The sequence below is a fragment of the Hordeum vulgare genome, chromosome 3H (assembly GCF_904849725.1).
Source record: "Hordeum vulgare subsp. vulgare chromosome 3H, MorexV3_pseudomolecules_assembly, whole genome shotgun sequence".
Lineage (NCBI taxonomy): Eukaryota > Viridiplantae > Streptophyta > Magnoliopsida > Poales > Poaceae > Hordeum > Hordeum vulgare.
Window position 1 is genome coordinate 556,035,252 of NC_058520.1, and position 72,089 is coordinate 556,107,340.

A 72,089-nucleotide genomic window follows, 5' to 3' on the forward strand; every position below is an offset into this window, starting at 1 on the left:
AACAACACCCAAGCACCGGCCAACCCACATATCAAATTATCAAACTAGCAAACGCGAATCAAACAAACATGATAAAAGTGATTAGATGAAATTTCCATGTGTCCTCGAGAATGTTTTACTTATTATTTCCGACTTGTCCTTTGCTACAAAAAGGATTGAGCTAGCTTGCTGCACTTTTGTTACCATTATTATTACTTGCTTGTTATAAAGTATCTTGCTATCAAACTACCTGTTACCGATAATTCCAGTGCCTGCAGAAAATACCTTGCTGAAAACCGCTTGTCATTTCCTTCTGCTCCTCGTTGGGTTCGGCCCTTTTACTTATCGAAAGGACTACGATTGATCCCCTATACTTGTGGGTCATCATGACTCTTTTCTGGTGTCGTTGTCTGTGAGTGAAGAGATTTTGGTGAGTGGAAATTGGTAAGGAAAAATTTATATTACGTGCTGAAATTTAGTGTTACTTGCTACTATGGAAAACAATCCTTTGAGGGCTTTGTTCGGGGTATCTTCACCTCGACCGGAATCACAAAGAGTTTCTCCTCAACCTACTACACCTACTGAAAATATTGGTTATGAGAGTCCTCCGAGTATGATAGAGAAACTGCTAGGTAATCCTTATGCAGGAGATGGAACACTACATCATGATATGCACCTAATCTATGTGGATGAAGTTTGTGGATTATTTAAGCTTGCATATTTACCCGGAGATGAAGTTAAGAAGAAGGTTTTCCCTTTATCTTTGGGGGGGAAATCATTGATATGGTATAGGCTATGTGATGATATTGGAGCTTGGTACTGGAATCGATTAATATTGGAATTTCATCAAAAGTTTTATCCTATGCATCTAGTTCATTGTGATCGAAATTATATATATAATTTTTGGCCTCGTGAAGGAGAAAGTATCGCTCAAGCTTGGGAAGGCTTAAATACATGATGTATACATGCCCAAATCATGAGCTCTCAAGGGAGATTATCTTACATAATTTTCATGGCCTACTTTCTCATGATAATCAAACCATGCTCGATTCGTCTTCGACTAGCTCTTTTATGAAGAAAACTATTGAATTCAGGTGGGACCTTCTTGAAAGAATCAAACGCAACTCTGAAGATTGGGAAATCGACAAAGCTAACGAGTCAGATATAACACTTAAGTTCAATTATGTTGAATCTTTTATGGATACCGATGCTTTTTCACAAGTTTAGCAATAAATATGGACTTGACTCTAAGATAGTAGCCTCGTTTTGTGGATCATTTGCTACTCATGTTGACCCCCGTAAGAAGAAATTGTTTAAATTTCATCCACGTGTTAAAGAAAAGATTGAGGAGCTAGTTATAATTTAAGATGAAACTATCATTTACAATGTTGATCTAGTTGTGCCTACTGCTTATATTGAAAAAACACCTTCCATGTAAGGATAAAGGGACATGCTAAGGTTTCAACCGTGATTAACAAAAGTAATATTAGAGCAACTAGGCCATTTGAACAAATTAAGGTAGAACCTAGTATTCTTGTGGTTAAGGATCTCTTGGTTGATAATATCGATGGGCATGTTATTTATTTCTGTGTTGAAGCTGTTAGAATTGCCAAACCAGATACTAAAGATAAGAATAAATCTGTTGTTGGCATGCCCATTGTCTCAGCTAAAATAGGAGATCATTTTAACCATGGCTTATGTGATTTGGATGCTAGTGTTAGTGTTATCCCCTTTAATTTATATCAAGAAATTATGAATGATATTGCACCTAATGAAATAGAAGATATTGATGTCACTATTAAACTTGCAAACATAGACACTATCACACCATTTGGGATTATTAGAGACGTTGAAATCTTGTGTGGGAAAATAAAATACCCTACTAATGTTCTAGTCCTTGGTTCTCCACAAGATGATTTTTGCCCCATAATATTTGGTAGACCTTTCTTGAACACTTTTTATGCTAAGACATATTGCAATAAAGAAAGTGTCAGTGTTAATTTTGGTGATTTGTCTCATAAGTTTAATTTCTCTAAGTTTTGTAGGCAACCTCATGATAAAGATTTCCCTAGTAAGGATGAAATGATTGGTCTCGCTTCTATTGTCGTACCACCTACTGATCCGTTAAAGCAAAATTTGCTAGACCATGAAAATAATGTGCCCTTGCATGAAAGAAATGAAATACATAAGATGTTCTTTGCTGAACAACCTATCTTTAAACACAATTTTCCTGATGAAACTCTAGGAGGCATTCCTGCACCTTAAGGCGATTCTGTGTTTGAGTTAAAACAGTTACCCGATACTTTGAAACAATTACCATGCGGATGCCTTCTTTCTGAACAGACGAGAAGCCTTACATACCTAAGTTTTCTATGAGTGAAACGCCGTTCGAGTTCGACCATTCCTTCACTTTACGTTCAACAGTAATGATGCTTTGCTAACGATCCCATTCATATGGCTAACCCAACGCATTTTTTTTGAAGAGAATTGCCCGGTTGATTAACGAAAAACCGGGCGAAAATCACTACAACACGTTCACACAGGACACACAGGGCGATCTGGCAACCCACATAAGAACACACACACGTCGTCGAGGAGAGAACACCGTTGAGGCTGCAACCCGGTGTCATCGCCATCACACTTACCCAAGGGCGACTCCGACTCCACCATCGACAACCATCAATATAGCCCTCACCGCAAGCAAACACCGAGGCCCACGCCGACCACTGCCAACCAGTCAACCGCGCGCGCCCAACTACCACGCAGCTCCGACTCTATCGACGAGCATTGTAGGAGAAAAGCACTAGCCTGAGCCGAGCCAGCGCCACAACCGACCACCTGCATCGTGTCATTGTCGTCGCAAGGGCCCGCCTAAGCAGCTCCGACTCCAGGGAAGACAAAGTGAGGCGCGGCAACCCCTCGAACACGCCGAAGGAGACTGACTACCAAAGCTCAACGGCAGACCAACTCCGCCTGAAGCTGCCATCGTAACCACACAAGAAGTTGCGCCAACCACATCGCCAGTCGACACATGCCGACCTCGATATCGTGTGTGTCCAGCTCTGAGAAAGCACGGAAGAGGCCAGTGACCCTCAAGGCAATGCCCCTCAAAGGGGTAGAGCGACGTGGAAGAACGACTCCGTCACCTGACTCACTTCGTAGTCTTAGGCTTTCGCCCGATGTCCATGGTCCGAAGGTGCTGGGCAAGGAAGGGCTCCACAACGACCATCAAGGAGGAAAAACGACGTCCGCGGACGTCGTGTCATCTAGGCTTTCGCCCGAGCCACCTCGTCGAGCACCCCCACGCAACCAGCGGCACAACACCACCGGTCTATAAACCTGCTGTCCCACACACCTCCTACGCGACGACGACGCCACCCTCACGCAGGAGCCACCAACCTCATCGCGTGCAAATGCCGGCGAGCCCGTGGCACCTGCCATCTCCAGACCCCTTCCCCAGGGCCATATTTGCCCGGGGGCGGCAGGCCCGCCACCACCAAGGAGCACCGTAGCAGGGACCGACCATTGAAGTTAGCCACCGGAGCCAGCCAGCCCCTGCGGCGAGCCGAAGCCCTGTCACCACAAGGACCCAAGCCCTATGCACCGAGCCGCGTCAGATCTGGGCCGAACCCACGGCCACCGGCGCCGATGTCAGGGCACGCCGCATATCTGCATCAGCCACTCCTCGTCGCTACAAGCAGCCTGGACCCTGCCGCCGCCGCACCCTGAGCTCGCACCATGCCGCCGCCCGACTCAGACGGCCCGCACCATTCAGCGTCGCGCGGGGGAAGGAGGAGGCTCTGCCGCCGCCCGAAGTGACCAGGCTTTGCCCACCAGCACGCCGGAGCTACAACGAGGGGAGGGAGGCGCAGGGAGGAAGCAGAAGGTGGGCGCTAGCTAACCAAACACATTTGAGAACAAGGTAAAAGGTGAAGGGAACAACGGGAACTGGCTTGGAGTCTGTAGTCTCAAACATGAAATCCAGTGCAAAAAGTCTGTTGCGTTATTCAGCGGCAAAGCTGGCCACGCTGTCAAAGGCCATGTTTTGTTAGCTAGCATGTGTGATCATTCGATGCTGCTGTTGTAATCTAAACGAGAGAGAAGTAAAATGAATCAACTATCTGTCTTATTCCTTGATGATGAACACTTACATGCCAGGGGAAAGGCGGTTCCTGGAGGCGACGCTCCAGGAAGGATATGTCGGTTCCACATCGTGGGAGAGATCCACGTGCAGTTACAAGTAGGGATTACTTAATTAATTACATAATTAATTAAATTCCAACACTCCCCATAATCTATACTTGTCCTTGAGCGTGTTCATCATCTTGAAATAGTCTCCTCCAAAAACCCTGTGGGAAAAATATAAGGAGTGGTGTAGTATATGCAGCTAAAACTCCTTCAAACCCTGTGGGAAAATAAGGAGAAAATGATATCGCATATAATTGTTATTGCCTCCGTTAACTCCATATGAAATGTATCCATAGAATAAGAGGACAATAAATATGTCGTATATACTTTCCTAAAAACCCCGGTGGGGAAAACAGATAGTATGACATGTGTTCTTATGTTGATATTACCTCATTAAAAACCTTGATGAGAACCTCTAAAGTAAACTCATAAAGGGAAAAAGAGTGTAATATGAGGCTTTGAACAGGAATAGTTCAGGAAGATACTCCCCCTGACACTTGCAAATCTCGGAGCCGTCGCATACCAATTCCATGAAGGTATTTCTGGAATGTTGAAGCTGGTAGAGACTTTGTGAAAAGATCAGCGAGATTATCACATGACTTGACTTGCAAGATGTTGATTTCACCACTTTTCTGGAGTTCGTGGGGATAAAACAACTTAGGGGCAATATGCTTAGTGATATTGCTCTTTATGTATCCTGTTTGCATCTGTGCAACACAAGCCGCATTATCTTCATAGATAATGGTAGGTGATTCGATAGAACCAATTCCACATGACTGTTGTATGTGGTTTATCATTCTGCGAAGCCACGTGCATTCACGCGATGCCTCATATAAAGCAATTATTTCAAAATGATTGGTAGATGTTGCAACTAGGGTCTGTTTCGAAGACTTCCATGATATAGCAGTTCCACCATGTAGGAACACAAAGCCGGTCTGCAATCTGGCATTATGGGGATCAGATAAATAGCCAGCATCTGTATATCCAATTATACCAGAGTCCAGTTTTTCCTGGAACTGAAAAAATAGGCCAAGATCCTTTGTGCCTTGGAGATATCGAAAGACATTCTTGACTCCCGACCAATGGCGTTTGGTGGGAGCTGTGTTGTGCCTAGCAAGTAGATTTACTGCAAATGCAATATCAGGTCTTGTGCAATTTGCAAGATACATAAGCGCTCCAACAGCACTGAGATATGGAACCTCGGGTCCCAAAATCTCTTCACCCGTCATCCCTTGGTCTGAACGGATCTTTCTCTACGTCTAGAGATTGAACCACCATGGAAGTTTTAGATGGGTAGGATTTGTCCATATTGAATTTCTCCAATATTTTCTGGATATAGGCAGCTTGGTGTACCATTATTCCTGAGGTATGGTGCTCGAGTTGGAGACCCAAGCAAAATTTGGTTTGACCCAAATCCTTCATCTCAAATTCCATCTTTAGGTGATTGCGTGCTTTATCAATATCTCGTGCACTGCCGATGATGTTTAGATCATCAACATACACAGAAATTATGCAAAATCCTGTGGAGGACTTCTTGATGAAGACACATGGGCAATCATCACTATTGGAGTAACCTTTCTGAAGAAGGAACTCACTTAGTCGGTTGTACCACATCTGCCCCGACTGTTTTAAGCCATACAATGACTTATTCAGCTTTACACAATACATGTTGCGTTTTGCATTGTTACTCGGGACAGAGATTCCGTCAGGAACCTTCATATATATGTCCGAATCTAGTGACCCGTAAAGATAAGTCGCAATTGGATTAAGTCAGCAGCGTGTAAAATTGCATGACCCCAACACGAAGTTGGCAAGCTGCAATTCATTAACAAAGGTCTTGCAATGAGTTTGATCCTTTTAATTAGAGATTCAGCCAAACCATTTTGAGTATGGACGTATGGGACAGAGTGTTGAATTTCTATCCCCAAGGCCATACAATAGTCATTGAAAGCACGTGAAGAGAATTCTGCAGCATTGTCCATGCGAATTGATTTAATCCGATTTTCTGGATAATGGACCTGTAACTTAATTACTTCCCGCATTATCTTGGCAAATGCATGGTTTTGTGTGGATAGAAGGCACACGTGTGACCATCGTGTAGATGCGTCAATCAGAACCATGAAATACCGAAATGGTCCAGATAATGGTTGGATAGGACCACAAATGTCACCTTGAATGCGTTCAAGGAACTGAAGCGGTTCAGCTTGTATTTTAAGGTGTGATGGCCTCAAAATTAGTTTCCCTGTGGCGCAGGATGTGCACACAAAGTCTGATGACTGAGGAAACTTTGACTCAAGCAAATTATGACCAATGGAATTGCTAGTAATTTTCCTCATCATCCCAACACTGGGGTGACCAAGGCGATCATGCCAAGTTTGGAATGCATTAACATTCTGAAAAATTACCTTGTAAGCAACATGTTCTACGGGCTTGATGTACGTATAGTACAGTCTGGACGATAGTGAAGGAATTTTTTAAAGTACTTGCTTGCCATATCCGTAATCTTTTGTGAAGAGTAGAAACTCTTCGTTGTTGTCATCATGAGTTTCAATGTGAAAACCATTTTTACGGATATCTCGAAAACTGATGAGGGTACGAGATGAATCGGGATACAGCAAGGCATCCTCAATTGTCACTTGTGTACCACTTGGGAGGGTAAATATGGCACGTCCAGTGCCAACAATTACCGTATCGCGTCCAGCGATTGTCAAAATATCTCCATTCATCTTTTTCAGAGTCTGAAAATATTTCAACTCCCTCAGTATGGAGTTTGTGGTAGCACTGTCCACAAGGCATAATTCCTCTTCCATCGGATTGTCCCCGTAGAAAGCTATATAAAAAAATGAGGAATTTTCAATAAGAAGAACCTTTATTCCAATACATAGAATACAATCTTATTATATCAAAGTGCTGATACAATATAAATGACAACAATACTTATGTTCTATTACAATAAACACACATGGATATGATTTATGTAATAAATCGATCACTAAGGAGATAATGGGACTAATCGAAGTCTCCAAACATGTCGGTTGAGGCGTACTCAACCATCATGTTCTCCGTGTCTGTAGGATCCTCTGATGTATGGAGTGTCATGGTGTTGCTAGATCCGGGAGGAACATCTTGCGAACCACCAGCTCCATTGGTACCATCTGGATGAAGGTTGAAGTTGGCTTCAAACCTTTTCCCGTGAGGTACTTTTCGTCCCTTAGATTGCTGATACAGAATTGCCAGATGCTTCGGGGTCTTGCACTTATTGGTAGGATGCGTGTAGCATCCACACTTGTCACAAAGCTTAGTTTTATCAAACTTGGGCTTTGCGGTGCCTTTCCCACGGTCCGAGTTTCCAGGCTTTCTGTTCCGGTTGCACTTGCGTTTACCTTTGAAGTTCGATGGCTTGCCCTGGGGCGCACATCAAACTTTCGTTTGTTCATGACGTTCATATGAACTTCAGGCAGAGGTTGGGAACCAACCGGACGCTGAGAACCATTCTTGGCGAGTAGCTCATCATGCTTTTCAGCCTGAAGTAGGATATGAATGAGGTCGGAATAAACTTGGTAGTCACGAGCACAGTACTGTTGCTGGAGGACCCTTTCAGATGGGAGCATAGTAGACAGAGTTTTTTCTATCTTTTCCGCATCAGTAGGTTCCTTCCCGCAAAAGCGTTATTTGGAACTTATCTTATGAACCTCGTGATTGTATGCCCCGATGGATTTGAAATCCTGGAGTCGGATATGCGTCCAATCATGGAGTGCTTCCGGCAGGACAACTGCCTTTTGCTGTTCATACCTCGTCTTGAGGGCCTGAAACAGAGTAAGTGGGGATTCCTCCTCCAAATATTCAGATTTGAGATCTGGGTGGATATGGTGCCTTATGATGTATAAGACGACATATTTCTGTTCATCTCTCAGCGGCGTGACTCCATCCGGAAGAGGATCTTCCGGAGTCTGGATTGCACGCACTAATCCACGGGATGCAAGAGCGATCTTGATGTCCATGGCCCAGGTAGGATAGTTGTGGCCATTGAGGTCGAGTGCATCGAACTCTCTTTCAGCCATTAGTTACCTACATCGGTAAACCAGAGATGATTGATTTACACCAGGTAAATAAAACCTTCATGGTTACGTTGTATTGAACGTTGCAAAATTAATGATAACTTCAAGAAATGGGCTTGAAATCATTAGTGTGACTTTCAAATTGTTAAGTTTGACACGTCGTAGATACGCCCCAAAATAAAATTCGGGGTCCATCTCTCAGAACTAGAGAGTATAATCTGATAAACATCAGTAGATACTCATGTTTCTAGTACCTTATGTCATAACTTAATAAAATGTATGGGAGGGCACAATATTAAGCAATCATCATATCAAAATGATAGAATGTAGGCTTAACCATAGTGGCGATAATCTGCTATGCAGTAGATCAACTCACTACTGTGTGGTCCCAAAACATCAATTTGAAAGAAAAACACTTTGAAATTTTGCATATCAACCCGTGCTCGTATTAAGCCAAAAACTCAATTAAGACGAGGGGTTGATTTTTATTTGCAAGAAATTTAAAATCTCAATTACAAATAATACGGGTAATCAATCTCAACATGTAGCAAACACGGAAATATATATTACATCACATATATGCTGGAATATAAAGTACTCTACAGAGATTAAAACAGGAATTAAGCAGGGTCTAAAACAGGGATTAGTCTACTGCTAGATCTACTGTTGATGCTACAGGAATTAACCTAAAACAGGAATTAATCTAAAACTTGCTGCTAGACTAGTACTAGTTCATTCCAACACCACACAGGATAAGACAGAGAAGGAAACATATATATTTTTCTTTATTTTTAGCCACCGCGTAGATAAGGCACAACTTGTGCTGTGCTAGAGAAGCCGCTGCTGCCTCATCACATGCCTCCACCGCGCACATCCGCATCCTCGTCAGAAGACCTGCCCGGAGGCAGAGAGCCTGGTGAAGCGCCGTTCGCGAGCCCCAGTGCAGCCGGACTCCAGGAGCCAGCGCGCGGGGCGCGGCTGCTCGACGGAGAGCCCGCCGCCGCGAGGCCGAAGGGCATCAGCCGGCGGCGCGTCGAAGGGGTCGCCGGCGTCGGGGACGGCAGGTGCGGGCGCGATGGCGTCGACGGCCGCCGCACAAGAAAAACTGCGGGCAGCGGAGGCGCCGGTCGGCGCGGGCACGGGCGCGGAGGCGGAGGCGCTGGTCGGCGCGGGCACGGGTGCGGAGGCGGAGGCCCCGGTCGGCGCGGGCACGGGCGCGGAGGCGCCGAACACAAAGAAGGAAGCAGGGGCTCCGGCCGGCGCGGGGGAACCGCCACCCATCTTGACAACCGCCGGGGTCGGAGATGGGAGGCGCGACGCGAAGGAGCCGCTCCCCATCTCGACAACCGCCGGGGTCGGAGACGGGAGGCGCGGCGCGACGGAGTCTGCAGCGGCGACGCTGGTGGATCCCCACTCGAAGACGGGTCCGTGCACCTGCTCGAGGGCGTCGGTGTCTTCCCCATGGAGTGGGCAGACGACCCACCCATGGGCAGGACACGAGAAACCCGGCGAGGAGCCGAGCATCTGCGGGGCAGGGCCGGCGAGGAGCCAGTCGATGGACTCCCGTGCGAGCGGGGCACGGGGCTCGGCGCCAACAGCCGCATTCGCACCGCTCAGGGAGCGGGTGCCCAGGCCGTGACGGAGCGCTCGGTAGCCGCCGGCGCCGTGGCGGCGGCCGATGTAGCGACCCGCTCCATGGCGTCTACCGTCGAGGCGGCGGCGCTCTCCGAAACTGCGGCGGAGAACAGCAAGACGGCGACGACAGACGTCGTTCTGCAGCAGGTGACGAAGGTTCGTCGGCATTGAACGAGGCATTCTACCTTTTCTTCTTCCTGTCTATCTCCTCGATCTCGTCGAAGGCACTCTGGAAAAGCAGTGCTGATAACGTGTTGTAATCTAAACGAGAGAGAAGTAAAATGAATCAACTATCTGTCTTATTCCTTGATGATGAACACTTATATGCCAGGTTTTTGGAGGCGACGCTCCAGGAAGGATATGTCGGTTCCGCATCGTGGGAGAGATCCACGTGCGGTTACAAGTAGGGATTACTTAATTAATTACATAATTAATTAAATTCTAACAGCTGCCACTGCGCGTACGTGAAGTGGTTAGCCGTTGCGCTACATAAATGAAGTGAACACGCAGCGGGGATGGCTCGACCACGTGTTCTTCCAGCTCAATCCTACCATGTCCCTGTCACCACACAGAGAATTGGTTTTAATCGTTCACGTAGGCACAGGGTTAGGCGATGATAAACCAAAGCGCACACGAGGCTCCAAGTAACGAGGTTACCAAACGAACAAAAGGTGGCTCCAAGTGGCTGAAACTGCAAGAAAGAGTCGACAACATCTGGTTGCAATCTGCAGGACATGGTTGGTATTTTTTCAGCTGATCTTATAGGTGAAACGGAACACCTATACGAACGCAACCTTCACAAGGCAGACCACCGCAAAAAAAAGTTAAAAAAATTCAGAAGGCAGGGTGAGAGAAAAAGTTTGACCCGTTGACCAGAAGCACTATGTGGGCTCCGGCCCACAGAAGCAAATTTACGAGACCGTGACAGATAAGAAAGATGGTGTCATTTTGTTCAGGTTCGGTTTTCTCAAAAAGAAAAAAAAAGGTTCAGGTGCGGGGTGCGGCTGCGCCCGTCCGCGTCAAAAGAAACCGACAAGCAGATTTTTTACAGGGACAAATACCAAATCCCCTTCCGCCTCGCTAATAACGGCGCCACCGGTATAGTTGCTGGCCCGTCCCCTCGGGAGCGCCGCGCAGAAACCCTAGCCAGCCGGCCGGCGAGCCGATGTACCCGGCGGGGGCCATGGTGGCGGCCGCGGCGGCGCCGGCGCGCCAGGCGGCGTCGCGGGTCGACAAGGCCACCAGCCACCTGCTCATGGGCCCCGACTGGGCCGTCAACCTCGAAATCTGCGACATCATCAACGCCGACGTCTGGTGGGTGATTCCCTTCCGCCGCCTCCCCCTTCCTTCCTTGGAGCCCTCTCTCTGCGCCTGTGCCTTGTTGTTTCAGTTCCTGCGTGCCGAATTAGGCGCAGGGTTTTTATGATTTTGGGCTCAGGACTTGAGCCTTTAGTGGGTTATTATTTAGTGTTGGATTGTTCAATCGCCCCCCTGTTTCGGCCGAAATTGGGGTTTATTTTTGGCGTGTTGCGATGAGAGGAGGCAATTTGGGCAAGGGAATCCAAGATGATCTTTAGCTTCTGGTGGTGAATCGACTGCAGTTTAGCTTTGAACGTTAGCACGAACTCGCCCTTTGCCGTTCTGTGAGCTGCTGCTAAGCGACCTTTTGGTCATCAGTGGGAGGTAGCTTCTGAAGGGCCATGGCCAAAGCTAGGGATAACAGAGCTTACTGCGTACATCTCACAGTGAATCATACTGAATGATGAGGGGAACAAAGCATGGGGGAGTCTGTGATCATGATAAAGGCTAAAGGGTTTCCAAAAGCCATGATGAACTTTATACAACTTACATTATAGTGATCATTAGTTATTTATAAAAAAGACCTCTGGGATCCTATACCGATGGAGAATTAAGGTACAGACATAACCAGATGGAAATATCACATTTGCTTAAAAGTGCATTAAATGGGCGATGGAAGTGTACCTTGCATCTGCTTTAGCCCATTGATTCCTGGAAGAAATTAAACTGTAAACATATTTTTCACCTTTTTCATTTGTACTTAGGCAAACATGTCAAGGTTTGCATTCCATTGATAATATTTTTCTAGTCCAAGTAGTTCCCTGCCTACCATGCTAATTGTTAAACTCCTTAATCAGGCAAACAAAAGATGTGGTAAAGGCAGTGAAGAAGCGATTGCAACATAAGGACCCGAAAGTTCAGTACTATGCTCTGACGGTATGTACCAACATGTTGCCCTCAGTAAAATTATTTTTTTAAACACCCTTTTCTTTCTTACATCAATTTCCATCGAGTTTTACTCTAATGCAAATGTTGTTACTTCTCATATGTTTATTTCAGCTTCTGAGAGCATATACTTCTCTTTGCTATAAGATTTGAACATATTTTTGTCCTGTTCATATTACTTACAATTTTTTTGCAGTTGTTGGAGACGATGATGAAGAATTGCGGTGAATATGTTCAGTTTGAAGTTGCTGAACAGCATGTTCTGCAAGAAATGGTTAAAATAATCCAAAAGAAGGTTGTTTTTTACTTCCCTCCTTACCATTGCCTTACACTTATCCTTACCTAACAAATAAAGTCTAATTCTGTGAGCCGATTGTTTTAGCCTCAATAGTTCTTGATGACATTGTATCTTTCTTGTATGATTGTATAAGTTGAGAACACACTGAATAGTCTGTAACGTTTAGAACCTCATGGGTACACTAATCCTTTGTTCTTCGCCACTCCTTTTAGTGGGTTCTCACTGGTAGCCGGAACTACTTTACCTAGGCATGGTTAATTGTTCAATATCCTACTTACAATTCAAGTTCATGCAGTTATCAGAACCCACCTTTTCCTAGGTTATGTTGAACGATTTCTGTTCAGCAATAAATAATATCTCACCTACCATTTTCACTTTCACATTTTTTTCCTAGTTGAGTTAGCCATGATTATCTTAGTACTCCCTCTGTAAACTAATATAAGAGCATTATATTTGTTTACAGAGGGAGTACATTATATCTGACTCTTGCCACAAAATGGCTGACAATTCCACTATTTCCACAGCATCATGCTATTTGTTTTTGAGGAAGATCAGTTGGCAGCTTGCACTTGTGATTAAATCCTATGTTATTTTATTTTTTCTGATGATTGGAGAAGATGACAATCATTTTGCCTTTTCGCATTCCTTTCAGAATGATATGCAAGTAAGGGATAAGATATTATTACTTTTGGACTCCTGGCAAGAAGCATTTGGTGGACCTGGAGGTAAATACCGGCAATATCACTTGGCATATCTTGAAGTAAAGGTAGGCAACTATTCCCTGTCTGTTCCCTAGGAAGCAGAAATATATTTCCCTGGAGATGGTTCCAAAATCATATCCTGTTGTCAACATACATGGTCATGTGATTATGCAACCCCATTCTTTTTTCGTTGAAATTAATTGTTTAGAATTAACCATCTAATTTTGAAATTTTGTTACAGCGGACTGGTATAGTGTTTCCAAGACGTCCCATAGATGCCCCACCGATACTTACTCCTCCTGTAACACACAATTCTCAAAATTATGGTTCGCCTGGATATGCTGCAGGAAGTTTGAATGAGAGAATGTCCTCTGATGTCGATACTCTGAGGTGAAGCCCATTTTGTAGTGCATTGGATTTGGACTTCATTTGACTTGCTCAATTATCACCCAGTAATTCCATTTATGAATTTATATTTTCTTACCTTTTCCTATTACAGTTTAGGGGACTTGAATAATATTCGAAATGTGACGGAGTTACTGAATGATATGGTGTATGCTTTGAACCCGTCAGATCCAAAGGTAGTAAAAAGCCATCTCATCTGAATTTTTATTGACTTGTAGCCATCTCTCATGGATCAGTTGTAGATTTTGTTCTAGTTGATGAATGACCTCTTAAATTTCTTTTGAACCCAGGCTGTCGAAGATGAGATCATCACAGATCTCGTGAGCCAATGTCGTTCAAATCAACAAAAGCTCATGCAGTTTGTCAGTTCGACAGGGTAAGTTATCAAAGTTTGTTCTGTAAATATTGATGGTTTTTTGTTTGTTGTACTTCAATGATCTTGTATGGTTCCTATTCTTTTCTTCATATTCACTCCTCACTTTTAGCTTAGGTGTACATCATATATCCTGGCACTGCAGTTAGATTACAATGTGATATTTGATATATTCATTTACATTGTTTAGGAACGAGCAGTTGCTAAAGCAAGGCCTTGAAATAAATGATCGTCTACAAAATGTGCTTTCAAAATATGATGCCATCGATTCCGGTACTCATTTGGCAGTTGAAGCTCCGGTGCGAGAGACAGTTGAGTCTCCTAGTGAGGAACCACCAGCAAAACCATCTTCATCTCATATTGAACAAAATGATGTATCTAATGAAGAGGAGGATGAGTTCGCTCGGCTGGCTCAAAGGTATGTCCCATGGTATTGCTATATACTTGTACTTTCTTCACAAATATTAAACTCCATGCTTTATTCATCTGCAGAAAAAACAAATCTGTGATAAGTAATGACGAGACATCATCAAGCACAAGCACTGCGGACCTTGCCCTCGTACCCATTGATCTGCCAAGTTCAGAATCGCCACCTTCTGTTGCATGCAATGCATTGGTTCCTCTTGATCCAACTCCTGTCAGTAGCAATACTCAAACAAAAGAGCAGGATATGATTGACCTTTTAAGCCTCACTTTGTGCAGCCCTACTGATGAAACTTCTACAGCTTCTTCAGCACAGGGTCAAAACGGCCTTCAGCAGCCTCCACTTACAAATGGGCAACACAATCCTACTGGTGTGCCACAGTATCCTTCAACCAACCAGCCATACTCGGTAAACCAAGGATATACTCCGCATAATAGCAACTATGTTGCACCTTGGGCCCAAACTGGGCCATATCCATCTCAAGTCCAAACTGGACAATATCCATCTCAAGCCCAAACTGGGCCATATCCATCTCAAGCCCAAACTGGGCCATATCCATCTCAAGCCCCAGCATACACATCCGGGTATCCAGTGCCACCTTGGGCTGTGCCTCCAGCTGTCAATTCTAATCCTTTCCTGTCAGCTTCTTACCAAGAACAACTCCCTCCGGCAGTCTCTGGTGCCCCAGCAACCACCTATGCAGCTCCCTCACCTTCATATAGCTCTCCTCCAGCCTCTCAGCCAATGCAACAGTACTGTTTTGTGGATTCTCCAACAAACAACGGTCTAACGATGCCTCAAGCTCCAAATGGGAATCAACAACTGAAGGATTCCTCAGCAGCGGCAAGCAAACCTTACTACATACTCGATAATTTATTCAGTGATTTGATTGACTTGAAGAGCTCCAGTGCTGGAAATAAGACAGGTACTAGTTTGGGTAGCTCAAATGCTGGCCAGCCTATGATTGGTGGAAAGAAATAAGTTTCTCTTAATAGTAAATGGTGAGGAAGGTTAGATGCTCTTGTGGCTACTTGATTCAATGTACATTTGCTGTATATCTCCATTCTCTCTTTTATATGTTTGATTGCTTTGGTTAATTTCGTCGGTTCGGTTAAATAGAGTAAGGTGGAACATTGTTGATGTACATAAATGATTAATGCATTGAGTGGATTGTTATTCGTTGGGTACTTGCAGGACATAAAATATGCTGGCGTTCGGTTTCTCATCTCATGCATGTACGAACGACAGTTACCAGCCGATCCTTTTTATGCAGAATTTGTGATCTTTCCTTTGTCACGCGATCATCTGTAATGTTGTTACTTCTGCTGAGGTTCCTATCCTTATGTGGTTTGGCGCGGGTAATGTTATGTCAAGTAGTCATAGGGGTAGTATCTTTTAGGCTGGTCATAGTGGCAAGTATCATATAGTAGTATCATGCATATGATATTATTGTACTATGATACTACTTCCTTCGTTTCAGTTTATAAGTTCGGTACGTGTATCTAGGTCGTCAATTTGACCAACTTAATGAGAGACATATATTAGAAAAAATATATCATTAGAAATTTTAGATGTTCTATTTTCTAATGATATATTTTTTATGTTAAATAATATATTTTATATAAATCAAATTGACAACCTAGGTACACGTGCATGCCTTATAAACTGTGACGGAGGGAGTACCTTCATAGTGCATAGTATCATAAAGTAGTATCACAGACGACCTTATTTATTAACATGCAAGATATATTGTAGCATTACATTTAACATGTTAGGTATCTACCTATGTTACTCTAACCCTCTCTCGCTTCTTTAATTGTCTGCCACATCAGCATGTTTGCTAGTCCCAAAAGCATGATACTACCTAAGTTACTCCCACTATGATCAGCCTTAACACACGGCAGCATGCCCTTTTTTCTTTACATGACAATATGTGTTTCATTTATATCATAAAGATCATAGTATTGAGAAAACTGAATACATGGCAGAATGCTAGCTTTTCAACAAAGGAACATTAGTCAAGAAGTAAGATTGCAAACAAGACTGAAGAAACCTTGAGTTTGCCACCAACACCTGTCACCTTCCTCTCGCATCATCACAACATCTACTTAAAAAATGACCGGGGCAACTCCAGATCTGGCATTCCCAGATGACTAAAGCATTGAAGGAGGAAATCATACCTGTCATTCATGTACCACGAACCCAAAACATGATCCACTAGCTTGCAGATGTTGCCGATGCAGAGCATAATCTAGATGCGCCCCTGAACTACTTTCCAAGCTTAGCGCCGACGGCTGGAGCAAACACCATTGTAACGATGGAGCCCGCAGACACAGGTCCACCACGAGATGTCGTCGTCGCTGCATCATCCTTGCTTGAACAGACTGAATTTCAGATTCATCCCAACCATAGGACCGATCGCCTTGTTGGAGTAAGATCTGATAAAGTTTTATTCAACATCGTTATCGTCGCTCTTGAAGCCAAGATGATGAACAACCTAAAAAAACTAAGCTATTTTAGAAAAATATCCAGCGCGTTGATCCGACAACCCTCATCATCACCAACCACCGATGTCATCGGTAGAGGAGAGCCATCGGAGGACGGCGCTAGAAGACCGACCTCTCCTGGCAGCTAGGGTTCTAGTCGCGTGAGAGGAAAAGAACGATCGGCGGCTTGTAGACACGGCAGCATGCCTGGAACCATTTTTATGTCCAAAAAAATAAACGAAAAATGTTTACGTAGCATACGGAACCTGTTTTCTAGGAGCACATACAGACTAATTTTACATATATGTGCCCTTTGATATGACATTTATCTGTCTTCTTGATATGTAAACACTCAAATTCATACAATTTCGTGCAACGTAGATCAAGCGAAGTACTTATATTTCATACAGATCATAGCACATAGTTCATACAGGAGATATCATAGGATAGTTCATCATATAAGTCACCGGGTTACCAAAATTAGGCATGTTCTACTAGTTAAATTCAGGTTTTGGACGAAATTTATCAACTGTCGCCCTTGCCCTTGTCCGGTTGGTAGAGATTGTAGTGCTTGAAGGCGACATAGGGGTTGAGGCGGATCTGGTCGACGTCGGAGCTGGAGGTGTCGGATGCGGCACCGTTATCCTCTTTTGGGGGAAGGACAACGACGGCCCAAATGGCCTGGATTTGCTCCGTCGCGAGCGCACGCGCCACTCGGGCTTGTTGCTTCGGTGGGATCCGGACACGAATATCCTCTGCGGCCTTGTCCGACGTGGCACGACACGCCTTGGCCATCTCACGGCGGGCACCCAAGCCTCGACTCAGAAACTTACACCACGAGGTATAAGGATCCATAGTAGGATTGCTTGGCTGACACTACGGGGTACAAGGACCCATAGTAGGATTGCTCGGCTGGCAGCAACTCCGATTCCAGAGGAGACACGTGCCTCGAGCCGTCGGCCGACACATTGTCACTCCTAAGTTCCGTCAGACTTAAATTCGTTGCCCGTCATGTCGAAGATGGCCGGAGATTAGCGAGTAGCTGAGTAGAGAAGATTGGAAATGGAGTGCAATGGCAGAAATTACTAGGCTTTGATCCCGGGTGCCTAGGAGGCAAACACCCACACCTACGAGGGAGTGGTACCCGAGAGGCAGACACCCACACCTGCAACTCCAAGGTCGCAATCAACACCGTCAAATTATACGCCATTTGCACGTAGGCTTGGCAGCCTCAAAAAAATTATAGAGTGCACTCCAAAATGCACTTCAAGACGACTTTAAGGGCTGCCCGATTTGGCGAGTATACCCAATGCACAAACATCTTGTCTATTCGGCATCCATAAAATCCAATTCATATGTGGGGTGGATTGGGGGTCGGCCTGACGTGCCTAGGAGGGTCCCCCATGTCGGTCCGGCACAATCCAACTTCACGTATACATCATCCCAAGCCTCATTACAGGCGAGGGAGTGGCACCAACATTGGCGTGGTTGTGGCACGACGTGCCACATGGTGGGCGTCCCAAGCTCCTTACAACTGAGGGCGTGACGTTGCCGCGGTGAAGGACGATCGTATCGTGGGACTCTACATGCACACATTAATCCTTGTTCTTCAACTCTGGGATCTTTATGTCGGGCTACTCGTCGGCAATATCATGGTCCTTCTTGGTAGTGTCTCCTCCTTCTCATCACGCTCACATTACAGCTCCTCTATTGGAGGCCGACGGAGGGTGTAGCGAGGCTGGCAAAGCGTTGAGGGAGGAAATATTATGAATTGATATGGGGATGGGAGGAGTTCATGATATAGACATCGACGACTAATTTTCATAAGCATACAAAGGGAATGTGCACATGCGGCAATAAACCACATGTGAAAGGGCAAGGTGTCGGGAAAATGTAACGGGAACATGCGCGGAGCGGGAGGAAACACAATATCTGCCATAAATGGCCATGTTGGGGGGGGGGGGGGCGCCTGCATGGCTAGTCCCCCAACCTTCAAATATAGAGGGGTTTGGGGGGGGGGGGGGGAAGGATGGAGGCATCATTAGAAGAATATGACATTATAGTTAAGCCCTTGAAGAAATCAGTACCGTCTTCCTTCTACATCCACTAGCCGCACACCGTGAGCGAAGCTCGTTGCCACCTACGAGACTCCTCTCAGCGCAGTAATTTGTTAAATCCCATGAGCTTGAAGAAGCAGTGGTTGGGAAGTCGTCGATCTATGCCATAAGACGTTGCCGATCATGACCAAGACATATTGCCATTTCAAAGAAGCTGGCAACGAGGAGGGTCAGAAGATAATCCCACCTCAGTACACACATAGTAGTGGGGCACAAACCTTTCAAGCTCCCTGACAGATCCCCGTTGGCTAAGTATCATCAGACGGAGAAGGAACCAGAGAACAAAAGCATGCGACGACATCATCCCCTCCATAGGGCATCACCGATCACCTAGACAAGATAAAGACAAAAACGAGCCCCAAGATTTTCCTTGACTGAACTCTACACGCCCTTTGTCGTTGCCAAACAACAAGAGCGAGGATATGACCTTGAGATCTTATTCCTCATCGCCTCACCACAACTAGCCATGCACTTATACCTAACACTAACTAACGCTAGGACGACCAAAGACTCAGGAGACAATTTAGACCAGGGTTCCTCCCACCTTATCGGTGAGGGGAATTGGCGGTTGCGAAGCCTTAGGATTAAATCCTACCATTTTTTCTCAGGAACCAGAGGCGGCCGCGTCTCGGTCCAAAACGTTAGCTAGGGTATATCTCTGCCACTCTAGCCTCCATTTGAGTGTTATTATAGAGTTATGACACTTTTGATTTGGATAACCTGTAAGGAAGTCAATAATAACCTCTGGGTCCAGGCAAAGTATACATGCAATTATTCAAATGTTACCATTTCTGCTAGAAAACCTTAAGAAAACGATGTACCATGCAAAGCTCTCTACGACGATTCTTCCGTTTTCAAAAGAAAAAGTCAACCTGATAGATTTTAGTTTTTCCATAGTTACTGCAATGATGCAATTCCTTGAAGGCATTTCTCTCTTGTGATTCGTCGAGCTTGTACGTGGTATTTCATCCCCATAAAACGAAAGGGAGAATTGCAATCTATTACTCCCTCCGCCACGGTTTAAAATGCGTGCTTGAAATTGTGTGGAACCTAGGTGGTTATTGATTGGCTATGAGATGGCTAAAAAATATCATTCACACTACACATGCATATAGAAGTAATACAACGAAATACTAGTTAGGTGATAGGAGTAAATGCAATGCGTCCTAAACCTTGTCTATTGTAAAAATGCACGTAAATTTAACTGTATCTTTTAGACCGTGACGGAGGGAATACTTCGGTGTATGCACTCCCTAGAGTGCTAGTAATTAATGAGCAAATCCTTTTTTGAAAATGGGATCGTGGACCCCTTGCCATTTCTAAGCAACCCATAAATCACCTTACAGAACTAATACTCTGCCAAATTCAATTTCAACAGCTAAATCTCCTCTCCTCTTATACCACAATCTAAATAAATACACGGGCAACCAAATCGAAATCTCCCCTTTCTCCCTAACTTAACGGTAGAAAACATAGAGAGATCACAATGAGCCCCGGGTGCACCTGGGGTGCGCTGCTCCTCGCCGCTCTCCTCCTGCAACCCGCGCTCTCGTCGCCGGATTTCCGTGTCGGCGGCCAGCTCGCCGTGCGTCTGCCCGGAGCCTACCAGCCGGGATTCATCGAGCGGACCACGGTGCTCGAGCCGGCCGGCAAGCGGCAGCCCCGCTTCGCCGCCGCCGTCAGCGTGGAGGCCGGCACGGGAGGAGGGTACCTGTGCTCTCTCGTCGTCTTGCTGGCCAACGTCACGATCTGGGCTTCAGATCGTCCTGACCAGGAGCTCATGGCGCCGGCTGTCTGCCAGCTCGAGCTCACGGCGGACGGGCAGCTGCGGCTGACGGACGGCGCCAGGGCCATCGGGTGGTGGTCCGGCACGGCGGGGCAGGGCGCCAAGGTGATACGATACCCCGTCTCCTCTCTTTCCATTTGTTTTCCATCATTTTTTGATCGAGTTCTTGCTAGCGTGTTTTTTCGAATTGTTACGCTGAAATTTCCGATTTCGTAGTGCTAAATGCTAACGCATCGGAAACTAGAAATGTGGAGATTCCTAATTGCTAATGCATCAGGGTATAAGCAGTGTTTACTCATGTTAAAGATGGAGCAGTGTCTGTCTACAGATGTGCCCGGAAGAACCATTGGTATATGTCTGTGAATCCAGAACTGCTAAGCAACATGAACTAGCTACCAGATTTCATATGTTCTCCATATGCTAACCTAGCACTCCGGGCAAAACACTTTTCGGAAATGTTCACTATAAAAAGCAATTCTAAATACATCTGTAGGGGGGCAATTCTAAATACACATGTTCTATTTTGTAAGGCGCGAAACTATAGCGGTTACGGTCGAAACGGGCTATACGAGTATTTTGAAAAGGCGCGGGAAACGACCATGTAGAGATAAATATTCAAAATTTGTTGGGTTGAAATAGATAAAATATTATTCGAAAGCGAAATGAGGCCTCAATAACTTCCAGGCCATGTATATAGATTTTATTCTAGCATTAATGAGTTTCATTACTATACAAATCAAAATAAAATCCTTATCATTCATTGTCCTGTAGAAGGTGTCCCCTCTTAAGCTCAATGAATGTTCAAATCTTGAGCTCTTTTGAGATTCTCCTAAACTGGTACCAGCCATTCGTTTTCTATGGTCCACTGGCTAATATTAGTATTAGTTCCCTCTTGGGAGATCATATGCTTTCAAAATATCATGTATGGTCTGTTTAAAAAAAATCATGGATGGTTAATATGGACTTTGTTCTTCTACAAATAAGGAAGTAAATTACAACGTCTCTAAAGCACAACAATAAGTAAGGAAGATATACAAATACACATTAAATAATATTATTTCTAATATTAATTGTTGAAGTAATTTAGACATATTATATGTTTATACTGTTCGTCACACATATAAATAAAATTTACACACTCATAGATTCACAAAATGTTTGATTTTGGATATTTCATTGAAAAAATGTCTAAGTATATCTCTTGTACAAACCTATCCGGTGTGAAAGAAAATTATGCATGCATGTATAACATATATAGTGCATATGAAAACCTCCATATTCTTTTTTGTGAAAACTTCCATATTAGGAAGGAGTGGACAGTCACAATATGTATTTTCAAGAAGTTACACTTGCCATGTTTATAGAGAACATATCATGCGTTCCCGATACTCCAAAACCAAAAATCACACCATTAAACTTGTGAAAATTTCTGATAGTTTAGTACATATACAGATCATGAATCTACCATGGCACAAATTTTAAATTTTAGTATGATTCACAGCTCCAGAAATGAACAGAAAAGTTCAAGGGTGATAATGGCAATGGACTAAATTCATAAGCCCAATTTGAATTTGCTATATCCAGTGAGCGTTTTCCAAAACATCACTATAGTGATTTTGGGAGAACCAGAGCACCCCAAGGGTGGGAACTTAAATTTTTTTTTTGGCTGGGAACACATGAAAAAGCCCAAAACAAATAAAACGTTTTTGTTTACCGTAGCCAAATTTGTCTAAAGAAAAAACTACGCGAAATTTACCCTTTTTTTCTTGAACCAAGCCAAATTTACCCTTGATATCGAATTCTCCTGTTTTTCGTGACAATAAAGAAGAAAAGAATTCTCCTCTTCTCCTCATAACTTATTTTCTGATTTCCTACCGCGGCACATGCACAGGCTCTGCACTTGGATTCCAGGACCGGCAACCTCCGTCTCCTGGACGACAAGAACCATACGGTCTGGCAAAGCTTCGACAAGCCCACGGACAAACTCCTGCCGGGCCAATGGCTCCGGCTGCCCGCGTACTTCGCGGTGTCCCCGGCAAAGACCTCCTCGGTGCTCTACACCGTCGAGCTCGACAGCGACAAGATCGCCGCCTACATCTACTTCGGGCAGCGAAAGTACTCCTACTGGGAGCTGGCCCCTGGCAGCAACCAGGCCATGGCGTTCGCGGGAATGGACGAGTCGGGGCTGACGATGTACGACCGGCGGCGGCGACCCGTCGCGCGAATCTCGCCGGCGGTGAACAAAGGGCCGGTCAGGTTCCTGGCGCTGGGAGACGACGGCGGCCTGGGGCTCTACGTCTACGACGGCCGTCACGGGGAGTTCACGCCCTCGTACGAGGCGCTCGCGTTCTGCGACCTCCCCCTCCCCTGTGGCGTCCTCGGCGTCTGCTCCCGCTCCGGGAGCTGCAGCGACTTCGCCGCGCGCGGCGTCCGGCCGACGCAGGGCGGCACCCTCTGCAACGCGACGGCGACTGGCCCCGGCGCCCACGACATGGTGGAGGTGAGGGGCGTCACCACCGTTCTCAAGGCCGACTCGCCTGTCACCAACGTGACGGTGCGGCAGTGCGTGGACTTGTGCTTGAGCGGCTGCTCGTGCGCCGCCGTGCTCCACGTGAAGGACGACGCCGGTGCTGACCGTGGCGTCTGCTCCCTCTACGAGCTGACGGCCGGGGCGAGGGAGGTGATCGGCGGAAGAGATGGCCAGCGGCACAGCTACTGGGTGAAGGTTCTCAAGGAGAGTAAGAGGAACTGCCGGGAAGACGAAGAGGATTACGGTGCCAGCAACGAGGCGCTCACCAAGATCCTGATCGTCTTCGGCGTAGTGGATGTGATGGGCCTGCTCTTGTTTGGTGGACTCTGCGTGTACTTCATCTCCCTTCGTGGGAGCGCCGCCGACAAGCACGTCTGTGAAGAAGACGGAGAAGCGGCAGGCCACGACAGAGGAGCCGCGGAGCCAGATCGCAATGCTAACAACAATGGAGCTGTACAAGACTCATAGAAGCTGATGCATGAGATCAACTGTGGTACAACTATCATAGCAAAATAATTTTGGGCATCGGCTAAGCCGAGCGCGCAAACCATATCTCTAACCTTTGAGACTCGGAAGTTTGAACCCGTTGAAAATTTGAAAACTTTGGACTTGTTTTTTTTAAATGTTGAAAATCAAAACCTTAACTCGATAGTTTGACCATGTGTAACTTCCAAGCACTTTGAAATTAGCAAGTGCTCCTCCTTCCATTCCGTAATGTAGTGTATAGTACATTTTCCAAATGTCAAACATGTTTATGTTTGACCAAGTTTTCATAATAAGTATCAATATCTACCATATTAAAAAATAAAAAATAAATATATAATTCATGATGAATCTAATGATACTAATTTTGTATTGTAGGTATCGATATTTTTTCCTAAGATTTGATCAACCATAAACATGTACTCCCTTCGTTTCTAGATATAAGTTATTTTAGAGATTTCAGTATAGGCTATATACATATAGAATATATATATATATATATATATATATATATATATATATATATATATATATATATATATATATATATATATATATATATATATATATATATATATATGTAGATGTATTTTAGATTGTAGGTTCATTCATTTTGTTTCGTATGCAGTTTATATTAAAAAAATTAGTGTCAATTACATCGATGGTTCTAGACCTTGCGCAAAAGGTTACTTTAGTGCTAGAACTCGTGGTGTACATCGAAGTGGTGCAAAAATTTGGCTGGACTGGGCAAATACGATGCTAATCATGTTTGTATACATCGGAACCGGTGACGAGGCATTACAGTGGTTTATAGGCCCCGCCATCAGTGACTTCATGGTTAAGGGAGACAGATGGCGTGTTCTTTTTTCAAAAAACACCTTGATTTTTTTCTCAGCCCATGTGAGGTGTGTACAGTAAACATCCGATGGGTCCCACCTGTCAGGGAAACATCACAAATTTTATAATAGAATGAAAAATAGGACATCATAGGATTTGAACTATAATCCGGTTTAAACAACTTGTGCGGCTAACCACTGGCACACAACTCACTTCATGACACAAAATCATACACAATCTATTATCTTTTATAGCTAAGTAACTTAAGTAGACTAAGAAACAGAGCTAAGTAAAGTACGTTAAGAATTTTTATATTGAAAAAGGTCTACCACGGTGGAGTCTTTATATATGTCTACAACAGAACATGATCGTGGGTTACAATTTATATTAGATTTTTCGAATTTTTTAAAAGAATAATGTAAATTTTACTCCATCCAAACCAAAATAAGTGCCATAATTTTGAATTATGATTATTTCAACCTTAATTCAAAATTGCGACACTTATTAATGATCGAAGGGAATAACACAAAAATAATATACATATACATATAAATAAAAGAAATTAGAAAAAAAATGCTCACCTATTGATTTTTGAAAATACATTAAAATAAATTATGAATTATTTGTAAAGTTTTCTAAAACTGTTTGCATATTAAATAATTAATGTACTTATAGAAAATACCGTGTATTTTAAAAAAACATCATATAATTTCAAAATTTACAAGTTTTTAATAAATATTCATGTTTTATCAAAAAGTGGTCATGCTTTAATTTTTTATGTTTTTGAAACGTGTTCATGCATTTTAATAAAGTTTGTGTGCTTTGTAAAAATATGTATTTTTAAATAAGTAAAGATATATGTTTGGTGATCTGAGCCTAGTGTGCCCTCGGACTACAAATTCTCAAATGTTAACAATCCTGAGTAGTCACCAAGATTAACAATCTTCTGTAGCCACCAAATTCCACTGTTTGTATTGGTAGTTCGTTCTGCTGCTATCTCTCAGGTTGTTGTTTCAAAATTCCACGATCCTGATAGTGGCCTTTACATGAGAAAAATAAAATACGAGTTTTTCTTTTGCAAAAATAACGCATCCACGCCCTGTTGTCACTTACATGGGGCCCTACACCACACTAGCATGCCTTGTCATCGTCGCCGGCGTATATAAACATGATTAACATCGTATTTGCATACCAGATCCAAGTTTTTACATCACTTTAATATACATCATAAGTTCTAGCACTAAAGTGACGAATTACACCAAGTTCTGGCATCACGAGTGTGATTGACTCTTTTTTAAAGACTTATATTTATAAACGAAGGGAGTATGACTTTTAGAAAACAAAATATGCACTACAATTTGAAACAGAGGGAGCATTAGCTAAAACGCTCTTTGGAAATCATCTTCATGTCTGTGCATTAAGAGAAAGTCGTGCGGTCTTTTAGGCCATTCTACATGTGCAAAAGCCACACATCCTAGACATACTTTGGATCTACACATGAAAATTGGGGGGGGGGGGGGTGTTAGCTTTGCAGTCCAGTAGCCACCATGTAGAAGAAGATGAAAAACCAAGAGAGTTAAAAGGAATGAGATGATGAAAATTTGAAGAAGGAAGCTTGCTATCAAGTAAAAAGATTTAATTAGCAACGATGTGAAATCCAAACCTGTCACCTTGTCTCCTTCAAATTACGATTCCACCATTTTCTTTGCAATGATGATTCCACCATCCTTGTTGAGATTGTTTCGTTACCATCTTGGTGTACCCCCAAATCTTGTTGCCTTTATTTCAGAAGATCAAATAATGATCTATGTGAGTCTCTAGTTCCCGTCAGAGAGTAACTTGGTGTATCTCATATTTGATATTAGTGAAATAAGTTTTAATTGAATTCAATTTTTGCACTAGTCTAGGGATATTCAACTTTTTTTTTTCAATATTCTTGCTCGAGGTCGCTCGGTATTGCTTCCGCCGTCTATACCATATTGTTGAAACAACGCATATCATTTTATGTCAATGCTACGGGATATGTTTGGTTTGAGCCCAACTTTAGCATTTCGGAGAAGGTTTTTCTTGCCCGTTATTTGTCCACTATTGGCAAGAAATAAGAATGGAAAACTTGGTATGGTCATACCAAAACCTGCCCAACTATATCTAAACGAAAGGACCAACTGTATCTATATTGACACGTAGCACCCCCCACCACCCTTCTCTCTCTCCTTTTCCTTTTTTTATTGTTGCCCCCCACTCGAACCAAGATTTTCATGAAACAAACCTGTAAATTCCGAAGGTACAAAAGACAAGAAATTTTCCAAAAACATAAGTCACCAAATATCGAAGAAACTTGGCAGGAAGCCACCAAAATGCAAAGTCTTCAATAGTTCTGTTTTTTTCTCTTGTTGAGAAAATTCAATAGTTTGGTAGGAAGAGGCCTAGCAGGAAAAGAAATAAAGGCCACTCTGCTATAACCAACAGAGACGAGTAAAAAGGAAACTTTTGGCCCAGCCCACATACCAATTGGGCTGACGAGAATGTTTTAACTTTTAAGCGCGCCGTTTCACCGACAACTGGTCCCTACGACTTCGCCATTAGCGGATGTAATTCGAGGCGGACTTGCCGGAGGGGTGCGGACTTCTCGGCCTGCCCCTGGCCACCGGCAGCCGGGAAAGGGCTTCCGCACCTCCTCGCCGCCACGGCAGCGGCCGGGCGGCGTTCAATATTTCTCCTCCCTGTCCGCAGGCGAGGCCGAGACGGCCGGGCAATTCGTCTCGGCGCCCGCAGATGCACGTTTCACCACTAGCTAGTGGATTCCTCTCGAATTTTTCAAGAGAGCGAGACGCCATTGAGCCCGCCCGCCTGGTCGCGGTCTGCTGTTCAACTATTGTCTTCTCCCACTTGCCCAAGTACACTTCGACCGGATGAGAGACAGGGACGCTACTGAATTCTTGGTGATCGACCTACCGCCGTCTTTCTTTCCACCGTAGAAGAGGACGAGGCAATTGTCTCTTGCCAAACCCCAATTGCTGAAGCTTTAGCCGCATCGAACACAAGCAGGATAGCTCCTTTGTTTGCAGAGAAAGAATGCTCCAAATCATCCGCGGGGCGGCACATTACATTTGCAGTGTGGGGTTTATCAACGGTGTACTCCTGTGTTTTGAGTTTGTGGCCTTGTATAAGGGAATGGAGGGAGTAGTTTCAACAAGAAACCACAACATTCAGAAGATAAACGCCGCATCCGTTAAGACTTGCTTCAAGGACACAAGTGAACAAAGGATCTTCTCAAGGACGGCAACCGGGTCGCCTCGGAGAATGGGCACCGCCAAAATAGTTGAGTGGGGGACTCTGAACCATGACGGCAGTGAGCACCAACAAATAAGTGATGCAGTCTCGTGTCTTGACCGGACCTTTGACATGTGTCGCGTAGAAACCGCAATCCCTTTTCCTGCAAACTTAGTACATTTTTTTTGACTTTGCCTTGGGTGGAACTGCCTTGGAACTTTAGATTTCACACACCTAACTGGCTTCTGAAAGCAGGGCATGTGGTATCTTCACGCCAGCAGAATGTAGATGGTAGGTTGGTTAGGCCCGCATTCATCCCTTTTGAACCAGCCGGTGTTCATCCCTACCAATCTTCCCACTAGTCAGACCGAAACCCTGAATTCTGAATGTTGAGCAGAAGACTACATCACTTTGTCATAAGGTTGCACATGGATCCTTTTTTCCGATTTTCAACCGACTGGATCGCGACACGGCGCTTCAGATGACGGAGCAAGAGCAACCGAATATGCAGTCTCTTTACGAGTCCTATACCATGTGGCTTGTTTCCTCAACTCTGGTATAAGCTTACTGGCTTCGTTTCCATCCATGGCCAGATGAGATCAGCATTTGATCAGGGTGATCTCAGATTCGTGTACGAGTACATGATTTTTGTCGATCCGAACCTGAACCTGGACCTGGATACTGAATGTGATACGCGTGCCAACGGTAGCCTCTGGATATCTGGGAAATCAGGCGCGTTGGGCATGAGTATACGGCTCCATCTGCTCGTCCAGTCCAACACGGTGCCATGCCATCATCATGTATCTACCTGTCGAGCGGGCGACAACGGCAGTTCAGGTTCAGTCAGTCCCAGCTCCAAGTCCTGTCTGAATGCCGAACGGGAGAGAATTCCGTTCCATCTGTTAGGCGCGCCTCAGGTATGGTCAGGCTGCACTCCGTACAGTTCAGGAGAGCTGCCCCCTCCCAGATACCGGCTCTAGCGCCGTATGCCGTGATGTCACCGTTACGCCGTGGGAACGGTGATTAATGGCGGTGATCCGTCTTCGCGCTGAAGCCGGTCCAAGGCATGGGTGGGAGTGCCAGATTCAGACATGGCTGGGAGCATGTACACGCCTCGTCTCTACGGGCCTGACATCACCCTCTGTTGCCTGCAGGTCATGGTGGTTTCATTTTAATGGCGGCAGGGCGGGACGATAGTAACCGCGGCTGTGGGCGTGGCCGGAGAGAGGCCGAGATTTTACCGTACCCGCGGGGGGGCTGATGGGAACGCGGCATTACTGCTTCATGGAAAGAATGGCGATGTTTCCTCGAGGGGGCGAAAGTGACCGCTGGGAGAGAAGGCGCCACGGGCTCCCGGGAGGTTCAATGCATTTGAAAACGGAGGTGAAATCGATCCGAGTGGCGGGAAACGCCTTCGCGTGGACGCCTGGCTGAATCCCCAAGAACCCGTTCTCTGTCGCCTTCCCGTATCTCGCGCGAAACTGAACCCGACTCGTCGTCGAATACAGATTACAGAGAGGAAATGAATCGCGAGAGGAAGGATTCACTTCCCTTTCTGCATGATCCATGCCATGCCATATGTGATGCGTATTCCTTCCCGGCGTCGGGCTCTGGCTTCCGATTCGAACTAGGAAAGTATCGCTGTATATGTATGTATATATGCGTCAGGCCAAGAGGAAAGAAGGCAACCCGCGATTCTGGGAAGCTCCAAGCTCCGCCGACGAACGCCGTCGCCGCAGATCGGTCTCGGCGATCGCGGTGTTTGGTTTCGCTTCTTCAGCTTCCGGGGACGGCGAAATTCATCACCGTGACGTCCATATGAATTGTGATCCCTGCCGTCGTGGCTGCCGGGCAAACCGTAACCAGCTCGGGGTAATCACGGCCAGGAGCTCGATGCAGCCATAGGTCATCCGCCATTAATTACTGGCTAGCCAGACAGGTCAGCCTCGACCGGCACCAGGTGTCTCGCCGCGGCAGCACCGAGAAATCTTGCAAGCAACCGGCTGCGGTCTGAATTCTGATTCCTGAACTCCGTCGGATCGGCGTGACAGTTACACCACCTCGGCCCCCGGCACTGTGTTGTGTTGGCCTAACTGTGTCCGGCTCGCTCGTATCTGAGGCAGCAGCAGCAGCAGCAGCTTGTATCCACGTCGGAACCGGACCCTTAATCGCCGGTGATTTACAGCCACAACCATTCGAGTCGGACAAGGAGTCGCCGGTTGGTTTACCATCTCGGCGGTGCATAAATACCCAGCGCCCACGGCCCATAATAATTATTATTGGAGCTCCAGTGCCAAACACCACCACCAGCACCACCCCAGAGCACGTACCGCTCCCATCTCCTCTCCCCGGAGATGTCGTCGCCTTCCTCGGCCCACTGGCTGAGCCTCGTTGGGACCATCTGGCTGCAGACCATCAACGGCCCCAACTCCGACTTCCCCGTCTACTCGTCGCAGCTCAAGGAGCTCAAGGGCATCTCCCAGGTGCAGCTCAACTTCCTCGCCTTCGCCTCCGACGCCGGCAAGCTCTTCGGCTGGTTCTCCGGGGTGGCCGCGCTCTACGTGCCCCTCCCGCTCGTCGCCTTCGTCGGGGCCTCGTTCGGACTCGTCGGCTATGGCGTCCAGTACCTCTTCCTGGACAGCCCCGCGCTCAAGTGCTGGCACCTGTTCTTGCTCACCGCCCTCGCCGGGAACGGCATCTGCTGGATCAACACCGTTTGCTACCTCCTCTGCATCAAGAACTTCGCGTCCAGGAGCCGCGTCGCCGTCAGCCTCGCCACCAGCTACCTCGGCCTCAGCGCCAAGGTGTACACCAGCCTCGCCGAGACCATGCCCCGCCTGGCCGACTCCAAGGCCAAGACGTACCTCCTTCTCAATGCCGTGGTGCCCATGATCGTCACCGTGTTCGTGGCGCCGGCGCTCAGGCTGTTCGACCTCAAGAGCGACTCCATGTCGAGCACGGACACGGCATTCCTCGTCATGTTCGCCATCACGCTCGCCACGGGTGCGTGCGCCGTGGTCGGCAGCATCGGGTCCACGGCCAGCGGGTTGTCGTCCAGGGAGCACATGGTGAGCCTCAGCGTGCTGCTCGCCGTTCCCATGCTCATCCCGGCGGCGCTCAAGATCCGGGAGAGCATGAACAAGATCTGGGAGGCGAAGCGCGAGAACAGGATCCACGATCTGGGCACCGACGACGCGGTGGTCGTCATCGAGGTGATGGACTTGGAGACCAAGGAGGAAGAGATGGTCGCCGCCGAGGAGGACCCCCAGGAGGAGGTTGGAGGCCTCCAGCTGCTCAAGAAGCCCGACTTCTGGCTCTACTTCTTCAGCTACATGTTCAGCGGCACCCTTGGCCTGGTCTTCCTCAACAACCTGGGGCAGATTGCCGAGTCGCGAGGTCTCGGCCAGACTTCCACCCTGGTCTCCCTGTCGTCTTCCTTCGGCTTCTTCGGTCGCCTCCTTCCGTCCTTCATGGACTACTACTCTGCAAAGTAAGCACTTCACAATTCTTTCCACACACACACACACACACACACACACACACACACACTTGCTTGATTAGATTAGTAGTTTGATTGGTCCCTTGAGATCTTGTTGGAGAGTTTCCCTCCAGGATTCATGCGGTCTTTTTAAATGGGAAACTTGTGGTGGTGACCATCAACATCTTCTAGAGTGGAATCTTGTCTGGTTTCGTCCATGCAATTTTTACTTGTTTCTAGAAACAGAAGGGGAAACAGAATCAGCAGCTAACTGAATTTGTTGGTTTGTGCAGAAGCGGCTACAGCATATCGAGGACGGGGTCGATGGCGTCGCTGATGGCGCCCATGGCGTGCGCCTTCTTCCTGCTGCTGAACCCGGGCAGCGTGTTCCTGTACGCGAGCACGGCCATCATCGGGACGTGCACGGGTGCCATCACGTCGGTGGCGGTGTCGGCGACGAGCGAGCTGTTCGGCGCCAAGAACTTCGGCGTCAACCACAACGTGCTGGTGTCCAACATCCCCGTCGGCTCGCTCTGCTTCGGCTACTTCTCGGCGTTCCTCTACCAGCGGGAGGCCGGCGCGCGGGGCGCCGCCACCTGCTCCGGCGCCAGCTGCTACCGGGCCACCTTCGCCATCTGGGGCGCCACCTGCGTCGTCGGCACGCTGCTCTGCGTCGTCCTCTACGTCCGGTCGCGCAGCTTCGCCGGCAGGCTGCCGGTGAGGTTACAGTGGCTGTCGCGACTGGCTAACCTCGTAGGCGCCGGCCGGAAGGGTTGACGACGGCCGGCCATGGTGCGTGATCGATTGATGATTGACTTAGGAGACACGAAGCATCGATCTGCCACGACGCGATCGATGTAGCTTTTTGTTTTCTTGTTTTTCCATGGATTTTTCTTCGTCTTGACTGATCCGATCCCATGGAGGGGATGCGTACGCAGATCAAGCTCGACTGAGTAGATATTGTGCAGGTTGATCACCTTTTCGCTGCAAATATATATGCATATAAAGAGTGATTGAAGCAAAAGAAAAGAAAATCAGGTTTCCTTTTAATTTCTTCCTCTTTTTATGGCAGCACGTAGGCGTATTGACGTTGCGAGATGCGAGGTTGGAGTAGGGTACGTGCCTGGAGGTGCCAGCATGAAAGCAACCATGAATGGCCTGTTTAGACTTGTAGTATGTGCTTAATTACGAACGTGGAATTCTACCAATTGGTTCTGCAGTACCGGCGGGCAGCTAGCTAGCTATACGTACGTGTAGGGCACATCCGTACGTGTACGTGCAATGGAGTGAAAGCTCGTAATGGACCTTCAATCTGGAAAACCACCAGGCCGTATAGTTGATGGCTCCGTAGAGCGTAGATCACGAAACAGTAGAGAGTCTAGTGCTCAAGCTTAACGAAAATTCTATAGTTGATGGCTCCAGTGAGAGTATAGTGACCTTGTGGACATGACCAAGCCCATCGCCACCCGTGTTTCAGGATCTTGTCTTGACCAGGTAGCTCGTCGGCACACCACCCACATGTTTATTTTACACCGACCCGTCCCTTCCGACAATAGTGGCATCACTGACTGGCGTATGCCATGCGTCCAATCCACATCACCAATAAACAGCAACTGAGCATGGCGTCCCTGACGTTTTACTACTGTCTACACGCACGCATGTCATGAAGATCGATCGGACATGCCATGCGCTGCGATGCATGCGAGGCAGAGGCCGCCATTAAAGGATGCGCGAGCAGGTAGGTCGATCGATGGATGGATCCGTCCATCGCCCTCCCTCGTGGTCCTCTCACATGCTGTTCCGGCTTCGATCGATGGCTAGCGCTGCGCTGATGCAACGATAAACGCAAAGTTGAGTTCAGTTCCATGCTCCCCCGTGTACTTGGATGGGCCGACGCCCATTTATTCGCCGAAAGGTTGCAGAGCCATCAGCCCTGCATGCCACCCCACCCCACCCCGGATGTCGTCCAAGATAGTAGTAGTATCTCTCAGCTGGTGAGCGCTGGTATGCATTTAAGGGTTTATGACATGTCGTTGGCTGGCGCACACCGGTGAGGATGCTGCGGCGCACCGGCAGCCTCCCCCACGTCGTCGGTGCGGTGAGGTGATGTGATGTGATGCTGCGGCGCGCGCCCGATGGAGTCATGGACTGGCTTGGAAACTTGACATGACATTGTATGGCCTTGGATCTTGTCACAGTTAACGGACAGCGCGCAATGCATGACTGGAAGGCAACGCAGCGCACAATGCATGACTGATCGATCCATTAGAGCTGTGTGTGATCGGGGCCCTCCTTCACTCCGCTCCATTGAAATGCTACTGTGCTAGTGCACTGGAGCTGGCTAGCTAACGAACACGCTCCCTCGAAATGAGCTCAAATCTCGCGCTCTGTGGCCTCTACAGCGTATATGGTTGCCTTCGCCTGGGGCTGGGGGGAGGAGTGAATGGAGGGAGGATGCTGGGCGCAGCGCAGTTAATGGTGGTTGATGGTGGATGGTAATGGCGGCGGTTGTTGCGGAGGCGGCAGGGCCACGGGGCAAGGCCATGACATGTGTCCTGTGCGCGCACATGGATGGCACGGAGCTAAGCTAGGGCACAGAGCGCAACGCCCGGCAAAAAGGAGCCAAAGGTTGGGGGACGAAGCCAAAGTGCGCGCCCTTTTCGGTCCATCTTTTTTGTAAACGCAGCGGTTTGGTGTGATGTTTGTTAGTTGGACTCGCTAGTTCGTGGACGCCATGATTATGGCCGCGCGTCACTTGCAATCTTGCCGCTGCTTGCCATTGCTGATGGTCTGATCGGATTTGGCAATGTTGCTGCTGAAAGGGAGCATGTCGACGGCAGACGAACAAATATCTGGGAGCGTGAGCACGTCGTTATGTTAATCTAGGGTGCGACCTGGCGTGCCAATATACCGTAGCACTTGTTCTGGTTGTTTTCTTTATTTATTACTTTTCTATGGAGGAACTTGCAATTTATTCATAATACATCATGATAGTACGGAGAACATTGGGTGCAACAAAAAATTAGAAACAGGTCCATGAAGCATCAAGCAATGACTACGAGCACATGAGGAATTCGGAACCAAACAACCCGTATTATAGTAGATAGTTGGAAAGTCGTCCTGCTAAGACCTGAATAATATCATCTTAATATGATCAAACCTATCAACGTATGAACGAAGACCGGATCCAAACAGATCAACCAAAGACCAGGACAGATTGAATTCCACGAGATCCACATACATGTCCACACGCCATCCGACGACGCTAGATGCATCATCAAGACAAAGAACGGACGTGGAAGACATTATTCCAACAAAGGAACATTACCGCCGCCAACCAACCCAAACCAAGACGACAAATCTACCAAGAACAAGAGCGAGGCCCCTCCCTCCGGCGGGGAGGGGGGGGGGGTGTCGCTGTCAAAACCAACAAACCTCGGGTAGAGAGCCTCGAGCTAAGAGATTGGATCGAGGGGAACATGAGACAAATGACATGATGCTTTTACCCACGTTCGGGTCCTCTCTATGGAGGTAAAACCCAACGTTCTGCTCTTGTTGTATTGATGTTCTAACAACTACAGAGTTGATCTACCTTGAGATTGTGAGATTGTGGGCTAAACCCTAGGGGTTGAGATGTTGTGTATGAGTATCCTCTATGGGCTAAACCCCAGAGTTTATATAGGCACCGGGTAGCTTTTTTTTGAAAAGGAGGAGCGCCCCCGGCCTCTGCATCATGATGATGCATGCAACCATTTTATTAATAAACAGAAATCGAGGTTCCATAAAAGTGCTCAATCTAAAAGAGTTCACGGATTGAACTCGTAAAAGAAAATAACAATAAAGCCACATCCGGCTAAGACAACAATAAGCTTCGATGGGTAAACACCTAGCCTATTAGTCCAAACTAGTTGAAGATAGCCCGTGCTACCGTCTCCCACCGGTTGCACCCAGTAGCCAAAAGCATCCTGGACTCCACAGTTGTGAGTAATGACCATGTATGGATCCACGCCGTAGCTGTGTAGATAACCTGCAAAAAGTTGTTGAAATTTTTGTTGTTAAATATGATATCGTTTCTGCAGTTTCATATAGCCTAGAATAAAGCACATATTGCTATCCGAGTATGACCCGCAATATTTGTTTGCACTCCATTTAGCCACGTCCCAAATAACGTGTTCATGCTAATTGGAGGGCCAATGTTAAGGGCTATATATATAGTACGCCAAAGCAATTGGGCAAGCGGGCAGTCAAAAAAGAGGTGTTTAATAGTCTCATTATGATCACAAAAACAACATCTCGCGTTTCCGACCTAGCTTCTCTTAATGAGATTGTCCTTCGTCAAAATCACTCCCTTGTGAATGAACCACATAATTTTATTGATTTTTAATGGTACTTTAACCTTCCAAATGTTAGGTGATGTCGGTGATGTCCCACAATCAATGAGATCTAGATATATCGATTTCACCGAAAAAATGCCATTCACGGTTAGTTTCTAGTGAATAGTATCACGCTAGTGTTGGAAATATGCCCTAGAGGCAATAATAAATTAGTTATTATTATATTTCTTAGTTCATGATAATTGTTTATTATCCATGCTATAATTGTATTGATTGGAAACACAATACTTGTGTGGATACATAGACAAAACACTGTCCCTAGTAAGCCTCTAGTTGACTAGCTCGTTGATCAAAGATGGTCAAGGTTTCCTGGCCATAGGCAAGTGTTGTCACTTGATAACGGGATCACATCATTAGGAGAATCATGTGATGGACTAGACCCAAACTAATAGACGTAGCATGTTGATCGTGTCATTTTGTTGCTACTGTTTTCTGCGTGTCAAGTATTTGTTCCTATGACCATGAGATCATATAACTCACTGACACCGGAGGAATGCTTTGTGTGTATCAAACGTCGCAACGTAACTGGGTGACTATAAAGATGCTCTACAGGTATCTCCGAAGGTGTTAGTTGAGTTAGTATGGATCAAGACTGGGATTTGTCACTCCGTGTGACGGAGAGGTATCTCGGGGCCCACTCGGTAATACAACATCACACACAAGCCTTGCAAGCAATGTAACTTAGTGTAAGTTGCGGGATCTTGTATTACGGAACGAGTAAAGAGACTTGCCGGTAAACGAGATTGAAATAGGTATGCGGATACTGACGATCGAATCTCGGGCAAGTAACATACCGAAGGACAAAGGGAATGACATACGGGATTATACGAATCCTTGGCACTGAGGTTCAAACGATAAGATCTTCGTAGAATATGTAGGATCCAATATGGGCATCTAGGTCCCGCTATTGGATATTGACCGAGGAGTCTCTCGGGCCATGTCTACATAGTTCTCGAACCCGCATGGTCTGCACACTTAAGGTTCGACGTTGTTTTATGCGTATTTGAGTTATATGGTTGGTTACCGAATGTTGTTCGGAGTCCCGGATGAGATCACGGACGTCACGAGGGTTTCCGGAATGGTCCGGAAACGAAGATTGATATATAGGATGACCTCATTTGATTACCGGAAGGTTTTCGGAGTTACCGGGAATGTACCGGGAATGACGAATGGGTTCCGGGAGTTCACCGGGGGGGGGGGGGGGGCAACCCACCCCGGGGAAGCCCATAGGCTTTGGGGAGACACACCAGCCCTTAGTGGGCTGGTGGGACAGCCCCAAGGGGGCCTATGCGCCAAGAGAAGGAAATCAAAGGAAAAGAAAAAAAAAGAGGGAAGAAGTGGGAAGGGAGGGGGACTCCTCCCACCAAACCAAGTCCAACTCGGTTTGGGGGGGAGTCCTCCCCCCCTTGGCTCGGCCGACCCCTTGAGGGTCCCTTGGACCCCAAGGCAAGGTCTCCCTCCCTCCTCCTATATATATGGGGCTTTTAGGGCAGATTTGAGACGACTTTCTCATGGCTGCCCGACCACATACCTCCATAGTTTTTCCTCTAGATCGCGTTTCTGCGGAGCTCGGGCGGAGCCCTGCTGAGACAAGGTCATCACCAACCTCCGGAGCGCCGTCACGCTGCCGGAGAACTCTTCTACCTCTCCGTCTCTCTTGCTGGATCAAGAAGGCCGAGATCATCGTCGAGCTGTACGTGTGCTGAACGCGGAGGTGCCGTCCGTTCGGTACTAGATCATGGGACTGATCGCGGGATTGTTCGCGGGGTGGATCGAGGGACGTGAGGACGTTCCACTACATCAACCGCGTTCTCTAACGCTTCTGCTGTACGATCTACAAGGGTACGTAGATCACTCATCCCCTCTCGTAGATGGACATCACCATGATAGGTCTTCGTGCGCGTAGGAAATTTTTTGTTTCCCATGCGACGTTCCCCAACAGTGGCATCATGAGCTAGGTTCATGCGTAGATGTCTTCTCGAGTAGAACACAAAAGTTTTTGTGGGCGGTGATGTGCGTTTTGCTGCCCTCCTTAGTCTGTTCTTGATTCCGCGATATTGTTGGATTGAAGCGGCTTGGACCGACATTACTCGTACGCTTACGAGAGACTGGTTTCATCGTTACGAGTAACCCCCTTTGCTCAAAGATGACTCGCAAGTGACGGTTTCTCCAACTTTAGTTGAATCGGATTTGACCAAGGAGGTCCTTGGATGAGGTTAAATAGCAACTCATATATCTCCGTTGTGGTGTTTGCGTAAGTAAGATGCGATCCTACTAGATACCCTTGGTCACCACGTAAAACATGCAACAACAAAATTAGAGGACGTCTAACTTGTTTTTGCAGGGTATGATTGTGATGTGATATGGCCAACGATGTGATGTGATATATTGGATGTATGAGATGATCATGTTGTAATAGAAATATCGACTTGCACGTCGATGGTACGGCAACCGGCAGGAGCCATAGGGTTGTCTTTATACTAACATATGTGCTTGCAGATGCGTTTACTATTTTGCTAGGATGTAGCTTTAGTAGTAATAGCATGAGTAGCACGACAACCCCGATGGCAACACGTTGATGGATGATCATGGTGTGGCGCCGGTGACAAGAAGATCGTGCCGGTGCTTTGGTGATGGAGATCAAGAAGCACGAGATGATGGCCATATCATGTCACTTATGAATTGCATGTGATGTTAATCCTTTTATGCACCTTATCTTGCTTAGAACGACGGTAGCATTATGAGGTGATCTCTCACTAAAATTTCAAGACGAAATTGTGTTCTCCCCGACTGTGCACCGTTGCTACAGTTCGTCGTTTCGAGACACCACGTGATGATCGGGTGTGATAGACTCAACGTTCACATACAACGGGTGCAAAACAGTTGCGCACGCGGAACACTCGGGTTAAGCTTGACGAGCCTAGCATGTGCAGACATGGCCTCGGAACACATGAGACCGAAAGGTCGATCATGAATCATATAGTTGATATGATTAGCATAGGGATGCTTACCACTGAAACTATACTCAACTCACGTGATGATCGGACTTGGGATAGTGTAAGTGGATCATGAACCACTCAAATGACTAGAGAGATGTACTTTTTGAGTGGGAGTTTAGCAGTAATATGATTAATTGAACTAATTGTCATGAACATAGTCTAATGGTCTTTGCGAATTACGATGTAGCTTGCGCTATAGCTCTACTGTTTTTATATGTTCCTAGAGAAAATTTAGTTGAAAGTTGATAGTAGCAAACTTTGCAGACTGAGTCTGTAAAACCGAGGATTGTCCTCGTTGCTACGCAGAAGGCTTATGTCCTTAATGCACCACTCGGTGTGCTGCACCTCGAGCGTCGTCTGTGGATGCTATGAACATCCGATATACACGTTTCTGATGACTACACGATAGTTCAGTGCAAAATACTTAATGGCTTAGAAGCAAGGCGCCGAAAACGTTGTAAAACGTCACAGAACATAAGTGATGTTCTAAAGAGATGAAATTGTGATTTCATGCTTGTGCCCTTGTTAAGAGGTACGAGACCTCCGACAAGATTCTTTGTCCACAAAGTAAAGGAGAAAGGCTCAATTGTTGAGCATGTGCTCGGATTGTCTGAGTACGACAATCGCTTGAATCAAGTGGGAGTTAATCTTCCAGATGAGATAGTGATAGTTCTCCAAAGTCACTGCCACCAAGCTGTGAGAGCTTCGTGATGAACTATAACATATCAAGGATAGATACAATGATCCTTGAGCGATTCGCGATGTTTGACACTGCGAAAGTAGAAATCAAGAAGGAGCATCAATAGTTGATGGTTTGTAAAACCACTAAGTTTCAAGAAAGGCAAGGGCTAGAAGGGATACTTCGTGAAACGGCAAAACAGTTGCTGCACTAATGAAGAGACCCAAGATTAAACCCAAACCCGAGACTAAGTGCTTCTGTAATGAGGGGAACAGTCACTGAGGCGGAGCAACTCTAGATACTTGGTAGATAAGAAGGCTGGCAAAAGTCAAGAGAAATATGTTAGATATGCATGATGTTGATGTGTACTTTACTAGTACTCCTAGTAGCATAAGGGTATTGGATACCGGTTCGGTTGCTAAGTGATTAGTAACACGAAATGAAAGCTACGGCATAAACGGAGACTAGCTAAAGGCGAGGTGACGATACGTGTTGGAAGTGTTTCCAAGGTTGATATGATCAAACGTCGCACGCTCCCTCTACCATCGGGATTGGTGTTAAACCTAAATAATTGTTATTTGGTGCTTGCGTTAAGCATGAACATGATTGGATCGTGTTTATTGCAATACGATTATTCATTTAAAGAGAATAATGGTAACTCTATTTTCTTGAATATTCACCTTCAATGGTTTATTGAATCTCGATCGTAGTGATACACATGTTCATGATATTGGTGCCAAAAGATACGAGTTAATGATGATAGTACCACTTACTTGTGGCACTGCCGCTTGAGTCATGTTAGTATAAATTGCATGAAGAGGCTCCATGCTAATGGATCTTTGTACTCACCTGATTTCGAATCACTAGTGACATGCAAATTATACCACACGAGCAAGGCCTTGTTTTCATTGAGATGAAACAAGATAGTAACTTGTTGGAAGTGATACATTTTGATGTATGCAGTCCAATGGGTGCTGAGGCAAGTAGTGGATATCATTATGTTCTTACTTCAATGATGATTTGAGTAGATACTAGAGTATTTACTTAATGAATCACAAGTCTGAGATATTGAAAAGTTCAATTCTGTTTCGGAGTGAAGTTCATCGTAACAAGAGGATAAACTGTCTACGATATGATCATAGAAATGAATATCTGAGTTACGAGTTTTGGTACGCAGTTAAAACAATGTGGAAATTGTTTCGCAGTTCATGCCACCTGGAACATCATAGTGTGATGATGTGTCTGAACATCATTGCCACGCACTATTTGGTATGGTGCACACTAAGATGTCTCTTATCGAATTACCACTATCGTTTATGGGTTATGCATTAGAGACAACCGCATTCACTTTAAATAGGGCACCACGTATTTCCGTTGAGATGACACAGTATAGACTAAGGTTTAGAGAAATCTAAACTGTCGTTTCTTGAAAGTTTGGGGTTTCGACACTTATGTGAAAAAGTTTCAGTCTGATAAGCTCGAACCCAAAGTGGATAAATGCATCTTCATAGGATATTCAAAAGAGTTGGGTACATCTCCTATCTCAGATCCGAAAGCAAAGTGTTTGTTTCTAGAAACGGATCCTTTCTCGAGGAAAGGTTTCTCTCGAAAGAATTGAGTGGGAGGGTAGTAGAACTTGATGAGGTTATTGAACCATCACTTCAACCAGTGTGTAGCAGGGCGCAGGAAGTTGTTCATGTGTCGCCTACACCAATTGAAGTGGAAGCTGATGATGGTGATCATCAAGCATCGGATCAAGTTACTACAAGCCTCGTAGGTCGACAAGGTCGCGTACTACTGCAAAGTGGTACGGTAACCCTGTCTTGAAGGTCATGTTGTTGAGCAACAGTGAACCTACGAGTTATGGAGAAAGCGATGGTGGGCCCGGATTCCGACAAATGGCTGGAAGCCATGAAATCCGAGAGAGGATCCATGTATGAAAACAAAGTGTAGACTTTGGAAGAACTACTTGACGGTCATAAGACTATTGAGTACAGATGGATCTTTGAAAGGAAGACAGACAATGATGGTGACAAGTCACTATTAAGAAAAGCTCGACTTGTCGCAAAGATGTTTTCGACAAGATCAAACAGTTGACTATGATGAGACTTTCTCACTCATAGCGATGCTAAAAGTCTGTTAGAATTATGTTAGTTGTTGATGCATTATTTATGAAATATTGCACGTAGGATGTCAAAACATTGTTTCCTCGACGGTTTCCTTGAGCAAACATTGTATGTGATACAACCAGAAGGTTTTGTCGATCCTAAAGATACTAGCAAGTATGCAAGCTCCAGTGATCCTTCAATGGACTGGTGCAAGCATCTCGGAGTTGGAATATACACTTTGGTGAGATGATCAAAGATTTTGGGTGTGTACAAGGTTTATGAGAAACTTGTATTTCCAAAGAACTGAGTGGGAGCACTATAGAATTTCTGATAAGTATACGTGGTTGACATATTGTGGATCAGAAGTGATGTAGAATTTCTGTAAAGCATATAAGGTTGTTTGAAAGGAGTTTTCAAAGGAATACCTGGATTGCGCTACTTGAACGTTGAGCATCAAATATCTATGGAGATAGATCAAAAGCGCTTAATGAAAGTTTCAATAAGATGCATGCCTTGACAAGTTTTTGAAGGAGTTCAAAATAGATCAGGGAAGAAAGAGTTCTTGGTTGCATTGTGAGGTGTGAATTTGAGTAAGACTCAAAACTCGACCCCGACAGAATAAAGAGAATAGACGAAGGTCGTCTTCTATGCCTTAGCCGTAGACTCTAAAGTATGCCATCCTGAGTACCGCACCTAATGTGTGCCTTGCAGCAAGTCTGTTGAGAGGTACAGAGAGTGATCCATGATTGAATCCCTAGCAGCGGTCAAAATTTATCCTTAGTAACTGATGGACTAAGGAATTTTTCTCGATTATGGAGGTGGTTAGAGAGTTCGTCGTAAAGGGTTACGTCGATGCAAGCTTTGACACTAATCCGAATAACTATGAGTAGTGAAACGGATTCGTATAGTAGAGTAGATATTTGGAGCATTTCCGAATAGCACGTAGTAGCAGCATCTATAAGATGACATAAAGATTTGTAAAGAACGCACGGATCTGAAAGTTTCAGAACCGTTGACTAAAACCTCTCTCACGAGCAAGACGTGATCAGACCCCATAACTATATGGGTGTTGGATTCGTTGGAATCACATGGTGATGTGAACTAGATTATTGACTCTAGTGCAAGTGGGAGACTGTTGGAAATATGCCCTAGAGGCAATAATAAATTAGTTATTATTATATTTCTTAGTTCATGATAATTGTTTATTATCCATGCTATAATTGTATTGATTGGAAACACAATACTTGTGTGGATACATAGACAAAACACTGTCCCTAGTAAGCCTCTAGTTGACTAGCTCGTTGATCAAAGATGGTCAAGGTTTCCTGGCCATAGGCAAGTGTTGTCACTTGATAACGGGATCACATCATTAGGAGAATCATGTGATGGACTAGACCCAAACTAATAGACGTAGCATGTTGATCGTGTCATTTTGTTGCTACTGTTTTCTGCGTGTCAAGTATTTGTTCCTATGACCATGAGATCATATAACTCACTGACACCGGAGGAATGCTTTGTGTGTATCAAACGTCGCAACGTAACTGGGTGACTATAAAGATGCTCTACAGGTATCTCCGAAGGTGTTAGTTGAGTTAGTATGGATCAAGACTGGGATTTGTCACTCCGTGTGACGGAGAGGTATCTCGGGGTCCACTCGGTAATACAACATCACACACAAGCCTTGCAAGCAATGTAACTTAGTGTAAGTTGCGGGATCTTGTATTACGGAACGAGTAAAGAGACTTGCCGGTAAACGAGATTGAAATAGGTATGCGGATACTGACGATCGAATCTCGGGCAAGTAACATACCGAAGGACAAAGGGAATGACATACGGGATTATACGAATCCTTGGCACTGAGGTTCAAACGATAAGATCTTCGTAGAATATGTAGGATCCAATATGGGCATCCAGGTCCCGCTATTGGATATTGACCGAGGAGTCTCTCGGGTCATGTTTACATAGTTCTCGAACCCGCAGGGTCTGCACACTTAGGTTCGACGTTGTTTTATGCGTATTTGAGTTATATGGTTGGTTAACGAATGTTGTTCGGAGTCCCGGATGAGATCACGGACGTCACGAGGGTTTCCGGAATGGTACGGAAACGAAGATTGATATATAGGATGACCTCATTTGATTACCGGAAGGTTTTCGGAGTTACCGGGAATGTACCGGGAATGACGAATGGGTTCCGGGAGTTCACCGGGGGGGGGGGCAACCCACCCCGGGGAAGCCCATAGGCTTTGGGGAGACACACCAGCCCTTAGTGGGCTGGTGGGACAGCCCCAAGGGGGCCTATGCACCAAGAGAAGGAAATCAAAGGAAAAGAAAAAAAAAGAGGGAAGAAGTGGGAAAGGAGGGGGACTCCTCCCACCAAACCAAGTCCAACTCGGTTTGGGGGGGGAGTCCTCCCCCCCTTGGCTCGGCCGACCCCTTGAGGGTCCCTTGAACCCCAAGGCAAGGTCTCCCTCCCTCCTCCTATATATATGGGGCTTTTAGGGCAGATTTGAGACGACTTTCTCACGGCTGCCCGACCACATACCTCCATAGTTTTTCCTCTAGATCGCGTTTCTGCGGAGCTCGGGCGGAGCCCTGCTGAGACAAGGTCATCACCAACCTCCGGAGCGCCGTCACGCTGCCGGAGAACTCTTCTACCTCTCCGTCTCTCTTGCTGGATCAAGAAGGCCGAGATCATCGTCGAGCTGTACGTGTGCTGAACGCGGAGGTGCCGTCCGTTCGGTACTAGATCGTGGGACTGATCGCGGGATTGTTCGCGGGGCGGATCGAGGGACGTGAGGACGTTCCACTACATCAACCGCGTTCTCTAACGCTTATGTTGTACGATCTACAAGGGTACGTAGATCACTCATCCCCTCTCGTAGATGGACATCACCATGATAGGTCTTCGTGCGCGTAGGAAATTTTTTGTTTCCCATGCGACGTTCCCCAACAGCTAGTTCGTGAGTTGAACTTCCATCAACCTACGGACTAAGTGTAGCCAAGAGTCCCATCGTCCCCCCACCAAAGATCTCCTGAATTGTATATTTAGGGGAATCATATGTAATATTGTAGCAACATAATCTTCCTTACGTTGTGCAATATTATATAAGGAGGGGTATTGTAGAGCAAAGGGCATCTCCCCTAGCCATGCATCTTCCCAAAACCTAGTAGCGACACCGGGGGTAGCTAGGGTTACATAAATGTTGGTTACCAACTTTGGATTACATGTCGAGCGAATCATCCTTCCCTTTAGTGTACAACAAGCCTTGGTACAATCCGGAGTATTCACACTTTGTCATAAGGCCTTCTTAGTCCTTCTTCTTGATGGGCCCCCAGTCCCGGACCATGGACCAAACCACCTCGGTCGGGACCCTGTAATCCAGGACTCCCTTAGTAGCCCCCGAACTAGTCTTCATCGGATGATCTTCTTAGGTCTTCGGCTTGATTGATGAGTTCAATAGCTTTTCAGTAATCTGCATGGCACCTTTTATCCGAAGCATTTTGCCCGGGTCCTAGGACCGAATTCTTGACCAGTCCTGGAACAAGGCACTCACAACTTTTTACAAATCGTCATGTGTCATTTATGTTGCAAATATGCCCTAGAGGCAATAATAAATTGGTTATTATTATATTTCCTTGTTCATGATAATTATCTATTGTTCATGCTATAATTGTATTAACCGGAAATCGAATACATGTGTGAATACATAGACCACACCATGTCCCTAGTGAGCCTCTAGTTGACTAGCTCGTTGATCGATAGATGGTCATGGTTTCCTGACCATGGACATTGGATGTCATTGATAACGGGATCACATCATTAGGAGAATGATGTGATGGACAAGACCCAATCCTAAGCATAGCACAAGATCGTGTAGTTCGTTTGCTAGAGCTTTTCTAATGTCAAGTATCGTTTCCTTAGATCATGAGATTTTGCAACTCCCGGATACCGTACAAATGCTTGAGTGTATCAAACATCACAACGTAACTGGGTGACTATAAAGGTGCACTACAAGTATCTCCGAAAGTGCGTGTTGGGTTGGTACAAATCGAGACTGGGATTTGTCACTCCGTGTGATGGAGAGGTATCTCTGGGCCCACTCAGTAATACATCATCATAATGAGCTCAATGTGACTAAGTAGTTAGTCACGGGGTCATGTGTTAAGGAACGAGTAAAGAGACTTGGCGGTAACGAGATTGAACAAGGTATAGGGATACCGATGATCGAATATTGGGCAAGTAATATACCGATGGACAAAGGGAATTATATACGGGATTAATTGAATCCCCGACATCGTGGTTCATCCCATGAGATCATTGTGGAACATGTGGGAGCCAATACGGGTATCCAGACCCCGCTATTGGTTATTGGCCGGAGAGGTGTCTCGGTCATGTCTGCATGGTTCCCGAACCTGTAGGGTCTACACACTAAAGGTTCAGTGACGCTTGAGTTGTAATGGGAATTGTATGTGGTCACCTAAAGTTGTTCGGAGACCCGGATTAGATCCCGGATGTCACGAGGAGTTTCAGAATGGTCCAGAGGTAAAGATTTATATATGGGAAGTCATATTTTGGCTATCGAAAAATGTTCGGGATTTTTCGGTATTGTAATGGGAAGGTTCTAGAAGGTTCCGGAGTGGGGCCCACCTACATGGGGGGACCCACATGAACGTTGATAGTATGGGAAAGGACCCACACCCCTGGTCAAGGCGCACCAAGAACCCCCCTTAGAAGGAATAAGATCATATCCCGAAGGGATAAGATAAAGATCCCTAGAAAGGGGGATAACAATCAGTGGGGAAGGGAAAGGATGGGATTTCTTTCCTCCCACCTTTGCCAACGCCCCGATGGACTTGGAGGGCAACAAACCAGCCCCCTCCACCCCTATATATAGTGGGGAAGTGCATGGGAGCCTCATCCCTTGACCCTAGGGCAGCCCTCCTCCCTTCTACACCTCCTCCTCCTCCTCCGTAGTGCTTAGAGAAGCCCTGCCGGAGAACCACGAGTTTCACTGCCAGCATGTCGTCATGCTGCCGGAGCGCTCCCTCAACTTCTCCTCCCCCGTTGCTCGATCAAGAAGGAGGAGACGTCCCCGGGCTATACGTGTGTTGATCACAGAGGCGCCGTTCGTTTGGCGCTTGGATCGGATCTTCCGTGATTTGAACCGCCGTGAGTACGACTCCATCGACCGCGTTCCTTGCAACGCTTCCGCTTAGTGAACTTCAAAGGTATGAAGATGCACTCCCTCTCGCTCATTGCTAGAATCTCCAAGATTGATCTTGGTGACACGTAGGAAAGTTTTTGAATTATTACTACGTTCCCCCAACAATGGCATCATGAGCTAGGTATATGCGTAGATTCTATGCACGAGCAGAACAAAAGTAAGCTGTGGGCGATGATTTGGTCAATTTGCTTACCGTTACTAGTCCTATCTTGATTCGGCGACATTGTGGGATGAAGCGGCCCGGATCGACTTTACACGTACGCTTACGTGAGACTGGTTCCACCGCCAGACATACACTTGTTGCATAAGGTGGCTAGCGGGTGTCTGTCTCTCCCACTTTAGTCGGATCAGATTCGATGAAGAGGGTCCTTATGAAGGGCAAATAGCAATTGGCATATCACCGTAGTGCCTGTAATGTAGGTGAGAAACGTTCTTGCTAGAAACCCATAGCAGCCACGTAAAACTTGCAACAACAATTAGAGGACGTCTAACTTGTTTTTGCGGGGTATGTTATGTGATGTGATATGGCTAAAAGGATGTGATGAAATATATGTGATGTATGAGATTGATTATGTTCTTGTAATAGGAATCATGACTTGCCTGTCGATGAGTATGACAACTGGCAGGAGCCACATGAGTTGTCTTGATTTATTGTATGACCCGCGTGTCAATAAAAAATGTCATATAATTACTTTACTTTGTTGCTAACCGTTAGCCATAGTAGTAGAAGTAATAGTTGGCGAGACAACTTCATGAAGACACGATGATGGAGATCATGGTGTCGTGCCGGTGATGATGGTGATCATGCCGCGCCCCAAAGATGGAGATCAAAGGCGCAAGATGATATTGGCCATATCATGTCACTTTATGATTTGCATGTGATGTTTATCATGTTTTTACATCTTTTTGCTTAGAACGAAGGTGGTAAATAAGATGATCCCTCACTAAAATTCCAAGAAACATGTTCTCCCTAAGTGTGCACCATGGTGAAGGATCGTTGTTTTGGAGCACCACGTAATGATCGGGTGTGATAGATTCTAGCGTTCGCATACAACGGGTGTAAGCCAGATTTACACACACGAAACACTGAGGTTGACTTGACAAGCCTAGCATGTACAGACGTGGCCTCGGAACACAAGAGACCGAAAGGTCGAGCATGAATCATATAATTTATATGATCAACATGGAGATGTTCACCATTGAAGCTAAACTCAACTCACGAGATGATCGGACTTGAGTTAGTGGATTTGGATCATGCGACACTCGAATAACTAGAGGGATGTCAGTTTGAGTGGGATATCTTAAGTAATACGATTAATTGAACTCATTATCATGAACATAGTCAAAAGGTCTTTGCAAATTATGTTGTAGCTTGCGCTGTAGCTCTACTGTCTGTAATATGTTCCTAGAGAAAATTTAGTTGAAAGATGATAGTAGCAATTATGCCGACTAGGTCCGTCAACTAAGGATAGTCCTCATTGCTGTACAGAAGGCTTATGTCCTTAATGCACTGCTCGGTGTGCTAAACCCCGAGCATCGTGTGTAGATGTTGCGAAGATCTGACATACACGTTTTTGATGACTACATGATAGTTCAGTGCATAATGCTTAAACGACTTAGAATTGAGGCGCTAAAGATGTTTTGAACGTCGCGGGACATACGAGATGCTCCAAGGGATGAAATTGGGATTTCAGGCTCGTGCCCTTGTTGAGAGGTATAAGACCTCCGACAAGATTCTTTGCATACAAAGTCAGGGAGAAAAGCTCAATCGTTAAGCATGTGCTTAGATTGTCTGAGTGCTACAATCGCTTGAATCGAGTGGGAGTTGATCTTCGAGATGAGATAGTGATGGTTCTCCAAAGTCACTGCCACTAAGCTACTAGAGCTTCGTGATAAACTATAACATATCAGGGATATATATGATGATCCTTGAGCTATTCAGGAAGTTTGACACCGCGAAAGTAGAAATAAAAAAGGAGCATAAATAGTTTTTTTTTCGAGAGGACACGACACTTTATTGATCACAGCAAATCATTACATAAGGTTTTCCGGATACAATCCGGGACAGAATTCCAAAAGATAGTAGAAACAAAAAGCTCCGCCGAGCGAGCTAGAACATGTGCCGCTTCATTACATTGACGTAGAGCATGCTTGAAGGAAGCATCGGTGAATCTGGAGCAAATGTTTTTGATATCCTGGATCACCACACCCACCATGCTACGATCCAGCTCCGATGACTCCAAACGCTGGACCAAAGAGAGGCAGTCCGAGACCATCAGGATCCTGTCAAAGCCTTCCTCAGAAGCAAGGGAGACTGCACGGCGACAAGCCAGTGCTTCAACAATTTCTGGTGTCGTAACCTCGTCGTGTAGTTCACTGCAAGCCAGCAAACACTCCCCGGTGTGGTTCCTGATCACGACGCCTGCTCCCATCCGACGAGAAGAGGCAAACAGAGCTGCATCGACATTAACACAGATCGTACCTTCGGGCGGCGGAGACCAACGCGCTCTAGAAAGATTGGACTCACGCCTTGTAGAAGGCATTGGATCAAGAATATGCTGCTCTATCATTTCGACATAAGATTTGATCTGTATGGCAACTGACTTTGGATGTTGCATCTGTTCTCCATTCCTTACTCCATTACGAGTCAGCCAGATATGCCAAATTGTCACTGCTAAAACTATACATTCCTTCTCTGTGGATCTCGAGATGAAATCAAAGACCCAACTTTTTGGGCAGGTGAACAACCTCCGACGCAAGTGAATACCATACGTTGGTTTGAGCTCCTCCCATACTTCTTTTGCAAACTGGCAGAAAAGAAATGTATGCTCAGCTGATTCAGCTCGGTTGCAGAAGACACAGGCCATAGACGCTGGTATATGTCGCCTACACAGTTGAACTCCTGTTGGCAAACAGTCATGCGCTAGGCGCCATAAATTAATCTTCATCTTGCCAGGAGCTTTAATAGCCCAAAGTTTTTTCCAAAGGTGGCCATCATGTTCAGCATTAGAGCTCGTTCCTCCACCTGATTTGCTTCGGTCCACAAAGAACTTCTCTGACTGAGCTAGATGGTAGGCTGACCTGACTGAATAAGTAGCCAATTTGGTAAAGGGCCAGGAGACAAAGTCTTCTCCTCCACGCCGGCTGATTGGAATTTGTAAAACCTGGTTGGCCACTTCTTCTTCAAAAGTTGAGCGGACCACATCCACGTCCCAGGCACTATGAGAATCATTAAGCAAGAAGTTCACAGTAGCACCTGCCGGGATTGGTGTCAGAAGACGAAAGGAACCAGGCCGGAAATTAGGAATCCAATTATCAGCCAACACCTTGATTCTTGTACCATCACCAACACTCCATCGGACCCCCTGGTGGTTAGTAAAACCACTAGTTTCAAGAAGGGCAAGGGCAAGAAGGGATACTTCATGAAACAGCAAACCAGTTGCTGCTCTAATGAAGAGACCCAAGGTTGAACCCAAACCCAAGACTAAGTGCTTCGGTAATTAGGGGAACAGTCGCTGAAGAGGAACTACCCTCGATACTTGGTAGATGAGAAGGCTGGCAAAGTCGACAAAAGTATATTGGATATACATGATATTGAAGTGTACTTTACTAGTACTCCTAGTAGCACCATGGTATTAGATACCGGTTCGGTTGCTAAGTGTTAGTAACTCGAAATAAAATCTAGGGAATAAACAGAGACTAGCTAAAGGTGAGGTGACGATATGTGTTGGAAGTGTTTCCAAGGTTGATGTGATCAAACATCGCATGCTCCCTCTACCATCGGGATTAGTGTTAAACCTATATAATTATTATTTGGTGTTTGTATTGAGCATAGACATGATTAGATTGTGTTTATCGCAATATGGTTGTTCATTTAAATAGAATAATGGTTACTCTTTTATTTGAATAATACCTTCAATGGTCTTGCACCTAAAATGAATGGTTTATTGAATCTCGATCGTAGTGATACACATGTCCATAATATTGATGCCAAAAGATATAAAGTAGTAATGATACTACCACTTACTTGTGGCACTGCCACTTGGGTCATATTGGTATAAAACGTATGAAGAAGCTCCATGCTGATGGATCTTTGGACTCACTCCTTTTGAAAAGTTTGAGACATGTGAACCATGTCAATTGGTATAAACGCATGAAGAAACTCCATGCAGATGGATCGTTTTGACTCACTTGATTTTGAATCACTTGAGACATGCAAATCATACCACATGGGCAAGATGACTAAAGGCCTCGTTTTCGGTGAGATGGAACAAGAAAGTAACTTGTTGGAAGTAATACATTTTGATGTGTGCAGCCTGATACGTCTCCATCGTATCTACTTTTCCAAACTCTTTTGCCCTTGTTTTGGACTATAATTTCCATGATTTGAATGGAACTAACCCGGACCGACGATGTTTTCAGCAGAATTGCCTTGGTGTTATTTTTGTGCAGAAATCAAAGTTCTCCAAACGTCCTGAAAAATTTACGGGGAGCAGTTTTGGAAAATATCAAAAATATGTGCGCCAAGTTCCACCTCAGGGGGTGGGCCAGTGGGCCACAAGCCCTTGCTCTGCCACCACCCCCTGGTGGCGGTGGGCAGGCTTGTGGGGCCCACAGGCACCTGCCGGCCCCAACTCCAACTCTATAAGTTGTCTTTCGTCCCAGAAAAAATAAAAAAGAGAAGTTTTCGTCGCATTTTCGATACGGAGGCGCCGCCACCTCCTATTCTTCATCTGGAGGGCAGATCTGGAGTCCGTCTTGGGCTCCGGAGAGGGGAAATCATCGCCATCGTCATCATCAACCTTCTTCACTCTCCAATTCCATGAAGCTCTTCGTCGTTCGTGAGTAATCTATTCGTAGGCTCGCTGGGCGGTGATGAGTAGGATGAGATCTATCATGTAATCGAGTTAGTTTTGATGGGGATTGATCCCTAGTATCCACTATGTTCCGAGATTGATGTTGCTACTACTTTGCCATGCTTAATGCTTGTCACTAGGGCCCGAGTGCCATGATTTTAGATCTGAAATTATTATGTTGTCACCAATATATGTGTGTTTTAGATCCGATCTTGCAAGTTGTAGTTACCTACTATGTGTTATGATCCGGCAACCCCGGAGTGACAATAACCGGAACCACTCCCGGTGATGATCATAGTTTGAGGAGTTCATGTGTTCACCAAGTGCTAATGCGTTGGTCCGGTTCTTTATTAAAAGGAGAACCTTAATATCCCGTAGTTTCCTTTTGGACCCCGCTGCCATAGGAGGAATGGACAATAGATGTCACGCAAGTTCTTTTCCCTAAGCACGTATGACGACACACAGAATGCATGCCTACATCACATTGACGAACGGGAGCTAACCACATATCTCTCCGTGTTATAGGTGTTGCATGATGAATATCATCCAAACAAATCACCGACCCATTGCCTATGAGTTTGTCCTACTACTGCTGTTACTTGTCTTGCTCTGCTGCTGCTACTACTGTTGCTACTGCTGTTACTTGTCTTGCTGTGCTGCTGCTACTACTGTTGCTACTGCTGTTACTTGTCTTGCTCTGCTGCTGCTACTACTGTTGCTAATGCTGTTACTTGTCTTGCTCTGCTGCTGCTACTACTGTTGCTACTGCTGTTACTTGTTTTGCTCTGCTGCTACTGTTGCTACTACTGTCGCTTGCTACTATTGCTACTTGCTACTGCTATTCCTTGCCACTGCTATTTCTCGTTACACTGCTACTACCTGTTACACTGTTGATTCGCCTGACCGTTGACGGGAATTGAAAACTTCCGTCAACGCGGCAACGGAAGCACCATTGATACAATCGTTAGGAATAGTCTGCCGTCAACAGATCGTTTCTAACACCTTTGTTATCATACTACTTTGCTGTTACTATTGTGCTTGCACATACTAATCTTTCAGGTGTGGTTGAATCCGGCAAATTCAGCTGCTAATACTCAAGTGTATTCTCTCACCTCCTTTTGGCGATCTACAAATTGGGTCGAATACTCTACCCTTGAAAACTGCTGCGAACCCACGTGCTGGTGGGCCATCAACAACATTCTTCCAGTTTCATTGCCGGGGAGTGCTAGCAGCATTCTTCTAGTGCCGTTGCAGGAGAAGGTTCGTTGTCATAAGCATTCGTCTAGCTAACGCCAGCGATTGCAGGACGAGCCCTTTTCTGGAGCCATTGCCAGGGAAGCACAGCTGACGTCAGCATTTTTCTGGCGCCGTTGCCGGGAAGGTATTGCTATATTCTTCGAGTCACTTGGGATTTATATCTGCTGATCACTATGAAGAATCTGAAGGATCCGAAGACCAAAGTCTTGCCCTCAACTACGAGGGGAGGTAAGGAATTGCCATCTAGCTCTGCACTTGATTCACCTTCAGTTATGAGTAAGTTTGCGACTTCACCTCCTGCTAGAAATATTGATTCGTCGCGTGTGTTTGATGATGCTTGTGATACTACTGCTAGAGATGCTATGCTTGATACTATGCCTGATGATGCTATGCTTGATACTGCTGCTAGAGATGCTATGCTTGATACTGTGCCTGATACTGCTAGAGATGCTATGCCTGATACTGCTAGAGATGCTATGCTTGATACTGCTTTGCCTGATGATGCTAGAGATGCTATTTTGCCTGATGATGCTATGCTTGCTACTGCTAGAGATGCTCCTTTCCTTGATGTTCCATTAGGAGTGTTCCTTGATGCTCATATTGCTAGATTTACTGCCAATGCTCGTGATGCTTCTGAAATTGCCGATGCTATTGAGATAGAACCTGCTTTTGCTCCTGCTAGATCTAGGTCTCCTAGATATGAATTGCCTTATATACCTGAGGGTTACGTTATGGAGGGAGAGATAGCTGAGGATTTTCTTGCGTGTAAGGATGACTATGACGCTGAGAAGTTAATTCTCAAGTGGAAGGAAAAATCTCGGGAAGTTAGGATGAAAAATGATCCGAAGTTTGCCACTTCGCCTATCTTTATCACCGATAAGGATTATGAATTCTCTGTCGACCCTGAGATAATCTCTCTAGTCGAATCTGATCCTTTTCACGGTTATGAGTCTGAGACGGTCATAGCCCATCTTGCCAAACTATCCGAAATAGCCAACCTTTTCACTAATGAGGAGAAGATCCACCACTACTATATCCTGAAGATGTTTCCTTTCTCTCTAAAGGATGATGCTAAAGCCTGGTTCACCTCTCTTGCTCATGGATGTGTGCATAGTCCCCAGGAGATGGTCTATTACTTCTGTGAGAAATATTTCCCTGCCCATAAGAAGCAAGCTGCCTTGCAGGAAATATAAAACTTTGCTCAACTCCAAGAAGAGAGCCTTCCACAAGCTTGGGGGAGGCTCGTCCAGCTACAGAATGCTTTGCCTGATCACCCTCTTAAGAAGAATGAGATACTTGATATCCTCTATAACGGACTTACCGATGCCTCTAGAGACTACCTAGATAGTTGTGCCGGTTGTGTTTTTAGGGAACGAACTGTAGAACAAGCTGAGACCCTACTGAATAACCTCTTGATCAATGATAATGCTTGGACTATTCCCGAACCACCACCAAAGCCAACTCCTAAGAAAATAGGTATTCTATTCCTCAGTCCCGAAGATATGCAAGAAGCCAAGAAATCTATGCAGGAGAAAGGCATTAAATCTGAAGATGTCAAAAATCTACCACCTATCGAAGAGATCCACGGTCTCGATAACCCGATATAGGTAGTAGAAGTGAATTCTCTGCATAGGTTTGACGAGAGTGATATTCCTTTTGATAAACCTGCTAGCCTATGCTTTGATGAATTTGACAACTTTGTTGCCAAACAACAGAGTTTCAATGATTACGTTAGCACACATTTGGAACAAAGTGCTCGTATGCTTAGCCATTTAAGTGCTTGTGTAGACAGAAATGTCAATGCCTTGAAGCTTCTGAGTAAACATGCCTCTATGATTACTACTCAGGTAGAACAAGTACTTAAAGCTCAGAATGACTTGATCAATGAATTAAATGACAAGTCTGTTAGAGTCATTACTAGAGGAGGCAAAATGACTCAGGAACCTTTGTATCCTGAAGGTCATCCTAAGAGAATTGATCAAGATTCTCAAGGAATCAATGCTGATACACCTAGTCATCCTAAGGAGAAGAATAAGGATGATAGAAACATGCACGCCAGTTCACCAAATACTATCACACCTGAAGAACCTAATGATATTTCTGCGTCTGATGCAGAAACACAATCAGGTGATGAACATGAACCTAGTGACAATGTGGACAGTGATGTTCATAATAATGCTCAACCTAGCCATGATGAGGATGTGGAGATTGAACCTACGTTTGATCCTGATAATCCACAACTTAAGAGATACGACAAGAATGACTTTACTGCTAGGAAGCATGGTAAAGAAAGAGAGCCATGGGTTCAGAGACCTATGCCCTTCCCTCCTAAGCCATCCAAGAAAAAGGATGATGAGGATTTTGAGCGCTTCGTTGAGATGATAAGACCCGTCTTTCTGCAGATGCGGTTAACTGATATGCTTAAGATGTCTCCGTATGCCAAGTACATGAAAGATATCGTGACTAATAAACGGAAGATACCAGTTCTTGAGATCTCTACCATGCTTGCCAATTACACTTTCAAAGGTGGAACTCCTAAGAAACTTGGTTATCCCGGAGTGCCCACTATACCTTGCTCAATTTAAGGAAACTACGTAAGAACTGCCTTATGTGACCTTGGAGCCGGTGTTAGTGTTATGCCGCTCTCTCTTTATTGTAGACTTGAGTTGGATAAGTTGACATCCACTGAAATTTCTCTGCAAATGGCCGACAAATCAACTGCTTTCCCTATCGGTGTTTGCGAGGATGTGCCTGTTGTGGTTGCTAATACCACTATCTTAACAGACTTTGTTATCTTGGATATTCCCGAGGACGATGCCATGGCTATCATCCTCGGAAGACCCTTTTTAAACACTGCAGGGGCTGTTATAGATTGCAACAAAGGCAATGTCACTTTCCATGTCAACGGTAATGAGCACACAATGCACTTTCCGAAGAAACGATATCCAGTACATTGCATCAATGCTATCGAAAAGACTTCATCGATTCTCATTGGGAGCTTTGAATGCCCTATTCCTCATCTCAAGATGAAGTATGATTTGCTTGTTGGGGAGATCCATATCCCCATTGAGGTGACTTAGTGGCTATTCGAAAATTCTCTGTTCTCTCTTGCGATTCGAGAAGGTTTTGTCATAAGGACTTGATCAATCCCATTGACGGATTTCTTTCGATGACCATGAGATGGATGAATCAGAGAGTCACATACCTCTGTTTTGAGTCTTCATTTTCTGTTTCTTAGAATAAAAATGATAGAATTAGTTTAGCTTTTCCTGTTTTCTGTTTTGGCGTCCCGGAGAAAAATACCTCGAAAATAAAAGTTCTCCGATGGTCCTGAAAATTTAGTATGATTTTTTGAAAATTTCTGGGCCTGAGAGCTGGTCAGGGGGCCTGACCAGTGGGCCACAAGCCCCCCCGCCACCTACCCCCCTGGTGGCGGGGTGCAAGCTTGTGGGGCCCACAGGCATCCTCTCCACTCATTCCAGCTCCCAGCCTCTTCTTCCACCTCCAGAAAAAATTGTTTCGCAGCTCAAACCCATGTTCTTGCTCATTTGGCTTTGATTTTCGATCTCCTTGCTCAAAGCACCATTCTCCGAACCGTTTTGGGGGAAATTGCTCCTTGGTAAGTGACTCCTCCATTGGTCCAATTAGTTTTTGCTCTAGTGCTTTATCCTTCGCGTATCCTTGCTACCTTGGTGACCCTGTTCTTGAGCTATAAATGTTCATTTTAGCTGGTCCCAAGTAGTTTTAGCGCGTGATACAGTCTCTAGGCACTAGTAGGAGTAATTGCTACAAGGTATAGTTGGTCCTCATTCACTTTTCTCTTGAACTTCAAAAATTTCAGCATAATGAAATTATGTTCAGGAGGAAGTTTCATAGTGGTTCCTCAAGTAAGAAGGGTCCTCGTCTCTCCTTTCGGGAGCCCGAACCTTTTCAACTAAGGGACGCACCGGTGCAACCATGTGAATGGCCTTCCGTTGAGTTCATGATCGAAGCAGGCTTCAAGGATGAGTTTGATGCACTTGTCCGCAATGCCGGGTTAGGAGAATTCCTTTCATATAAGTGTGAACAGTATGCTATGCTCACTGCCTCTTTCGTGCGTAGATTTGAATTTTTAGCTGGCCATGAGTCATCCATACTGTTTGATCTATACGATAAATCCTATACCATGGATCTGGGGGATTTCAATAGGATTTGAAAGATACCCGATGGAGGTAGTGTTATTGATCCTCCTAAGTCTTCGGTCAGAGACTTTGTCTCCAGCATAACTGTTGGAGAAACCAGAGATATCACGCAAGCCACCATAGGAAGCATCCATTTCCCTGCCTTGCACTACCTTGCCCTCTTCATAGGTAGGTGCATTAACGGCAAGGGTGCACATTGTCACCTATGCGCTTCCGACCTTAGTATCCTTAAGAGCGCAGTAACAGGTGACAAGAGCTTCAATATGGGAGCTATTATAGCAAGGAGGTTGAATAAAAATGCCAGTGAGGGGGATTTCTTTGGTGGAGTTTATGCTACACGCTTAGCAAATTTTCTTGGAGTATCCATCCGTCCAGAAGACCCTCCTCTCCGTACAGCCTACCTTGATCGTGTCGCTCTAACACGCTACCAGTTCCTTGAGAGAGATCATGGATCCCTCCTATACCGCTTGATATTTAACCGGCAGCGTGTTTTCCATATTACCCTTCCTCCTCCAGCTTTCTTTGACTTTCAGGTTAAACGAAGATACTACATAACCATAGGAGAGGCAGAGGAGTATGAGAGGGAGGCGACTGCTGCTCGACTTCGTGAGGCAGCTATTCAGGCAGTGGCTTCAGCACTCCCATATAACACCCATTATGGCTTTGGGTTTTGCCAGGATCATCCATGGGAGTAGACCAAGCTAGGCCAAAAGCCTAAGCTTGGGGGAGTACGTGTTCTCACCGACTTTACATTCATGCTTATGCTTTCGCTTTGTTAGCCGGTGTTTACACTTTGCCACTGTATTATCCATGCTAGTTTCTTTTTGTTTTCTTGTTTTCTTGTTTTGTGTCCTTTTGAGAAAACCCAAAAAGAATTTTTCTTCTTCTTTTGCTTGTTGGGAGCTTTCCCGTGTAAATAATTTTCTTTTTCTTTGTGTCAAGGTAGAAGATATTGGTTACAATGCTTAGTGGTTCTTACATGCTTACCTGTTTAGCTTTCAAAGAGCCATATTATTTTGTCTTCTCCTTTGTGTTTGCCTGCAGATTCAGCTTAGTCCAATGCGCTTATTATCGTTTTCATCGTTCGATCGTGCAAATGAAAGGCAACAATGATGATATATGACGAAGTGACTGAGACTGAAAAGCTGGTATGAACTCTATCTATTTTGTTTTTGTAAATATGACTAGCTTGTCGACCCAGATTTAGCTTTGCTGTGAGAGAACCATGTTTGCAATGACAACTTAGAGATCATAGTTTCTGATGCCATGCTTATTTAGCTGAGAGCTTATAATGGTTTGCCTTGATTGCCAACATATATTTTGAGATGACTATGATGTAGTATGATAGGATGGTATTCTCCTTTGAATGTTTCAAGTGGCTTGACTTGGCGCATGTTCATGCATGTAGTTGAAACAAAATCAACATAGCCTCTATGATGTTCGTATTCATGGTGATTTATATCCTGTTCATGCTTGCATTCAATGTTAGTCAAACTCATTGCATCTTGATGACTGTTGTCGCTCTCTAGTTGGTCGCTTCCCAGTCTTTTGCTAGCATTCACTTGTACTAAGCGGTAATACTGCTTGTGCATCCACTTCCATAACCCGAAAAGTTTTTCCATGAGTGTCCACCATACCTACCTATTTGCGGTATCTACCTGCCATTCCAAGTAAATTTGCATGTGCCATTCTCTAAACCTTCAAGAAATAAATCTGTTTTGCATGCCCGAACCGCTCATGTGGTGACAGAGGGCTATTGGTATCTTCCATGCTAGGAGTGTTATCCTCGACATGTGTTTATTCACAGTCATTCACGAGAAAGGGGCCGATATTTGGGATGCCCAGTTCCATGCTTAAATCGAAAACATAACTGTAAAACAAGACTCCCCCCGGATTGATGTTAGTATGGACGGTACCCGAGGATTCGGCTAGCCGTGGAGTGTGATTGATTGGTGGTGGGGGAGTTAAAACTGTAATTTTCTGTTTGGGAACCGCCTATAGCATGAGTAGCATGGAAGATATTGAGAACTCTTGGTCATTGCGTTGACAATGAAAGCATGCCACCCAAAATTATTATCTCTGTTTTCAAAGCTTGAGCTCTGGCACCTCTGCAAATCAATGCTTCCCTCTGCGAAGGGCATGTCTATTTATTTTCCTGTCGAGTCATCCTCCTCTTATATAAGCACCAATTAGAGAGCACCTCTGTCATTTTTATGCTTTTCTTTTGATTGATATTGAGTATGACTATGACTGGATCTTCGTTGCTATGAATTACAATGTTTAGTCAGCCCTTGATCTTTGAAAGTGCTCTGCATTTATGTTTTGCGGTCTCAGAAAGAGCTAGCGAGATACCACCTATTCATATTGCTTCATGCTTGTTTTGATTGAAGTGTTGGTATTTGAAACTCATTATTATTTGCTCGTCAGCTGATTATGTCATTGATATTAGTTTACCGTGAGACCTTTGTGTCATTTGCTTATGTGGTTAACTTGTGATCTTGCAGAAATTCTGGTTATGAGTTAGACATAGTTGCAACAACAAGATCAAACAGAGTTTGTCAAAGTTTTGTTTCTCTCTCAGTTTGTCAACTGAGTTGATTGAGGACAAGCAAGGTTTTAAGCTTGGGGGAGTTGATACGTCTCCATCGTATCTACTTTTCCAAACTCTTTTGCCCTTGTTTTGGACTATAATTTCCATGATTTGAATGGAACTAACCTAGACTGACGCTGTTTTCAGCATTGCCTTGGTGTTATTTTTGTGCAGAAATCAAAGTTCTCCAAACGTCCTGAAAATTTATGGGGAGCAGTTTTGGAAAATATCAAAAATATCTGCGCCAAGTTCCACCTCAGGGGGTGGGCCAGTGGGCCACAAGCCCCTGCTCCGCCACCACCCCCCTCGTGGCGGTGGACTGGCTTGTGGGGCCCACAGGAACCTGCCGCCCCCAACTCCAGCTCTATAAGTTCTCTTTCGTCCCAGAAAAAATAAAAAAGAGAAGTTTTCGTCGCGTTTTCGATACGGAGGCGCCGCCACCTCCTGTTCTTCATCTGGAGGGCAGATCTGGAGTCCGTCTTAGGCTCCGGAGAGGGGAAATCGTCGCCATCGTCATCATCAACCTTCTTCCCTCTCCAATTCCATGAAGCTCTTCGTAGTTCGTGGGTAATCTATTCGTAGGCTCGCTGGGCGGTGATGAGTAGGATGAGATCTATCATGTAATCGAGTTAGTTTTGATGGGGATTGATCCCTAGTATCCACTATGTTCCGAGATTGATGTTGCTACTACTTTGCCATGCTTAATGCTTGTCACTAGGGCCCGAGTGCCATGATTTCAGATCTGAAATTATTATGTTGTCACCAATATATGTGTGTTTTAGAGCCGATCTTGCAAGTTGTAGTTACCTACTATGTGTTATGATCCGGCAACCCCGGAGTGACAATAACCGGAACCACTCCCGGTGATGATCATAGTTTGAGGAGTTCATGCGTTCACCAAGTGCTAATGCATTGGTCCGGTTCTTTATTAAAAGGAGAACCTTAATATCCCGTAGTTTCCTTTTGGACCCCACTGCCACGGGAGGGATGGACAATAGATGTCATGCAAGTTCTTTTCCCTAAGCACGTATGACGACACATGGAATGCATGCCCACATCACATTGACGAACGGGAGCTAGGCACATATCTCTCCGTGTTATAGCTTTTGCATGATGAATATCATCCAAACAAATCACCGACCCATTGCCTACGAGTTTGTCCTACTACTGCTGTTACTTGTCTTGCTCTGCTGCTGCTACTACTGTTGCTACTGCTGTTACTTGTCTTGCTCTGCTGCTGCTAGTACTGTTGCTACTGCTGTTACTTGTCTTGTTCTGCTGCTGCTACCACTGTTGCTACTGTTGTTACTTGTCTTGCTCTGCTGCTGCTACTACTGTTGCTACTGCTGTTACTTGTTTTGCTCTGCTGCTACTGTTGCTACTACTGTCGCTTGCTACTGTTGCTACTTGCTACTATTGCTACTACTGCTATTCCTTGCCACTGCTATTGCTCGTTACACTGCTACTACCTATTACACTGTTGATTCGCCTGACCATTGACGGGAATTGAAAACTTTCGTCAACGCGGCAACGGAAGCACCATTGATACAATCGTTAGGAATAGTCTGCCGTCAACAGATCGTTTCTAACACCTTTGTTATCATACTACTTTGCTGTTACTATTGTGCTTGCACATACTAATCTTTCAGGTGTGGTTGAATCCGGCAAATTCAGCTGCTAATACTCGAGTGTATTCTCTCACCTCCTTTTGGCGATCTACAAATTGGGTCGAATACTCTACCCTTGAAAACTGCTGCGAACCCACGTGCTGGTGGGCCATCAACAACATTCTTCCAGTTTCATTGCTGGGGAGTGCTAGCAGCATTCTTCTAGTGCCGTTGCAGGAGAAGGTTCGTTGTCATAAGCATTCGTCTAGCTAACGCCAGAGATTGTAGGATCAGCCCTTTTCTGGAGCCATTGCCAGGGAAGCACAGCTGACGTCAGAGTCCAATGAGTGCTGAGGCACGCAATGGATATCATTATGTTCTTACTTCACACATGATTTGAGTAGATAGTAGTATATTTACTTGATGAAACAGAAGTATGAATTATTGAAAGGTTCAAGTAATTTCAGAGAGAAGTTGAAGATCGTCGTGACAAGAGGATAAAATATCTATGATATGATCATAGAGATGAATATCTGAGTTTCGAGTTTGGTACACAATTAAGACATTGTGGAAATTGTTTCACAACTAATACCACCTGGAACACCATAGCGTGATGGTGTGTCCGAACGTTATAGCCGCGCCCTATTGGATGTGCTGCATACTATGATGTCTCTTATAAAATTACCACTATCGTTTTTGGGTTAGGCAGTAGAGACAACCACATTCACTTTAATTAGGGCACCACGTAATTTTGTTGAGATGACACCACATGAACTATGGTTTGGAGAAACCGAAGCTGTCATTTCTTAAAAGTTTGGGGCTGCTATGCTTATGCGAAAGAGTTTCAGCCTCACAAGCTCGAACCCAAAGTGGATAAATGCATCGTCATAGGACACCCAAAACAGTTGGGTATACCTCCTATCTCAGATTCGGAAGCAAAGTGTTTGTTTCTAGAAACGGGTCCTTTCTCGAGGAATAGTTTCTCTCGAAAGAATTGAGTGGGAGGATGGTGGAAACTTGACGAGGTTATTGAACCATCACTTTAACCAGTGTGTAGCAGGGTGTGGGAAGTTGTTCCTGTGGCGCCTACATCAATTGAAGTGGAAGCTGATGATAGTGATCATGAAGCTTCAGATCAAGTCACTACCAAACCTCGTAGGTCGACAAGTACGGGTACTACTCCAGAGTGGTACGGTAATCCTGTCTTGGAGGTCATGTTGCTAGACACCATTGAACCTACGAGCTATGGAGAAGCGATGGTGGGCCCGGATTCCGACAAATGGCTGGAGGCCATGAAATTCGAGAGAGGATCCATGTATGAAAACAAAGTGTAGATTCTGGAAGAAATACTTGATGGTCGTGAGACTGTTAATGGATCTTTAAAAGGAAGATAGACGATGATGGTGAAAAGTCACCATTAAGAAAGGTCCATTTGTCGCAAAGATGTTTTCGACAAGTCCGAAGAGTTGACTACGATGAGACTTTCTCACTTGTATCAATGCTGAAAGTCTGTTGGGATTATGTTAGCAGTTGCTGCATCATTTATGAAATCTTGCAGATAGGATGTCAAAAATATTGTTTCCTCGACGGTTTCCTAAGGTTGTATCTGATACAACCAGAAGGTTTTGTCGATCCTAAAGGATGCTAACAAGTATGCAAAGCTCTAGCGATCCTTCTAAGGACTGGAGCAAGCATCTCGGAGCTGGAATATATGCTTTTATGAGGTGATCAAAGATTTTGGTTTTATACAAAGTTTATGAGAAACTTGTATTCCCAAAGAAGTGAGTGGGAGCACTATAGAATTTTTGATGAGTTAATCAGAAATGATGTAGAATTTCTAGAAAGCATATAGGGTTGTTTGAGAAGTGTTTTTCAAAGGAAACCCTGGATTGAGCTACATTAACATTGAGCATCAAGATCTATAAAGATAGATCAAAACGCTTAATAGTACTTTCAATGAATACATACCATGACAAGATTTTGAAGGAGTTCAAAATAGATCGGCAAATAAAGAGTTCTTGGCTGTGTTATAAGGTGTGAATATTGAGTAAGACTCAAAATCTGACCACGACAAAAGAGAGAGAGAGAAAGGACGAAAGTTGTCCCCTATGCATTAGCCGTAGGCTCTATAGTATGCTATGTTGTGTACCGTACCTGAAGTGTGCCTTTCCATGAGTCATTCAAGGGGTACAAGAGAGATACAGGAATAAGAAACTGGACATCAGTCAAAGTTAACCTTAGTAACTAGTGGACTAAGGAATTTTTCTTGATTATGGAGCTCGTAAAAAGAGTTTGACGTTCATGACGAGATGATGTACATACTTCTCACCCCTCGTTGGATACCCAAAGTGGAAGGTGGAGATGTAGTCAGCAACAAATTTCCCTCACACGAAGACTGTAAGGTTTATCGAACCAGGAGGACTCCTAGGCTCAATAAGTAGGTGTCTTCCACCCTGGCGCTAGCAGAAGATGTGGACCTGCACACACAAGAAATAACTTTGCTCCCAACGAGTATGGATAGGTTGTCAATCTCTTCGACCTTGTAGTTTGCAAAGGATCAAAACGCAAGCAGGAAGGTAATAGCGATTGCAACGAAAAAGTAAATGAAAGCGGTAAATGATGGAGGTGTAAACAATGATGGTAATATGGACCGGAGTCACATGATGTTCACTAGTGATGTCTCTCTCCCAAAAGACGATAAACAACTATGCTAGGGTAAACAAATCATAGTTGGGTAATTGACAGAATTATGATCGCACCGCAATGCTAATTATGCTCCTTGATAGTTAGAGGTTCAATAGTAATGGGCAGTACGCCAAGACAAGTAGACCATTTATTCATCAGCATCTACTTACTAATCATCCACCTTGAGATATCTATCCAGAACATTTCTCTGGTATTAAGTTGCGAGCCCCACCCAAAGTGTAAACTCAAAGCAACGGACAACTGCATTATCGAACTATGCGTAAGGTAAACAATCCTTGCAACCATGGTCACAAACACCGTTGTTTTATCCCTGGTGGCAACAAGCACATCCCCTAGTCTCATGTTTCCGTCACTCAAGCTAGACATCGAGGGGCCCGAACCCACAATCATCCATAACGCTCCCTCTTGGAGTCACGATCAACTACTTGGCCAAAGCAATAAAAAGCAATGGGGAACATGCATGAATCACTAAGGAACATAATATAAAAGGATAATCAAATATATAACTCATAACAATCTGAACATAATCTCATAATCCATTGGATCCCAACAAACCGAGCATGGCAAAATCATGAGGATTATATAGATGCCTTGATCATGTAGGGCAGCTCACAAGGACTAACTATTTGAAGCACAAGATTGGAGAGAAGACATCACATAGCTACTGGTCATGGACTCATGGTCCAAGGAGGACTACTCACGGCACGTCCAGGAAGCGTCCATGGCGGTGGAGAAGCTCCCGGAGGTCAATCATCCCTCTGACAGGGTGCTAGGAAGAGGTCTCCTAACGCTCCCGATCTTGGAAGCACTGCGGCAACGGAACGATGGAGAAATTCGCGATCCAGAAAGTCTACGAGGGTTTCCTCACGGAAGCCTAAATATAGGCCAAAGGAGGGCACCGGAGGAGGTCTGTGAGGGTCTCCTGACGCTCTCACATTTGTTCTCTTTGGGATCTTTTGTTTTGTCCACTTTGGTATATTTTCCTCTCTTAAGGGAAACACTCTATGTTTTACATGAATAGAAAGAAAAATCATCACACTTTATAAGAAGTACTGAACATAAAGAGAAGTGAAAACTATCATGATGTATGCAAATATATGCCTCTGCCACTGTAGCAGGATATGCAATGATACTAGCGCGTCATGTAGCAGTAAGGCCCAACTAGCATGCGGCTCTATGATGAAGCAAAATCATGTATATGAAGATCAAGTCATGAGATGATGGATGTTGGATGGCAATGTATCTCAGAATAGCTATGGAAATGCCTTAATAGGTAGGTATGGTGGCTGTTTTGAGGAAAGATATAATGATGCTTATGTATAACAGAGCATATTGCTAGCAGTCCCCGGCAATGGTGCCAGAAAGATGCTGCTGACGTGCAACTATTCCTGACTTGATGCCTTCACGGCAACGGAGCCAGAAAAGAGCTCGTCCCAGTTGCTCAACAATTAGCAATTGTCTTGCAATGGCCCACCAGCGCGTGGGTTCGAGGCAGTTTTTGAGGGTAGACTATTCAACCCAAATTTGTTGGTTCGCCCGACGGGAAGTGAAAGAATATTCTCAAGTATTAGCAGCTGAATGTGTCAGATTCAACCACACCTGAAAGATTAGTGTCTGCAAGCAAAGTATTATGATAGCAACGGTGCCAGAAACGACCTGGTGACAAGGTAGACTATTCCTAACAGTTGTATCAATGGCGCCAGAAGTTGCCCGTGGACGGGAAATATTCTTTCCCGTGAACGGCGCGAGAAAAAGTATTGTAGCAGGTAGCAGCAGTGTAACGAGTAACAGCAGTGGCAAGGAACATCAGTAGTGACAGCAGTAGCAAGAAGCAACAGTAGCAAGTAACATCAGTAGCAAGTAGCAGCAGCAGAGCAAAACAAGTAACAACAGCAACAAGTAGCAGCAGCAGAGCAAAGCAAGTAACAGCAGTAGCAGCGGTAGTAACAGCAGCAGAGCAAAACAAGTAACAACAGCAGTGGGACGAACTCGTAGGCAATGGGTCGGTGATTTGTTGGATGATACTAACCATGCAACAGTTATAACACGAAGAGATATGTGGCTAGCTCCCGTTCGTCAATGTGATGTAGGCATGCATTCCGTGTGTCTTCGTACGTGCTTAGGGAAAAGAACTTGCATGCCATCATTGTCCATCCCTCCCGTGGCAGCGGGGTCCAAAAGGACACTACCGGATATTAAGGTTCTCCTTTTAATAAACAACCGGAACAACGCATTAGCACTTGGTGAACACATGAACTCCTCAAACTATGGTCATCACCGGGAGTGGTTCCGGTTATTGTCACTCCGGGGTTGCCGGATCATAACACATAGTAGGTAACTACAACTTGCAAGGTCGGATCTATAACACACATATATTGGTGACAACATAATAATTTCAGATCTCAAATCATGGCACTCGGGCCCTAGTGACAAGCATTAAGCATGGCAAAGTAGTAGCAACATCAATCTCAAAACATAGTGGATACTAGGGATCAATCCCCGTCAAAACTAACTCGATTACATGATAGATCTCATCCTACTCATCACCGCCCAGCGAGCTTACGAATAGATTACTCACGAACGATGAAGAGCTTCATGGAATTGGAGAGGGAAGAAGGTTGATGATGACGATGGCGACGATTTCCCCTCTCCGGAGCCCAAAACGGACTCCAGATCTGCCCTCCAGATGAAGAACAGGATGTGGCGGCGCCTCCGTATCGCAAACACAATGAAATCTTCTCTCTTGATTTTTTCTGGGATGAAAGGGAATAAATAGCGCTGGAATTGGGGGCGGCAGAGCCATGTGGGCCCCACAAGCTTGGTAGCCGCCACCAGGGGGGCGGCTACAGGGCTTGTGGCCCACTGGCCCATCCCCTCCGATGGATCTTTGCGCAGGTATTTTTCATATTTTCCAGAAATATTCTCCGTAGATTTTTAGGACGTTCCGAGAACTTTCATTTCTGCACAAAAACAACATCATGGGATTTCTGCTGAAAACAGCGTCAGCCCGGGTTAGTTCCATTCAAATCATGCAAATTAGAGTCCAAAACAAGGGCAAAAGAGTTTGCAAAAGTAAATACGATGGAGACGTATCACTTATCATGTCATGGGTTTGGACGCACAGACGGAGTTTGCACCGACTATCAATGTGAGAAAGGGCAATGCACGATACCGAATAGGCTAGCAAATTATGGATGGTGGAAGTGCAGACAATCGAATACTCAAATTAGTCCGAAGAACTCATACACTTATTATCGGTAACTCTCTATCTAGTTAGGAAATTCACAAAGAGACAAGTACCCCGAGGAGGAATGTTTCGGGGTTTGGTTATCCTTGTGCATCCTCGACTCATGGTACCGTGAGGGTATTCTATATATTCCAACCCCTCGAGAGGTTAGCAATCAATTTAGTAGCTAGAGTTCTCAACTAATTTTAGTTTTTGAAAAACACATGGATTTCCCAAAATATGACACGTATCACTAATAGTCTCAAGCTCTTGGCACCAATAGTCCAAACATTACTCAAATCAATACCTCAAAACTATTGCAAGTTACTACTATACTTAAATAGCAACCTCAGTTACCTACTCATGCAAGACACACAACTCGGTGCAACGAGCCAACTCTCTAAACAAGATAAGCATGATAACTCAAGAGAGTTCCAAAATCAACCTAAATAATAGCTTTTAAAAACATAAGCATGAAAACTAAGAGCTAAGCATGACAGTAGCTATGAAAAGATGAAGAACACACAAAAATATAAGCATGGAAACTATGTTGTGTTCTAGAGTAGAATGGAGTGTGTCTCTCTCCCAAAAAAGGTAGGCTAGGTTCCGACTTGTTATGACAAGCAACTAAACTAAAACAAAACTAAAAAAGCAAATAGCGGGACGCTTGATAACCCACAAGCGTATGGGAGCGCAGCAGTTTTCGAGGGTAGAGTATTCAACCCAAATTTGTTTATTCGCCAAGGGAAGCGAAAGAATATTCTCAAGTATTAGCAGCTGAGTTTTCAGATTCAACCACACCTGAAAGATTAATGTCTGCAAGCAAAGTATCAGTAGCAAAGTAGTATGATAACAACGGTGCCAGAAACGATCTGTTGACGACAGACTATTCCTTACTGTTGTATCAATGGCGCCAGAAAAAGGTACGTTGACGAGCAACTATTCTTCCCCGACAAGAGTGTCGGAAAATATCTTGTAACAAGTAATAGCGGAGTAGCAAGGAACAACAGTAGCAGCAGCAGCAAAGTAACAACAGTAGCAGCAAAGTGACAGCAGTAGCAACAGCAGCAGCAAAGTGGCCCAATCCCTTTTGTAGCAAGGGACAAGCCTAGACAAAGTAACTTAGTGAGGACCAGTAGTACAAGAGTCGTAGGCAATGGATCGGTGATGGATGAGTATGACGGATGTGATTCATCATGTAATAGCCATAACACAGAGAGATATGTAACTAGCTCCCGTTCGTCAATCTAATGTAGGCATGTATTCCGTATGTAGTCATACGTGCTTAGGGAAAAGAACTTGCATGACATCTATTGTCCATCCCTCCCGTGGCAGCGGGGTCCTAATGGAAGCTAAGGATATTAAGGTTCTCCTTTTAATAAAGAACCGGACCAACGCATTAACACGCGGTGAATACATGAACTCCTCATACTATGGTCATCTCCGGGAGTGGTTCCGGCTATTGTCACTCCGGGGTTGTCGGGTCATAACACATAGTAGGTGACTACAACTTGCAAGATAGGATCTAAAACACACATATATTGGCGACAACATAATAGGTTCATATCTGAAATCATGGCACTCGGGCCCTAGTGACAAGCATTAAGCATAGCCAAGTAGTAGCAACATCAATCTAGAACACAGTGGATACTAGGGATCAATCCCCATCAAGAACTAACTCGATTACATGATAGATCTCATCCAACTCATCACCGTCCAGCAAGCCTAAGATGAGATTACTCACGAACGAGGAAGCGCATCATGGAATTGTCGATGGAGAAAGGTTGATGATGACGATGGCCATGATTTCCCCTCCCCGGAGCCCGAAAAGGTGAAGAACAGGATGTGGCGGCGCCTCCGTATCGCAAAACGCGATGAAACCTTCTCTGTGATTTTTTTCCGGGCGAGACGGAAGATATAGAGCTGAGATTGGGGGCGGTGGTGCCACGTGGGCCCCACAAGCCTACATGGTGCGACCTAGGGGGGTGGCCGCGGCCTGTGGGCTTGTGGCCCACTGGCACGCCCCCTCCGATGGATCTTTGCGCAGGTATTTTTCTTTTATTCTAGAAAAATTCTGTGTAAATTTTCAGGACATTCCGAGAACTTTTATTTGTGCACAAAAACAACACCATGGAAATTCTGCTGAAAACAGCGTTAGTCCGGGTTAGTTCCATTCAAATCATGCAAATTAGAGTCCAAAACAAGGGCAAAAGAGTTCGGAAAAGTAGATACGACGGAGACGTATCAACTCCCCCAAGATTAAAGCCTTGCTTGTCCTCAAGCAATTCAGTTGACAAAATGAAAGAGACAAAAGAAATACTTTGACAAACTTTGTTTGATCTTGTTGTTGCAACTATGTCTAACTCATAACCAAAGTTTCAGCAAGATCACAAGCAAACCACATAAGCAAATGACATCTAGGTCTCACGGTAAACTCATATCAATGGCATAATCAACTAGCGAGCAAATAATAATAAGCCTCAAATGTCAACACTTCAATCAAAACAACATGAAGCCGTACGAATAGATGGTATCTTGCTAGCTCTTTCTGAGACCGCAAAACATAAATGCAGAGCACCTTCAAATTGCAAGGGCTTACTAAACATTGTAATTCATGGCAAAGAACATCCAGTCTCAGTCATACTCAACACAGTTAAAAGCACAACATAAAAATGACAGAGGTGCTCTCTAATTGGTGCTTTTGTAAGAGCAGGATGACTCAACAGGAACATAAATAGACAAGCCCCTTGCCGAGGGAAGCATTGATTTGCAGAGGTGCGAGAGCTCAAGCTTTGAAAACAGAGATAATAATTTTGGGTGGCATGCTTTCATTGTCAACGCAATGACTAAGAGTTCTCAACATCTTCCACGCTACACATGCTATAGGCGGTTTCCAAAGAGAAAAGTAAATTTTTGACTCCCCCACCACCAATCAATCACACTCCACGGCTAGCCGAATCCTCGGGTACCGTCCATACCAACATCAATCCTGGGGGAGTTTTGTTTGCAATTATCTTTTCGATTTGAGCATGGAACTGGGCATTCCAATTACCGCTCCCTTTCTCATGAATGATAGTGAATAAACACATATCGAGGATAACACGACTAGCATGGAAGATACCAATAGCCCCATGTCACCACATGAGCGGTTCGGGCATGCAAAACAGATTATTTCTTGAAGGTTTAGAGAGTGGCACATGCAAATTTACTTGGAACGGAAGGTAGATACCACACATAGGTAGGTATGGTGGGCTCATATGGTACAACTTTGGGTTTATGGAGGTGGATGCACAAGCAGTATTCCCGCTTAGTACAAGTGAAGGCTAGCAGAAGACTGGGAAGCGACCAACTAGAGAGCGACAACAGCCATCAAAATGCATTGAGAGTAACTAACATTGAGTGCAAGCATGAGTAGGACATAAGTCACCATGAACATGAACATCATAGAGGCTATGTTGATTTTGTTTCAACTACATGCGTAAACATGCGCCAATTCAAGCCACTTGAAACATTCAAAGGAGGATACCATCCTATCATACTACATCATAGTCATCTCAACATTCATGTTGGCTAACAAGGCAAACCATTATAAGCTCCTAGCTAAGTAAGCATGGCATAAGCAACTATGATCTCTAAGTTGTCATTGCAAACATGTTTCTCTCACAACAAAGCTGAATCAGGCATGATGAGCTAGTCATATTTACAAAAACAAAATAGATCGAGTTCATACCAGCTTTTCCAGGCTCAGTCACTTCATCATATATCGTCATTATTGCCTTTCACTTACACGACCGAACAATGTGAACAATAATAAGCGTGCTCGTGCATTGGACTAAAGCTGGAATCTGTAGGCAAACACAAAGGAGAAGAAAAAGTAATATGGCTCTTTGAAAGCTAAAAAGGTATGCATGCAAGAGCCACTAAACATTGTAACCATGGTCTTCTACCTTGACCCAAAGAAAAAGAAAACTATTTACACAGGAAAGCTCCCAACAAGCAAAAGAAGAAAAACAAAATCTTTTTGGGTTTTCTCAAACTAGACAGACACACGAAAAGAAAACGAGAAAAAGAAAATAAACTAGCATGGATGATACAGTGGCAAAGTGTGAACACCGGCTAACAAAGTGAAAGCATAAGCAAGAATGTAAAGTCGGTGAGAACACGTACTCCCCCAAGCTTAGGCTTTTGGCCTAACTTGGTCTACTCCCATGGATGGTCCTGGCGAAACCCAAAATCATAATGGGGGTTATACGGGAGCGCTGCAGCCACTGTCTGAATAGCTGCCTCACGGAGACGAGCAGCCTTTGCCTCCCTCTCATACTCCTTTGCCTCTCCTCTGGTTATGTAATATCTCCGTTTTACCTGAAAGTCAAAGAGAGCGGGAGCAGGAAGGGTAATATGTAAAACACGCTGCTGGTTAAATATGAGACGGTATAGGAGGGATTCATCATCCCTCTCAAGGAACTGGTAGTGTGTCAAAGCGACGCGGTCAAGGAAAGCTGTATGGAGCGGGGGATCTCATTTGCGGATGGGTACTCCAAGAAAATTTGCTATGCGAGTGGCATAGATCCTACCAAAGAAATCCCCTTCAATAACATTCTTATTCAGCCTCCTTGCTATAATAACTCCCATGTTGAAGCTCTTGTCACCCGTCAGTGCACCCTTAAGGATACTAAGGTCGGGTGTACAGAGGTGACAATGCTCAATCTTGCCATTAATGCATCTGCCTATAAAGAGGGCAAAGTAATGCAAGGCAGAAAATGAATACTCCCCATGTTAGCTTGCGTAATGTCTCTAGTTTCTCCAACCGTAATACTAGAACAAAAATCTCTAAGTGAAGATTTAGGAGGATCACTGAGGCTACCCCAAGTAGGTATTTTGCAAATTCTATTGAAATCCTCTAAATCCATGGTATACGATTTATCATAGAGATCAAACAGTACCGATGGCTCATGGCCAGCTGAAA

At 45.1% G+C, this 72,089-nt stretch overlaps 3 protein-coding genes across 3 annotated transcripts; all 3 read left to right on the plus strand.

Moving 5' to 3' along the window:
• The first annotated feature begins 10,865 nt into the window (after positions 1–10,865).
• On the plus strand, positions 10,866–15,492 carry LOC123445007 (TOM1-like protein 7). Its single transcript, XM_045121921.1, has 9 exons — positions 10,866–11,174; positions 12,017–12,095; positions 12,301–12,399; positions 13,055–13,168; positions 13,345–13,493; positions 13,603–13,684; positions 13,799–13,884; positions 14,072–14,299; positions 14,374–15,492. The coding sequence occupies exons 1-9, from the start codon at positions 11,026–11,028 to the stop codon at positions 15,284–15,286; spliced, it is 1,899 nt and encodes a 632-aa protein (XP_044977856.1). The 5' UTR covers positions 10,866–11,025; the 3' UTR covers positions 15,287–15,492.
• A 4,880-nt stretch (positions 15,493–20,372) lies between these two features.
• Positions 20,373–23,824, plus strand: LOC123445008 (putative receptor protein kinase ZmPK1). The gene is made up of 2 exons (XM_045121922.1): positions 20,373–20,799; positions 22,586–23,824. The coding sequence occupies exons 1-2, from the start codon at positions 20,395–20,397 to the stop codon at positions 23,690–23,692; spliced, it is 1,512 nt and encodes a 503-aa protein (XP_044977857.1). The 5' UTR covers positions 20,373–20,394; the 3' UTR covers positions 23,693–23,824.
• Positions 23,825–30,084: 6,260 nt separating this feature from the next.
• Positions 30,085–32,345, plus strand: LOC123445009 (protein NUCLEAR FUSION DEFECTIVE 4-like). Its single transcript, XM_045121923.1, has 2 exons — positions 30,085–31,307; positions 31,589–32,345. The coding sequence occupies exons 1-2, from the start codon at positions 30,172–30,174 to the stop codon at positions 32,070–32,072; spliced, it is 1,620 nt and encodes a 539-aa protein (XP_044977858.1). The 5' UTR covers positions 30,085–30,171; the 3' UTR covers positions 32,073–32,345.
• Positions 32,346–72,089: the final 39,744 nt, after the last annotated feature.

Bases quoted from the DNA above. Each gene is read 5' to 3' on its own strand.
- LOC123445008 (XM_045121922.1), top strand. From the start codon at position 20,395: ATGAGCCCCGGGTGCACCTGGGGTGCGCTGCTCCTCGCCGCTCTCCTC. The intron at 20,800-22,585 runs GTGATACGATAC...GCACATGCACAG, and splicing joins CGGCGGGGCAGGGCGCCAAG to GCTCTGCACTTGGATTCCAG.
- LOC123445009 (XM_045121923.1), top strand. From the start codon at position 30,172: ATGTCGTCGCCTTCCTCGGCCCACTGGCTGAGCCTCGTTGGGACCATC. The intron at 31,308-31,588 runs GTAAGCACTTCA...TGGTTTGTGCAG, and splicing joins ATGGACTACTACTCTGCAAA to AAGCGGCTACAGCATATCGA.
- LOC123445007 (XM_045121921.1), top strand. From the start codon at position 11,026: ATGTACCCGGCGGGGGCCATGGTGGCGGCCGCGGCGGCGCCGGCGCGC. The intron at 11,175-12,016 runs GTGGGTGATTCC...CTCCTTAATCAG, and splicing joins ATCATCAACGCCGACGTCTG to GCAAACAAAAGATGTGGTAA. The intron at 12,096-12,300 runs GTATGTACCAAC...ATTTTTTTGCAG, and splicing joins TTCAGTACTATGCTCTGACG to TTGTTGGAGACGATGATGAA.